General features: G+C 38.9%; 1 protein-coding gene across 1 annotated transcript; it reads left to right on the forward strand.

Moving 5' to 3' along the window:
* Positions 1-13,648: 13,648 nt before the first annotated feature.
* drd2b (dopamine receptor D2b) lies at positions 13,649-53,839 on the forward strand. The gene is made up of 8 exons (XM_035432364.1): positions 13,649-14,180; positions 36,490-36,811; positions 42,157-42,266; positions 45,843-45,979; positions 47,417-47,610; positions 48,819-48,905; positions 49,519-49,870; positions 50,137-53,839. Exons 2-8 carry the CDS (start codon positions 36,533-36,535, stop codon positions 50,331-50,333), a joined length of 1,356 nt encoding a protein of 451 aa, XP_035288255.1. The 5' UTR covers positions 13,649-14,180; positions 36,490-36,532; the 3' UTR covers positions 50,334-53,839.
* Positions 53,840-72,089: the final 18,250 nt, after the last annotated feature.

The raw sequence follows: 72,089 nt of genomic DNA on the forward strand, positions 1-72,089 counted from the left end.
CAGTCAGTGACTCATATCATTTCAAATTTTCACAGATTTATGGAGAAAAAAAAATTGTGAAACAATAGTCATGTTAAACCCTTTGATTGATATCACAGTAGTAGAAAAATTAAGACATTACCTACCCAGCACTGTGAATCTGAGAGAGGACAACGGAGAACTTTTTAGGAGCTGTGCAGGCTTATCTGCTCTGTTGTTGGTGGAGGCACTGCTGTTATACCCATAAAAAGAAACTTTATGGGGACTTAACTAAGTAAACTGATTACTTAGAAGGGTAGTGTGCATGCCATATAAATCATTCTGGGTGATGTGAATAAGCTGCCGCAGTCCCCAAAGCAAACATATAAAAAAATAATAAAATGATCAACACCAGTGTTTTCTTGTCTGCCTATTCCTCTTCTGAGAACTGTTTGTCCTTGGAAAAGTTTCACAGCAATTTGGTGCAGCAATAATGACATCAAAATGCAGTTTTGTACCCTTTGATTTTGGTTCACAGAAAATATCTGTATGTGGAGAAATTAGGCTGTGAAAACCACAAGCATTAAACTGAGCGTTAATTATGAAAATAATACCACTGAGTTTTTTTTGCAGCTGTCTCTGTGCCTTTAATCTATATAATAATAGTAAGTTTGGGCAGTTTTGTGGATTCATGCACAAGACAAAAGCATACTAATAAAACATAAAACTGTTGCATTGACTGCAGCTAGTCAGCTAACTAGGTAGCACAGAATGCTTGTGACCATTGTTGGTTAGCACTGGCTCATATCTGAAACAAGTACTTGCATGGTGCTGTGGACAATAACGAATGCTAGCTACATGTATATCATGTGTGAGTGCCACTCAAAAAAAACATATTGTATTTTGGCAGTTCAGAAATGATGCACCATCAGTACTAAAGAAAATACAAGTATGCCTCTGTATAATATTGATTTGTACTGCTGTTTCCTAAGAAACACAATAGATGAGTCTGAAAAACCCTCACAGCTCATCAATTGGAACTTATTGTGTTCACATGAGTCCAACTTTTATTTTTCATTCAAAAGCGCAACCAAAAACACTCTTGCCCTTACAAGTAGACTATGCCATTGGAGTTGATTTTATGTGAGAAGATAATAAGTAATAATCATCAGTATTTCATAGTCAGTCATAGACTATTCATTTGAACATTTTATCAGTGATGTAACAACAGAAATTCATACTATCCTATATATTTCCTGTTTTCCAAATTCATTTACTTTGAAAAGACATTAACTGATAAAACACAGAAAGCCAAGAGAATCATCAATTAAGATGTTAAAATGAATCAATTATGAATTGCTGAGGAGGATCATTGCTAAAGTGTGTGAAAAGTAATGAAAGATGTATTATCACGTAGATGAAGATCTATCTCCCCAAATATAAAGATTATAAAGATATATTTATATATATATAATATAAAGATAGCTTCTAATCAAAGCTAGTACCTCATCCCAAACCCAGCCTGCTCCTTTAATATTACTTTTGTAACACTGTACTTGCACAGCATTTACAGGGTATACTTCAAATCAGTGTAATTATGAGATAAATTACAAGCACAGTGTATCCTTTTATTATAATTAGGCTAAATATGGCTATGATACCATATCAAATTCTTCTTTTGGAAATGAGCCAACATAGCACCGTGTTCTTTTAATTTCCTTTTTTAAAAAGTGTTAGGTATAATTTTTCTCCTGCAGTATATTTCACAGTAGAGACTTCAGGCCCACCCATTTACTTTTGAATTTGTATTGAAAGCCTCTTTCTCTCCTCACATTGCCCTGTCAGCTTGTCAGATGAGTGCGACGTAATAAGGATGAGTATGGCTTTATAAGGATTTATGAGGATTTTGGGATGGAATTAAACACCTTGAACCTACTGAGATACTTATTTGGCTTGGGGCCCACTCTTTGGAAATGAAAAAGAATAGAAATTGTGTGACTATGATTGGACTACCTATTATCATGCCCAAATGAGACATAAACCCCTTTTCAGCCTAACATAAAAGTATTAGTTTCACAATAGGCTTGTTGCTTTCTTTCAGACACGATTTCATTTGTGTAAATTTGGCCAACATTTTTGTCCATTTTCAAGCCCATTATGAAAAACGAACCAAGTGCAAAAATCAGGAGCACCAGAGCATGAGACAGTAATACTGTGCATACTTAGTTAAATGCTGATCAATCTGATCAGAATAAGTCACTAGACAAGGGGAATTTGATTTCACATGCACAGACACTGTACATAAGGATAGACTATGCACAAACCACAATATTAACTCAGCTAATGAAAAACATCTGTTGCAGTCTCTCCATAAATACAAACATTATTTAAAATTATTTAAAGGTAATCTGGAAAGCAGGCAGTAGAGTTGCTGTCTCACAGAAGGTGAAACTACTAATGTATTTTTTCCTAGCCAGATTATTAACCAGACAAAATCTGTTATCTTTCTGTCAGTTTGTTGTAACTTTTGGAACAGAAGGTTCATGGTAAAATGTTGAGTGTTACATTGTCTTCGATAGGGTACACTCGATCCCTCATGCACTCATATCAACTATGGTAGAATTAAACTGACACTAAAGACTTTCCTGTGTATTAGGTGTCCTGGTCCAAGTCCAGGGTAGTGCTCAAGGATTCTTCCTGCTCCTTCTCCAGGGAGTTTTTCACTGCTACAGTTGCCCTAGGCTCTCTGAGGGGGGCTTAGGATCTGCGCAAAGCTGCTTCGTGATCATTTTTGTCGTAGAAATGTACAAATAACATTGATTTGAACTGTTTTTCGAATGGCACTTTCACAGTTTGTTCATATGATTGTTTAATGCAATTACAAGTCTAATTGGGTTTGTTTGATGATACGTCATGTGTAATCTCTGAAAGTGATGCAATCAACTTTTAAGTGAAAATTAAAGCAATCAAAACCCGGACCACTGCAAAGGAATCAACTCAGACCACAAGAACATGGACTTGGTAGGTTTGCTCTGCTGGTCCACAAAACATTTACTTAATAGGAATGCAAGCACATTCAATTTCAGATGGCTAGAAAAACCAGAAGTCAGTGGTGATGACGCCTCTCTGTCCATTTGCCTCCACTACATGCCTGTGAATTGTTTTCAGAAGGAACTTTTTTCAACAGATAGACACAGAATGACCAATTTGTACAGGAATACCGTTAACACAAGAAACACAGGCACGTAGTGTGCTTACATGCATCTTATTGTATCTGTATGTTTTCCACAAAACATCTGCTGCAGGTCAGCACAAGTCATGCCAAGTGTAATTGAAATCTTGCAATGTGAAATCAATTTTATTCTGCATGCGGTAGCAAGGAAACCATCAAATTGTTTGCAAATGAATTCACTTTCTTTGAATTTTCCATGTCAGAAATGAAGTGAACCTAAATTTTAAAATATACTCGTTCATCATAAAGTGCATCAGAGTGGGAACCATTCAAAGAGAACTCAGTCCGTTAAGATATTTTTTATTCATTTGAGAACTTTAAACAAATCGGTAATGCAGAAACACATCAACCAGATTGAGTTATTCAGTGGAGCCTACCTTTCTCTTTGCTGTTCAAGGGTCACCTATTCAAATAAAAAATACTGAACATTTCATCTTTGTTTTAAAATTGCATGGAGTCCAGAAAGCACTGAAAGCCAAATGCGACCAAAACATCTGCTTAATCATTGTTAATTACTTTGCATTGGTATACATTATCATGAGGCCTTTACAATACATATAAGAATAAACACGTCTTAATCCCCTTCCTTACACGTCTTATTTCCTTTTTTGGAAGTTCTGCATATGCATAAACGTGGAATCAAGACCAGTTTTCTATTGTGAGCACAATCAAACCTAATTAAATGGGCCTTCTGCTGGGGAAAAGGAAACAGACATAGGATACCCTCAGGGTTGGAAATTCTGTATGCTAGAAACAGACATAGCAGTCATGTGGCGCAAAAAGGGGCCATCTCCTGGATGGCATGCCTCTCCGTCCCAGGGCATGACCTTAAAAAAAATAACCACGTCAAGATATTTAGCTTGGATCATTTGGGTAAGGCGGAGGCTAATTTTCTGACAGGACCTTGACCCTTCATAGGTGACAGCTGCACCTGCTGTGCTGCTGCAGGCAGGTTTTCCGCTGATTCAGAGCTTTCCTTTTAGTTTACTTTAATGAAAGATGATTTGTTCTCTTCTGAGCTGTGATTATCCACAAGTCCATTTTTCTTGGGCTTTTGTACCGCATAATAAGATGAAACGGAATAAGCAGACAGTCATATGTCTTTATGAAGGAAATAATACCGAGGGACAAAATAAGTTTCACAAAAAAGAGAAATAGCCTATGAATATTTTAAGAATACACCAGGCAGCACAATAAGAATGTCTGCTACTTCGCTTAATGCTGAATGGTGCCTTAAATGCTGCCTCTCCAAAACTGACTTCATTTTGAATGCACACTCAGTACAAACATTTCCATTTTCCGCTTTGGTCCTGTTGTTGATGTTTTGTGTGTGCCCAAGTGTGTGGCCTGTGCACATGTGTGTGTGAGTGTGTGTGTGTGGTGTGTGTTTGTGTGTGTGTGGGGGGGGGGGGGGGGGCGTGTGCATGTGTGTGTACGTGCGTGTGTGTGTATGTGTGTGTGTGTGTAAAGGCAAAAGCTAATCCTCCTCATCTTTCCTCGCCAGGCGACATATGCTGTACACTCCACGCAGATGCCTCTGAAAGAGTGTCTCAGGACCTCATCCAAATCCTTGGAGTCCTCTGGGTTTCCGTTTGCTCTTTCCATTTCTTCTCTTTCTCTTCCGTGCTAAGTGTGCATACGGCCCGTTAACCATAAACCCAGAGCTGGTACTGCTTAACATTTCCAGTCTCATCCTCACGCCCTCCCCCCCCCCCCCCCCCCCAGCACCCTACACACACACACGCACAAATACAAATCCTCTGCTATTATTTCCCCGTTGAGGCAAATTGAGTGTAGAGACCTCACACCATAGATTTCAGTGCCTGGGATAGTATTTTTCAACAAAAACATATCATTTTCTAAGGATAATTCCTTAGATAATTACTTTATTCATCAGTCTTCATCTTTTGGACTACACAGATTAAAATTCACTAGAGGGGCGTTGGTGCTTTCCTCCAGAATGCTTAATTATTGTTAGTTAATTAATTAACTGGGGCCCCGTAATAGAAGGGGACTCTTCATCCCATCTTTGAAGTAGATAACTCAGAAGGGAAGATTCATATTTAATAAGCAAAACCAATAAATGCCTATAATTAATTTAGTTGTGTGTGTGTGCGTGCGCCTATGTGTGTGTGCGCCTGTAATTAATTTAGTTGTGTGTGTGTGTGTGCTTGTATGTGTGTGTGTACCTAGATTTCATTTTGGATAATGTTATAGGTATAGCTGGTACCATTGTGTGTTTCAATACACGTTGTTTGTTGGGTTAAAACTGCAGTTATTGATTGAGAGTAACACAATGTTCTTTGCTACTATACATCGCTCTGCTCAAGAGTATCTACCAAGTGATTTCAATGTAAGGTAATGTGTGTGCATGTGCGTGTGTGTATACTATACCTTAAGGGCTTTTTTTAGCAGTCACAAAATATTTACCATTTTAGTTAGTCACATTTGTTCTTCATAGCTGTCAATAACGCATTTTTTGTATTAAGTGGTAGTTCCTGCTTCAAAACATTTCTTTGTTGCACAGGCCTCACTTATGGTTTTAGGTGTTTTGTTGATTATAGCATTGGAGATTGCTAATACTTGTAATACATTAAATCAATTTATGAAATAAAAAAATTACAATAGCTTCAATTCACCAAAGAATTGACAACACAATGTAAATTATGGAAGATAAGCATATTCCTCTACAGTACTGCAAGTGAACATAAAAAATAAGCTTATCATAATAACCTTCGCTATACATCAAATTTGGATCCCTCAGACGTCCATGATGGTGGGTTCTGTTTTCAGCCTGATTAACATTTAAATTTTGTGGGTTAACAATCACACAAGAACCTGTATTTTGTTCTGAGGAAATATTCTTGATATTATTAATAAGTTTTATTTCATTTGAAGAGAAAATTAAGCATATTCCTTCGGCATGTATCAGAATTAGAGTAATGTATTTCAGTATTCCACACGTCTTTTTTTTAGGCAAAATGTATTAGAGGGCATTTATAGCAGTAAATTGCATTAACTTTTGGCCCTGGTGCCAATTACTGAAGAATCCTCTGAAACCCTGTAATCAGTTATATTTTAAGAAGACCAACTGATTACTAGGAAGAGGTCACAAGGTCAAAACCTTACCAACTACAAATCACAGACACACACCTTGTTGCCCACATCCAATCATACACCATTTCTTGACTAAACACTTTATTCCACAGGTTACAAATACAAAAAGTTGATTATTTATCTTGTTCTGTTGAAGGAAGAAGTGTATGAAAAATTCACATCAGTTTAAGTGCATTGCTTCATTCCTTTATAAAATGGTCGGTCCCATTTGAAAACTGATATTCTGCTCCAAATTTGGCAAATTTGGTTCTGTCTACAATTTCAGGATGATGGGGGAAAAATCTGCCTTTTACCCTATATGAATCAGACCTATGTTTCACCGAGCTTCCTTACACGGGCTGCGTTTCCTTCCCCTCCAGTCTAATCGCCAGTCTGCAAAATGAAGCTAAGTTCTAACAGCAATTGCAAATCTCTGTCATGGCAAGCACCATATTTGGAGGCAGAGGTGTTTGGAGGGGTTTTCATAATGGGGCCGAGGGCAGCGTTAGAAGAGCTGCACAGCACTCACTCGGCTGTCTCGGATAATTGGGAGGAGGCTTTCCAACTTGCTCTGGCACAAAATCCCCATGACAGCTGGGGCAAAGGGGACCTACTCCACCATTTTGTAGTGATAGGTGCCAAGCAGTGAGCAGCTTAGAGATTTTGATTCCCCCCACAGCCTCCCTCCTATCATCTCCACTTCTTCCCCAGGCTCAGCTGTTCTCTAGTGTTACAGCCTCGTAGGTGGAATCTATGATTCCTTATAGGAGCAACCACAGTCATTTTCTGCCTGCAACATGGCTTTTAAACATACACAGTGAAGGCACTTATTGCTGATTCAGTAGATATGCTTGGCATAGTTAAACATATTCAGTGATAGGTTGCTGGATGGCTCATTTGGTTAAGGCACCACACTGTGCTACATGAATGAACTCCATGGTCTCGGATTGAATTTTGACCGTGGCAGTGTCATTCGTGGCTGGTAGTCCTGTAGGCAATGCACTACTTGTGATTGCGTTGCCCTGAGCGCATTAGTTGGCTAGGAATCTGCATTTCATAGCTCTCTCGACTGTCTGTGGACTCGACAAAGCCGCATATGAGATGTCTCCCTCCGACTCAACTGTGCAAGCTTGGCTGTGGTCTGCGCACAGTGTGAATAGAAGTAGGTTGGTTACACCATTTGTTTTGGAGGAGAACTGTGGATATTTTCTTCTGAATCGACAGTGAATGATCATGCATGAACATGGCAACAAATAGCAGGAATAACAACTAATAGGAATTGGATGCCCTCAGCCCCATGCTGAATGCCAAATTTATTTATTTTTTATACATGAGAATTTGCTACAAACTGAGAAAGTCATGATAAATGCATACTTTGTCATGCTCCTCAAACCACTCTCCTCAAAGCAAATTCCTGTTCTCTGTGGATGGATCATTGCAAGGTTCAAATACTCTCCTCACAGCAGGAAATAAATGTTTTAACTCGGGATAAAGGTGGTCATTCAATAAACTCTTGCCCTCAAACAGTACAAGTGCATGCAATCCATGTCTGGAATAATGCCCTACACTGCTTTTATGGTTCACTGCTTCTATTTTGTGCAACAAATGTGCAACCATACATTGATAGTTATTATTGGTATTACTAATGTTCTTACTATACAAAATATAATATTATAAAAAAGAGAGTCCCCCCGGTCTCCTGACATGAAGAAAAAAAGGTGTCGCACACCGCAAGCGATATTCGACTGCATGCATTGTTTCGTTTTTGTGGTTTCGTTTCTCTGGTTTCATTTCATTGTTAATATGCAACAGACTCCAACACTTACAGTATTGTCTCAGCGTTAACAATGAGCTACCCATTGTTTTACGAGTGTGCTTTGCACAATATTTCCGTTTTGTTTCTGGTTTCTGTTAAACACATGAAGTTACTTGCAGCACGTTAAAAGATGGCTCACTTCCAGGTTTTCGTATTCTGGTCAGCAGCGTCCGGTAGCCTCAACTATTCATCCCACAGAGCTGGAAATGAATAGCGTTATAAATGCAGAAGTGCATTGTTATAATGTGCATGTCAGCATCTTTTGTTTTTGTAATGGTTGGATTAACAGACATAAGTATTTACGTTTTGTTTATTCCAGTATGTTTTTATATTAACTTGGAAACATTTGATACACAAACATTTATTCAACCATTTTCATACTTGTCTGAATGGGTTAGACCAGGTAAGGGCAGAGTTGCAGGTATATGAGGCTTTGTCTTACTGAGAAGACAGTCTGCCCTGAGGCTGGCGCCAGGTGTTGCCAGTTTTTAGTATTTAGTGCACCTTGACATTGTGTTAAATGGTCCCCCCCATGCTTTTGGTGAACAGTTCTGTAAATAATATGCACCCTTGTTTATGCATACGACTGCTAGAGTACTTCACATTTTTTCCCCCTCAGTCTGCCACACTTCATCCAGTAGCACATCCATACCCAGTGGTGGTGCTATCAGCCTAACCACTATTATTATTATTATTATTATTATTATTTCAGGCTGTTAAATCTATCCCCCCAGAGTAAACTGATCACTAGCGATGAACCTAAAGTATCAGATCGGCAGAAAGGTTTACTCCTTAAAGAGACCAGCCCTAGAAAAGGTATAACTCCACCGGCCTGTATTATATTGCTGCATTTGGTGTATTTGTGTTGCATTCTGGGAGTGTTTTGCATTCATCATGCACCTGAGTGCAGCCTTCTCCCTGGCAGTATGGACACAGCAGGTATGTTTTTTCACTTACTGTTCTTGCCACGCGGGTGAGCGATAGGTCTGTGCAATGTTCACCATCTGGAAAACTCCTATTTGAAAGTAGCACTGTGGATAATTGTTCAATGAGTGAGTGGTCTTGATTAATTTTGCAATGTTGTGACTTTTTAGTCTGAATGAATCAATCTGTTCTTACTGACTGAATTCTACCAAGAGGCTCTCCAGATGAACAAGCTTGACCTACTCATGGGGGTCAAACTTGTTCCATTTCCTGCTTATCATACCTTTTGTTGTATTGTAGTATTACAATATTGTAGTATTGCTAGATATTACGCAAAAGGTGACAGACAGAGAATAAGGAACAGCTTTGGAAAAGGAAGGAAATGATTAATTGAAATGTAATATTGAGCATTTCATTATTTTAAAATTCCCATCCCTAGAGGAGGATTACTGAGCTTGCTGAAGTTACCCTTTCAATATTTTATGATGTCATATAAAATATGCAGAAGGAGGGAAGTAAAATTATGGGGGGGGGGCTTTGTGAGAAGGACTGAATGGGGTCCCCTGGCATGATGTTCTGTTAAAGCAGAAGATTTTGATTCATTGCCTTATGAGTTACATCTTTTGTCATACATTGTCCCAGGAAATTTACTTAGGCATTTATATTGTTTGTGCCATAATATGTATATACCCTTACTATTAAATTCTGAAAGAGTTCAGAATTACAACAGTGTGTTACCATGAAGTGGCATTCTTATCAAATATAGAGCCAATAAAACACAAGCTGAATACTACAGCAGTACACCTTAATAATGATGATAATAAGGAACACTTCTTAACCTTGATAGTTTTACTCAAGTCCCCAGTAATTACATATCTAGCCTCTTGAAGTTGAGACAAGAGACTTCCATTCTACAAGGAAGTGCTCTAGAGCTAGAGAAACCAATTGGTGTTTCAAAAGCTATTTTGTCAGTGAGCAGACTGTAAGATAATGCTTTAATGCGTCTTTTATTTTTTTTGGCAAATATACTGTATCACTGAAAACAAGTTTTATAGTTATTTTTAATATATATTTGCAACTCCATATTTTTGTTTTTTCCTTTTTCCTAGAATGGAATATTCTGGGCCCAGAACTCATTTTATCACAGAATATAATGACATAAAGCATGATCCTGGCACTTGAATTTCTATGCAAAAAGTTGTACCATGCTAAATTCTGCGTTACATGAATCCAAACTTGGACCTTTTCCACAGGGACCATATGTACCATATGTAGCACTCTGTAAGGATTGATTTAGCACTAAACATTTTACTGTGCATGTAGTTTTTTTTATCAGTGCAGGCTTTGCCAACACAAAAAGGATTAAGTAGGGAGCGTATAGACCAGCATATGGAATTACAACTCAATCGATTTTTTTCCAAGTGGACAACAATGGTTTTACATGCAATACTCACAAAATTCACCCAACCAATTTCATTTTATGGCAATTTTGAGTTTTATTATGTTCAAGTGAATAATAGCCCATTTGGTAGCCCATTACTCCTGAACCGTAAATATTGCATACCTTCACCGTTTTGTGACTCTCTAACCCAAAACGAGTGCAGTTACTAAGAGCAACAGCACGTATGGCTCTTCACTGGCTTTTGTCTTATTAACCTCCTTGGCACCCACATTTTGGTTAGAATGACAATTTTTTTGTATGGATCTATAGCAACTGAGTAAGGGATAGAGTTATAGCTTAATTCTGCCAACATCTAACGAGCATGCTCTTGAACCCAAACCTTTTAAAGTATCTATTATACCCAGGAACGTAATAGTAGACTCAAAATTCTCTAACTATTACATTTGCTAGATTAACAAACATACTGTAACAATTTTCTGAATTATTGGTAAGCATTGGATGGTTATTAATTTTTGTCTCAACTAGTACTCTACTCAAATGGTAAAATGGGGCAAGATTCCCCTCTTAAGCACAATATCATTTACATGGATATTAAAACATATTGGGACATCAGTTTTGTATTTGTATTTGTATAATGCTTATGCTCATATCAATATGCTCATAGGGAAACTAAATTGTACTAGTGACCAGCTTTATTGTTATATCATCAATATAAGTCCACTGAGGGGCCACTTACTCCAATTTCCATTATATTTTTTCATATTTCATAGTATAGTGTAAATATTACATTTTTTATCAACTGCATCTGTCAATGCTGGTATTATTTACTTTAATTACAATATTAAATACCCTTTTTAAATTACATTTGAGTGGCTAGGCCATTTTTAACTCATTTATACCAATTTGTATAACGTTTATAACTGTTGTAATGGCATGATAATTCACAGGAAAAGAAACATTTTAATTAGAAATGTGCTTATTCACTAAATATCAATGTTATGTGAATTAATTTGCTAATTTACTTGTGATAGCAATATAATTTCATAATAATGTTTGGCACAGACTAAGACAATGCAACATTTTACAAAAAGATCAATTTTATTCATAAGTGCAATTTTCAGAAGTTTTTTTGTTTTTTTTTTGCAATATTTTTGATTTCCAGATGTCTAGGTAAAGCAAAAACCTAAAAGCTGACTGATGCTAGCAAACTAGCAATCAATTCTAATGCTACATTGAACACAACAATGCCACAACAATGAACAAATATCATACTTTCACATAAATATACTGTAAAATGTGCTTACATAAATGTGTGTCTTTATGGCAGTACCACTACAAAATCCAACTAAATACTTATATATTTATGTATGGCCAAGATACTTTTGCCTGTGACAAAAATATCATTGAGATCGCTTTAAATATACACATTGCTGACTATTTTATCAAGTCATCCACATCTTGTAGCACTGAATAATGGATTTTTAAAGAGAAAACCTCAATGGAACAATGGGAATGAAAGTCCAGGCAAATTCACATTTTCCATCTGTGAGTGTGGGTTGGGATGAACTCAATTTAATTCTATTTAGTGTAGGCTAACTCTGGGCCACCCATTTCGGTGTTGAGCAATTGCATAGGTCAAGTGAGGATGTGCTTATCTCAGATGCACAAAAGTCCCACGTAGCTTGGGGTGTGTAAAAAGCCCTTATGTTTCTCAAGTCAGGATCTGTCTCATAGAACATATAATACTCAGAGAGAAGTCTTGCTATGGTTACCACTCTGAACAGTGTCCTTCTCGAACAGGTGCACTGTGTGATTCAGTGGGTAAATGTATTGAAATCCTCATATGCAAGGGGGAATGTGCCTTTTTCTATACAATTTTGCATCCCTTGTTGTCAATTTCTTTCACTTGGTTCATTAACCTTGAACCAGCGTTCATAAGCTTTGAGCTCAAAGTGATTTGCTGGCTCATTGGAGTTTTTTTATGAAATGTTCAAGTCAATGTCAACACAGGAAAGGCTCTGTGCATGCAAAAACTGATTTTTGAAATATGAACTTTGCAGTATCTTGTGTTTGGGAAATTGTGGGCACAATGCAGTGCATGTTTCAGTAAAACATTACTGAAAAGGTTTTACTAATGAAAGAATATTGTTATCAAATGATGACATCATTCAGTCAAAATACAGTTTGCATTTACCTGGCATTGTGATGGTTATATATTTGTATTAACATTAATTTCATTTTGATTTTAAAGACAGTAATCTCACTTGAGAACACCATTCTTATTTGCATGGAATCACAGTGAATAAAGGTTGTGTTGAAATGTTTCCCAGTTGACCTGTTCTGTATGATTTATTTGGGAATCTAATGCCAAGACAGATGATAGCCCATTGGTATTCCAGCCAGATGTATGCTATTTGTTAAACATCACTGGACCTTACAATTAGCGTGGACAGTCTTGATGTGTATAAAGTATTTTCCTTTATACACATCAGAAAAGTCATTTCCTTTCTTTCTATTAAAAGAGGCTAGAAGAGTTAAAGAGTGCGTCAAAAGTTACCTATACACACATGCATGTAACAATCAAAAATCGAGTACCAGTACAAGTTGATCAGATTCCGCTTCATTTCAGCGATCACTGCCTCCGTGTACAAACACGTATATTCTTAAGGGATTCGTTGGTAGCTCCCGTTAGTTGGTTACTCTAACTTGAGGTAGGATTGGCCCGGACTCTATATTAAAATTTGTAAATACACAGTAAATGTCCTGTGTTTATTCAATTCAAACAGAAACAGAGTTTAAATGAGTCAAATACCTCATACCAATTGGAGTAAAATTAACTCTGTAAGAGTTGGTTTAACTCTGAACATTATACCGTATAACAGCGCAGATGCTTTCGTTAATGACAATAATGGTGAGGATGCGAAATAAAATCATTTAACACGGGATACACTTACGCTTGTAATGAATTAACGTATGCTTGTATGAAATATGATATACAATTTGTATATGACTTGAGTAGCCTATATGGAAGATAGCGCGACAACGCCATTCTTAGGCTACTTAAGTGGGCTAATATCCAGCTCCGCAGAAACAGTTTTTGAAAAGATGAACTGAACTAACTCCTGCAAGAATCAGTTTTACCACCCATGAATGTATGCTATGAAAAGACAGCTGTGCTTACTCAATAGAACCTCGTCTCTGTGCCTAGCCCCGCCTTTATTCATGCTGGATTAAGTGTGGCTGTCCGTCAGTCGGTGCTGAAAGTGCTCGTGGTTGCTTCTTGCGTAAATGCGCGCGGGTACAAAGAACCTGGGGACAATTCTATTGATAATGAGTGCTTCTCCCCAACATATTCGTTGAAAGAGGAGAGCGCGCGACTGACCGCGCACTGATGTCCACTGAAACCAGACAGAAAGGCTGAAAATTAATCATTTTTTTCCCCGCATGGATAATGTCTTAATATGGTGCCAAAAGTAGTGATTTCTCGGAAACAGCATTTCTATGAATAACACGCATCTCGATTAACCACTTTATTTCTGTCGCGTTTGCTTTAAGCATCTTGTCTCTCGAGACCTACAGTTAACCTAGTGACGCCCGCTCTTAAATTGTGATTATTTGTGAATTAGACCGCCTTGCTGGACATCGCAGACTGCGCGGTAAATGAAGGCGCTTAATTCCGGATAGTTGTGGATATAAAAGAAGAAAACAACTTGGACACATCGTTAATTTATCTTAAATCGTATGGCTTGAAGGTAAGTTGTGAAATTACTGTTCTGTTGTACTTTTATTAGAATGACTCCGGAGAGACAAGACTGTACCCCTAGGTGGTTCTTCATACGTCTTTACCGTTTGAAAATCTGTGGTTTTACTCTAATGATTTGCAATACTCTAATACGATTATTGTATAATTATTCAGTTCAAAGGCTGAATTTTTCGTGTCGATGTTGCAGGTAGCCTACAGACCGGATCGTTCACTTTGTATAAAATAAAATATTTTTGAGAGATTAACAGCAACAGGGTTCCACAAATCGGGCAGCATCTAAGTGGGCGAGGTGATATAAATTGCACAGTTGTTGACACATATCGGAGCATAGACTGGACATAGTGATGTAACAAAGGTATTGAATGGCTGTATCGTCCGTCCGGGAAAGCACCCACTGGGAATCTGTTTATATCTAATTAAGTCGCCAGTGTATAGCACACAGTGAAATGTCCAGTGTTGATTCAACTCTAAAAGTGTTAATTAAACTCTTAACAGATAAATTTTGGTCCCACTCTGGAACGTGGGACCAATTTTTTCTGTTAAGTGTTGAATTAACACTGGGCATATACTGTGCACGATTTCCCCCGCGTTAGACGAGGCATGGAGAGTAATAACCACTTTAATGTGATCAAACATGTTAAATGCCTTGCAGTCGGCCACTTTTTCATTTTTTATTTGTCAACGTTATTTGTTGACAAATGTTATGTCTTCTAACTTAATATCAGTTCACTCCTGGAAGTTCACATCTGTGCGTCACTTCTGTACAGCCTATGTATCCGACATTAAGTAACAGACTGTTAGGCTCGACTTATTTTAGCTAACTGTGCATTCACTGTGAAGTAATTATATATCAAAAGTCACTATATTTACTAACAGGAGAAAATACAGGCGGATTTTACTTTTCCTTGTTAAAGCATGGACACGTGAAATGCTCAGTACGCGATGTGCTAGTCATACATCCATGCTGATCCCACGGCCGTTTTTGTGCGTGCATAGGTAAATGCTGTGCTTTAGAAAGCGGCTATGTTTTGAACTGTCTATAACTCCAGTAGACACACTTCCTTCGGGCTTGTGCGAGCTAAAATTACGAAACAATGTAAAAATGTGAAAATACAGTACACACGGAATGTATCGGTTTTTGCGTCTGAACCAGCCTGTATGTGCAAATAAAGCCTTACTGCTCAGGGAAAATTTTCAGTGGATAAAATTATGTCACAGTTGTGCATAATAGGTTCTTGCTGAATTGCTTCCTTTGTGATTTACAGCCCCACAGTAACTTCCTTTATTCATCTTCCTTTATTTACATTGTTAATGATTGATATTGATCTCGAGTAAAGTAATCATCTTTGCTACTGATCACTTAATATTTGTCCTCTGTAGTAATCAGATTTTTGTAGTACATATTTTTTTTTAGTTTTCCAAATAAACGCCAGTATTTCGAATATAAATGCATGTGAATCCCAACACCACACCACATTTTCACAGAAGCCAATTCCTCACCTTAGTTGCTTATTAATGGCTCATTCAGCTTTTCTTTTTTTATTTTGAGATTTTAAAATAATTTATAAATATATGACAGTAACAGAACCCAGTGAGAGACACTGAAAGGCTTGAGTGAGCAATCATGCATAAATAAACAATAATTCTCTGTGGCCGGGTATGTTCATGTTTTTAGAAGGATTCAGTACATTCATTATCAGACCTTTCATTACAGTTAGGTGTATTTAAAGAAATAGTAGAATAATGCTTTAAGGAGATTTGTTATTGGATTTTCTACAAAAATGTTATTGGCTTGATGCAGACCACAAACGTCACATTGCCACTTGTCATAAAGGAACAAATTCATATGACAGCCCAAACCTATGTAAGGCAGCCTTCCACTTTTCATACATTGCATCACACAAGTCCATGCTGTTGGACATTTTAGTAATTGTAAACCAGAACACCATTAGTATAGCTTCCGAGGGTCCAGAATTCCATTGGATCAATTGGGTCCGGAATACCACCTGAAACCATAGTTTGATACATTTATGGAAAGGACATGTTTGTTGTACCTTTTATGAGTCCAATAGGATATTTATGAAAGGAAAAAAACTATAAATGCATATACTTTGTATTATATTTATTCTGCTTGAGAATCTCAGATGAAAATGATGTATACTGTATGTATAATAATTTGGTGAATCTTGTGGGAATCATATTTCTCTGTATTGCAATAAACCACCTCAAAAGTACTTTTTCATTAAGCTGACATGACTAGACAATGTCTGGTAATACAGTTATTGCTAGAAAACATTGTTATTTCATTCCCTTGTGAACTGGCCGTATCAATAATTTCTACAGAGCTTGACTGTAATTATTCTGGGACTTTTTTGGCAAATCTCAGGAATGCTGAATTTTGTGTTTTCCTGTGTCTTGAGTTGTAAGCAAATATACAGGTGTAGTGCATACTTGACACATTGATAGATTTTTATTTTATTTATAGATATTTTTTTCACTTCTGTCTCTTTGAGAAAAATAGTTTTCACCATCCCTTCGTCTGTCATCTACAGAGGGAGGCTGGGTTTAGTTTTTTACTCCTTCTGAAATACACCAGATAAAAACTCTTCAAAAAAAAAACCAAGCGGAAGGGAAACCATCCTCCATATAACTGAGGAGACCCTGTGCACCATCAAATCTGACCATCAGCTTGACTGTAATTGCACTTCCTGTTAAGCCAAACAGTACCAATTAATAAGATGGTTAACACAGAGTCTTAGCACACATGAATCTTTATTTCTGTTGTCCAAGTTCATGTTTTCTTTGAGCAGATCTTACCTCTCATCTGTCCTTGATCAGAACAGTTTCCAGGTCGCTGGCCAAAGCCAGGCCTCAGCTTTATGATGAGATTTGCATCATAAGCGCCGTTGTGTAGAAGGAGGAGCAGGAATAGTTTGTGCTAATTCATTAATTGAATACTTGCGAGTAAACCCTTGACCTACCTCTTTACCCAAGGTGATGGAGTTGTAATTAATAAAGTTACCCACCGCTCCACACTTGATACTAGTATATTGATACTCCTTGGTTCGAAGGAGGAGACAAAATATGACCACATACTGTATGTCAAGCTTTGGGGGAGTTTCTTTGGGAGAAATCCAATCACTGTTACACCACTTCTTCTACTGTTCAAAGAAGGAGAGAAGGGAATCTGAATGTGGGGAAAAATATAAGATAATATCAATTAGATGAGTGAGATATAACACGTAGAGCTACTTCTCCTACAGCAGACTATTATATAAAATACATTTTCAGGACGCTAAAAGTAGTAACTCCTGTGGAGTCTCCTATGTGATAAGGTATTTTAGCAGTTTTACATAAAATAAGTCTCGTGATACCACATTATAAGCTGTTTATGACTAGGCTGTCCAGAGAGGAAACTGCTTAAATAAAGAAGTGTAATGCAGTCTCCTCAGGCATGCTGAGCATGAAAGGCGATTGCCTTAAAGCTACGGAGTTTTCCATTTCTCTTCCACCCCACTGGCCCTCTTATGATCATACCGCCACACATAGTGTGGACAGGGCCTTTGGAGCATGACAGAATCTTATTCTGGTTACTAATTCTGACTATTATCATGGCCACGCCTAAACAAATTACCATCTGTGGTCTGGCTCATGCTTCATTGATTGCAGAGTCAGTCTCAGAGAGAACAGCCAGCATCCATGGTAGTGCCTTACATTTACTGTTCTGCCGGAGGTTTAAAAAGGTCAAAATCATTTTCTGAATTTTTGATTTTTGAATCATACACCCACGCCGGATTTGACTTTGTATTAATAAACAGTGCATCCAAGGATGAGGTTTTATGCAATGGACTGGGTGGCCTTTGAGACATGCAGTACATGCAGAATTAGACACGTGATGTTGAACTTGTCAAAACCATACATGTTCTGCAGTATAACATTAACATTGAAGCAGCCCTAAACCAAGACTTGAGGAATGAAAACAAAACTGAGAGGATGAAAAGTAGAGAGGCGGGTGGGCTTCCAGAACCCCTGCTGTGCAAGATCTATATATTCTGTTTAATAACTATTTATTGATTGCTTGTGAAATTATAGAGCAGGAATAACAACACATTTTGGATTTATAATTAGTTTGTTCTTAAGTGGCCACTTATTGTCCCGAAAATATGTTTTATGGTTTTGTTAATAAAGAAAATTAGGTTGAGTGGAGCTTTGACGCAAGTCAGTCCTTCTTTTGTTTAACTTTCCCCAAACTTGCGAGCATCCCATGATTAAACTGTGCCAAAGAGAAAATATTTGTCGCATTATCAAAGAGAAAATAATGAATTAAATCCAGAAAACCTGGCTATTTATGCACAAAAATGCAAAGGCCTCCAGAGAAGCAAGTTGCATTTTGACACCTCCAGTGTGACTCCTCACTATACAGCTAGTTTGCTTTGATATGGGGGAGTGCAGAGAAGCATGCCGAGCTGATGCCGAGCACCACTTCCTGTCACATTGGAGTCCACAAATCAGGCTCATACAGACACAAGTCAAAGGAAGACATTTCATGTGCAACTCAACAGGTGGACTTGTGAGCACCCACTCGACCAGCAGGGGTCACTTTTCCACGATGAGACACTGTCTTCCCAGCTGATTGTAATTCATCCTTCCTTGAGTGACACTAGCAGATCAACTTTACATTAGAAAAGGTGAAAAATGAATAAGTAAAAATAGAAAGATGTCAAAAACCTAGTCCAAAGAACACATCAAGTGGACTCAGCTGGCCTGCACATTTCTTGATTAATTTATAAAATATCATCTGTAATCTGTATCGCAGTGGTCAGGGGCCAAGTCCTGCTTTTTTATAATCCTGAGTTTTAAAAGCCACCCTTCAATTGGAAGTGGGCAAAGGCCACGGGATGCATCGAAGATTGCCACTATACAGCGCTGGTGCCAAGTGTTAATGAGCTCATTGGAGGCTTGTTTATTGGCCTGTTTCAGTGTGCACTCTAAAATGCATACAGAACGCTCCACAGTTTCCCTAATGGCTGTGTGTGTGTGTGTGTGTGTGCATGCGTGGGCATGCGTGTGGGTGTGCTAGCATGTGTGTAGGAAAGATAGAGAGAGGGAAGGGGACACAAAGCTGAGATAGATAGAGCTAGGCTTTGTGTTAATGTGATATAACTCAGATTGTAAACTTCCCCTTCTTAGTCCTTCATTAGAAAGGGCCAGGCCTTCACAGGGCCAAGATCTGCTCTGGGGTGCTATCACTGGAACTGTGCCATTGCTCGTTAGTCATAACTTCACAGTGCAAGTGTTTTATTTGACACTTGGTTGATAGAAAATGGAGAAGAACAATACAAAAACTTCAAACACCAGCCTTGCATCTTTTATCAACTTGATCATTCCCTGGTTCCTGCTGCTGTCGGCTTTGATTTGATTACCGTGGCGCTAATATTTAGAATTGCTTCAGCTGCGGCAGCAGCATTGTTTTGATTCCACACTTAGCTGCCAGATTGACAATGATGGACAGCATTGCCTAGCCAGGAGTAAAAATGGAATGGGCGCCAGAACAGAAGATGACAACCAAGTTTATTCATTATTTATTTCTTTCATTTTTATACGAGAAACAAAACACCTAGCTCTGGGAAGGCCTGGAATTCACACGGTAGAATCACAGTTACTCAAGAAAGCTCAAAGAGACCGAATGTGTCAGTCAAAGTTCATAAAAGATGGGGTCCTGGACACGTTAGACAGCATGGCCGGGTGAGCTGGTGGGCTCAAGCAACGGGAGCACAGAAATCCGAGATTCTGATCATGATCACCTGCGAGTGACTCACCCCGCAAAAACAGAGAGCTGCTTAAGGCGCAGTCTTAATGGGAGACTCGAGGATGCATCTCTCCACCTGCCAGTGTTGGAAAAAGAACAGCATCTCCTTCGGGAAGATGAGATGAGAGCCACCGTATGCCCCTGCAACTCATGAAAAACTATAAAATAGAATAAAAATCTTTACCCAGCGATGTCAATGCCTTCGTGGGTCGATCTCCGTGATAGCTTAAATTGCCATCACCATAGAAACTGCAGCTCCCCATCTCAGCGCAGATGTAACTTCGTGTTTTCAATGCATCGCAAATGCTTCAAGATGCTTTCCCAGGAAGCAGCATCTCTTGAGAAGCACAGGGACTGACTCTTTTTTATTTTTTTATTTGATATTTACATTTTCCTTCATCTTCGCTGTTAGATGAAATGTCATCTTTTCTGATTAAAAACTTTGGAATTGATGGTTAAAGCCTCACCTCCTGATTCTTTCATGTTTAATGCTAACGAGAGTGGAAAGAAGAGGAGAGACTGTGAATTATGTCTTTAAAAAGAGATTGAGGATTCTAGTTTGGGAACAGCACTTGAACTCCAAGGTCCCAGGTGTGATTCTCAGGTGGGCTCATCCTTGTTACTCACCAGTCATACATAAGTTACTGGGTGTCATTGGTCACCTGTGTCCCTCCTCTGACTGAATATGGCTGCCCTGCAGTACACTGTGGTGTGAAGTGTGGAAAATAGTAAATGAGAGAAACTGCTTCAGCTGCAGCTTTTGTGTGGATGCAGGTGTGACAATGAAATTCCAAATGAGAAGAAAAAGGGGAAAACTCCCTTTTCCCCCTCCAAAAAAGCTGTACCGTACAGTTAGCATTTTCAAATACAATGAAATTCACATTTTCACAATTTCATTCATTCATTTAAATTCACATTACATTTCATTCATTTACATTCACATTACATTTTAGGTATTTAGTTGATGCTCACATCCAGAGTGACTTGAGTGCAAATGAAGAAAGTTTCATACATCACCAACATCCCAAGTAACACCCTGGCAATAGGTAATCCTTTGTCACTAGAATTAATACGTGGAAGAGAAGGAACAGAAATTCTTTTTTTCCCCACTTTGAGATATATATATATATATACGGTTGAACATATCATAATAAAAACTAATGGGGACAAATTACCTTACAGAAGGGAAGTCGAAGCACTTGTGAGGTGGAGCTCTGTTAATAGTACTCATTGCAACTCATTGAAGGGGGGGGGGGGGGGGGGGGGGGGGGGCAACAGCAACTCCATTATATTAAAATTCCATCAAAGGCTTTTTTTTTTTTTTTTGAGACAGCTGAGGAAGCTTGGGGTATCCAAGGAGGCAATGCTGCCATTGAAAGTGTGGTGACTTTTTCTGTCTCTGTCTGATATGGTTGAACAATAGCACATGAAAGGAAACAGCTTGAAAGAGTGGGGTGCACGGCTTCTAAAATCATCGGACTAGATCTCCCCTGCATCTATCCATCACAGCAAGTTGCTTAAAAAGGCTCTTAAAATTCTTACTGACACCTCTCACCCTGCAAACTCTTTTTAAGCCACTTCCTTCTACTAAGAGACGGAGCAGCATTCACTGCTGTACCTCTCATTTATCTAATAACACTTATCCTCTAACCACATTTTTTTTTTTTTAACTCAAAGTTTTTTGTTAGCATCAAATAAATAGGCAGATGCACTGTGCACTTTATTTGATGTTATTGGGCATTTTTATTATTATTCATTATTTTATTATTGTTGTTATTGTTTCATTTATTTATTTTTATTTTATTTTGGGATATTCCTGGTACTATGTCAATTATTTATGATGTGATGGTGTGTATGTATGTAAATTGTGTGGCTGTGTTTGTCTTGCCTTTCGAGCTGCACTGCAACAAATCCCTCTCAGTTTTTATTGATATGGCAATACAATATCTTGAATCTTGAATATGTAAGATATGTAAGAGTGGGAATATTTGGAAGAGGGGAATGGGAATCAGGGTACAGAAGGGTGGTCAGACTGAAGTGGCTCCCGCAGATGTACCGTGTATTCATGTCCCTCAGTCTCACCTCCTGGAGGGGCCTGATGCTGTATTTTCAGATGTGATTTGACGTTGTATCCAGGCAGGTGCAGGTGCACCGTATCAGGTTTGAACAGGAAGTCCTCCCCCCACCTCCTGCGCATATTAGGCAGGCTTAACAACCGCAAAATTACCCTTTTTTCCCTCGCAGTTTTGACACTGTGAAATTAGCCCTGCTCTGCGCAGAGCAGTGATGGCTGACAGCGCGGCAGCCCCCTTGTGCCCATCAATGCAATTTGCTACAGTGTTCTACAGGCGCAGGCAGGCTTTAACATCAAAAAGAAGAAACAGAATGAGCCGCGAAGCCTAATGCTGTTGGAAGGGAGCAGAGGGAAAAACAGGCCCAAACTTACACAATGAAAACGGCGCTTTGTCAGAAGCTGACTGAATGCTTTCCATTTTTTTAAGAAGCTAAAGATGGTGCCATCAAACACGCATGCACTCACACGCGCACACACACACTCACACGCACACACACACACGCACACACACACACATTGCTATTAATGCTCCATTTGTTTTTGTCCTGGCAACTCATTACGGGGTAGGTTCTAAGGATGTATTAATCAATGAGAATGAATTCAATGGATTAAATGCCAATGTCTTCAAACAACGTAATTCCACATGGATAGCATTAAGGCAGCACTGTTTCCATAGGTGTACCGTAAATCCCAGTGCATTAATACCAAAGCGGCATATTATATATACTGTGTGCAAATATATATTGTTGCAAATTAAATAATTAATAATGGAAGAGGGACAACATTAAGTACAGTGTAGGTTGTTCCTCCTGAAGGACAAATAAAACCATGAGAAAATCTGAAGGGGAAAAAATATTTGAGGAGATAGCATCTCAGGTACCCTGAAGGTGATCTTTAGAACACTGCCCCATCTGGAAATGAGGTGTTTGATTCCTTTGGGAAGCTCAACACTAATAAGTAGACCGGGAACAATTGGGACTTGAGAACTGAGAGGCTCTAGACATGGGAACAGGATGTTTTAAACCCGTGAAGCCACAGGTTTGTAATCTTGGTACAATGAAAAAGTGTATTCAGTTGACAGCTTGTTGCCAACATGTTACATTTGTGTCACAGTAATCTTGCGACACCCACACCAGTGGAGACCATTCTATCCTTCTGTACTGCAGCTCAATGTATAGCAAATATATACCATGGATATAGTATGAAAAAAAAAACATTATAGGTCATGGTAACGTATTGTGGAATTATGGAAGCTTTCATCAATGTTTGTGTGTGTTCTCGCCGTGATCAATTTCCCAGATGATGTGTAAAAGAAAATCCTGGTAATTAAGACATTTTTTCGGAGTTGAGCTCTGCTCAATAATGCAAGGCCAGTGGGTGTGAAAAATATATCCAGGATGCTTCCTTCTGGTCCTCCTCAAAGCTATGGGTCATTAATTTTCTTCTAATTTTTCTCTCATCAGCAAAATCTTTGTTGAACATGCACTCACCTTGAGTGCAGTTAGGCGTATAGAGGATCACAGGAAAGGTTGAAACTCATTCTTTGTGTTCTCATTAATCTTCTGTATGTGTGTATTTGAATACATCCTGCCGTTTCATTTAGTTTTCCTGAACCAATAACTGATGCTCCTCATTTAATGTATCTATCAAAATGAATAATAATGAAAATCTCCATACATACTCTGACTTATTTTACTTTTCATTTGCTAATGCTTACATGCAAACTGCCAGTTTCCCTGGTTCTCTGGTTGTTTTCTTTTTTATTCCAGCAGTATTTTGTAATTGGTTTTGTTATTAATTAGTATTAATTATCTATCTGCACTTGTACCTGTGCACAGCAGTAGATCAGATGTGGTGTCATTTATGGTTTGAGAGATTAGGGTGATTGTGTAACAAAGAACAGATGTTGCATACAAAAGCCCAAAATATGATGGGAGCTTGGGAAATTGAATTGAATTGAATTTTTCCCCTGTAGTACACAGCTGATTTGCCATATTTTAAGAATATTAAGCTAAAGGGATGAGATGTGAGAATAAACTCAACATTCTGATTTCCTTTTGATTTAGACTTAGACTCACGCATTGGTGGCCCAGTGGTAGAGTTCCCGCCTGCCACGTCGACCCGGGTTCGTATCCCGGCCAATGCCCCAAAAAACCCAGCCACTGGGGATGCGCAAGTCAGTGCATTCGTAGTGCCGGATAAATGGGAGGGTTGCGTCAGGAAGGGCATCCGGTATAAAACATATGCCAAATCAAAACATCTGGATCAGGATGATCCACTTTGGCGACCCCGAAAGGGAACAGCCGAAAGAAGAAAAAAAAAAATAATACAATTCTAATCACCGTTATGCTGTTTTCACTATTGGCAGGGATGAGAGAAGGAAAATGTCTGGATAATAGCTGTGAATCGCTTACGAAACATAAAGGGAACAGAGTTGCCCTCCTAAGCAAACGCTCATCAGTTTATTTTATAGGACTCAATTATGTATAGATCATAAAATGTAATTAGAGCTTGAAACTGATCTTAGGTTTTCTTATTAAAAAATGAACTTTGCGGAGAGTGTTAAGGCCAAATCTTTATCGTACAGAGCTCAGGCAGAGCAGAAGGCCCTTTACATGGGCGGTGCTGACTGGCACTGCTTGCCCAAACATAATGCATTTCCAACAGGATTTATTTCCAAAACCGACCTGCACCACTTACCTCCTGAAGGGCCCTGGCCGTGAGGGTGGACGTGGCAGCTGGGCGCCAGGCTGCGGCGCCACGCGCCTGTCAGGGCGGCGGTGCCCAGGCGGCGTCTGAGCAGCGGGCACGCTGACATGCATCTGGACGCGCAAACAGGTGGAGGCAGAGCGGGGCCACCGCGGGGCGTCTGCAGGGCGTCTGCAGGGCGTCTGCAGGGCAGCGGCTGTATTCCAGGCCCCTCAGGCAATGCAGCGCGCGCAGATCCACTGCCCTGCCGAGCGGCAGGGTTTTCTGAGGTTACACTTTATGCACACGAATGCAGCTCCAGGTTCACTCAGCCTCACCGAGCCGAACAGTGATTCAACAGCAGGCAGCAGGCATCTATGCCAAGGTTTTATAACTGTGAGCGAACGGTTTGTTTTTAATTATACTGTAATGAGGTTTATTAAAACGGCCGTAAAAAAAGATTATGTTTACAGTTACTACAGAAGCAACAAAGCAAAAATGTCAGATACAATGCCAAAAACAGTCTGTATGTAATATGACACAAACACGGACACCTGTCACACGTTAACGTTCTAAACCATTTTCAAATTTAACGGGATGTTAAGTAGCCAGGGGATCTGTTTATTCAGTGAATGAGGTCAATATCTCCTACCCTGCAATACAGCATAAACATCACAAGAGCTTTTATTACTCTCAATTAAATCTCCAAGTGGTGCTCTGTTCAGAATTCATCAGGTGAATAAGGCACTTAGTCCATCACAGACATTTTAATCTGGGCTGGAAAAGTATTGACAAATGTTGTCCCACATCATAGCACCTCCACCTTCTAACTGGTCCACTTATGCATTATATTGTGGATGGTACCACCTGTGCCCAAGCACCAGACATCAGTGTTGTCACCCTTCACACAGAAATCACAGAATCAAGGAGAAGATCTAGGCGTTGGCAATCAAGGAGTTGGTAATAAGAAACAGGTCAATACTGAAGATGATTGGTGGTTGTCCTGATTGTACTTCCATCAAACCTGGGGGTATCCAGGCGGTAAAGCCAGAAGGTATCCAACTTTGGCATTCTTCCATTGGTTGTTACCATGGTAATCAGTGATATCTCTGGTTTCCATGAGAATGATGACAATACCAACATCCTGTCTCTGTTTAACTGTCCCTGCATGCCTGTCCAATAAGACTCATTCCTGAACATGAAGATGTGCCAGATTTTTCAGGATCCTTTGGAATATACATTCTGTATGTGTGTCTTGGCTAGAAGTGTTGCCCCCCGTTGGTTATTCGAGTCACGTTCTCTAAGGCAGACTCAACAGCTTCATCCTGGATCCACTGTATTTTTTGTTTGTTGTTCTGGCTATAACCAAGTGTCATAGTCCTTTGCCTGCATCCCCTTAACTCAGAAACTCTCATTTTTGAATGGGAGTTTTCTGTCAACAGTTTGGTTTAGTAAGCTTGTATAACTGGGTTTGTGAAGAAAGAGTCAAGGATTAATGCTGAGTGAATCCATGCCTTAAATATACGTATGTTGTCAAAGAGTGATAAGACATTGCTGCCCTGGCTATTCACTTTACAAATACCAAATGTATAATGCATAAGTGCTCTCAGTTGTACATTTTAGAGTTTGACACTAAGGGTTCTATTTTCCGGCTGGCAAATGGTGCGTGGCGAGCTGCCACACTGACAAAGTGGTATTTTCATTGTGGATTTTGACATGCCTGAGCCCATTTAGTAATTTTGGAGTGGGAGGAAAGGCACTGTTGGGGTTGTGTCAGTGAAGATCAAGCAGTGCATTACAATTTTTGTGCAGGAGATTGCAATTTTGGTGTCAGCTTAGTCAGCGATTTTTACCTGCGCCAGCCACCTGCTCAGACCAGATCATATGCCATCCAATTTGATTTTTATATAAATACCCCAAGCAGGAAAAGTGTATACTTTGTATTGTTCATTGTATTTTTTCTTTTATATGTTAAGTCCAGTATTTATATCAGTTTTTAATCATTTTTAATTGTTTTCTTATACTGCACTGTGGTCCCAGTGTACTGTAGACCCATATGCAATGAGAAGAATGACAATAAACACAACTTGAACTTGAACAATCTTTTCATTTTAATTATGAGACTGTAGTTAAAAGTATAGCTACATGTATTAACTGCATTAGCTATGTCTGAATACCATTAGGTAGCCTAAAAATAAAGTTCATGTGTGGGTCATGCTATCCTCAGTCTATACGCTATACAGTCAAAATGAAGAAAAATTGCACCTCAGGAGTGCCATTTTGAAATATTATGGGTTCTTTTCCCATTGAAGAGAAAATAATAACCAAGGAGAAAGTCACCTAGAACATACGCAAACAGCAACTGCCATACTAACCCTCCAAAGGCTCACACTTTTTTCCCTCCAAAGGAGATTGGTCAGTTCAGTTTATTTTAACTAAGCCACTGGGAAACAATCACACCATTGTTGTGAATTAATGTGAGAGTGTGGGTTAAAGACAGAAATGCCTCACATGTCAACAGTTTTATAAATGTGTGTGCATGTGTGTGTGTGTGTGTGTACACGCATCTGTGTGCGTGGGCATGAGCGTGTGATTGTTTCCCAAGTGTACTTCAAGCACTATAATCTCTTGTTTAGGCTTGTGTAAACATTATAAATATATTATGAGGTTTGGCCAGCTAAACACGAGCCTTGATTAGAATTATAAACCAGGCAGGAGGAAGGCAGAGAGGACCAGAGCACAGAAAGAGCCATGACCAGGAATCAATCCCCCAGCCACACAGGGGCACTCTGTAGTAATCATAGTAGTAGTAAGAGCATCAGCTGTACCAGTAGTAGTACAAGTAGTATCAGCAGTAGCAGTAATAGCTGCAGTAGTAGTAGTAATACATAGTCTTGCCATGTAAATTGCGTAGGAAACTTGTGGTGCCAAGATAGTAGGTTTAATTCTTGCCTGGGGTGCTGCTGGTTTATGCTTGAGCATGATACTCACAACCTCAGTTGCTTCAGTGAAAACATCCAGCTGTATAGATTTGGAGTACATGTAAAAATGTCATCTTTGTAATTTACTTTGGATAATGTAAATTTATATAATCATGCTAAATATATAGTCATTACAGATGACGTACAATCCACAGTCCTACCCTCATATTTTTGATTTTGACACTGAAATAAGGAGTGCATTTTAAATGTCAACTTTCAAAAATAATACCAAACTGGCAAAGTTAGATATTAATAAATAAACGCATAAATGAAAATAAACGTCACTTGTGGGAAAAGGTCAACGAAGGCAGAACAGATGTAAATGTTAAGGTGAACCTTTACTGGAGTGCTTTCCTGTAATGTGGCTGATATTTAAAGTTCAATGAAGATCTCTTTTTGCTTAAATATTTAAAAAGATTGCTTTGTGAGGCATTTTTGTCTTTAGTAACCAACACCCTCACAGATTTCTTATCTCTTTTCCAAGTTTCACAGTTTTTTGCTTTTATTTTTGTGGCTCTCAAATTGGAGCTCATCACTCTGGTCTCTTGAGTCCTTTCCAGAATGGATTCATTACTATTTGAAACTCCTACAAGGGTTAAAAAAACACCAAAGATTTTTTCCTGACACTGATTGTCACTGCATCCAAGAAAGCATTACCTCATCGGATCAATTTGGTTATCCACCCACATCGATTAGATAGTGACACTGACAGCGAATGTCATCAGGCCATCACTTTTAAACCCTCTCCTGATTGATAGCTGATATCCCTGATTTCCCGAAGGGAATCACCCAGGCCAAGCAGATACAGGGGAATGCAGCAAAGCATCACATATCACCATTATCATGACATTAGAGTCAACAGATTGTTTGTATATATTGCATATATTCACATCCAAGCCATTACCAGTTCGCATCAAAGCAAATGATTCTACATGAGCAATATGATTCAGTTATTCTGCCTTCTGCTCATCTGGCAAGAGCTCAAGGCTTTCAGGCTTTGTAGTAGGATTTTATCACTCTAAAAGTCTCACTTTAATGAGCAAAATCTGTTTGCAGATTGTGACATTTCAAATTGTGTGTGCATGTGTGTGTGTGTGGATTTCCTTTCAGATAATGTTATAGGTATAGCTGGTACCTTCTTTTGTTTCAATACACATTGTTGTTTGTTGGGTTAAAATTACACTTATTGATTATACATGGGACTCTCCTGAGAATAATACAATGTTCTTTGCTACTGTATGTTGTTCTGCTTATGAGTATCTACCACATTTTTTTTTATGTCACACTTTATAATAATGGTACACAAGTAGGCATTCACAAATACTTAATCTAATTACATTACATTTATTTGGCAGACGCTTTTATCCAAAGCGACATACCAAGGTGCATTTCATGGTCATGGACAACTTCAAAACACAGGTTCAGTAAGATACAATACTTTTTCGTACAGCTATTTCTAGCCAAGAACACGGTTTAGTTCACGCAGTGAACACTATTCTGACCTAACCTCTGCCAAGCCAAGCTAATGCATGCATCATGATGATGAATGAAGACTAATGCTTAACACATCAGGAACTAATAGAGTTTCTTACTGAGCAAACAGAGTCATATATGAATAATCATCAAAAATGTTTAGACTCCCTCTCAATATATGGGGTTAATAGCTACTATTAATTAATGTATTAATAGTCTCTTGTATTCAAATTAGGTATGTGGTGTAAAATAAAAGGTATGAACCAAAAATTTGGCCAGCTGGTGACAGGGGTTAACACTTGGCATTACCTTATGTTAATTGCATAGGCCCATTTCATAACAATGTAAGGAGACCTTAATACAGTATTTCTGAATAACAGGATGGTTGAGGGTAATGAGGGTTAGGGTTGGCCAAGAAGGTGTTTATGCACCTTCGATGTGAGGGCCCAAGTGTGTGTTCTGCAACTCTCCACATGACACTGCAATGTACGATTGGTAGCTTGATGAGCGCTCTCCAATATTCTAACCCATTTAAGCCCGCGGGCAACTAAAGTTGCCAAAGTCTCTACCACTCTTTTTCCATATGTGAATATTTTTTGGATAACTATAGATGCTTTAAAAACAACTGGCATGCAACTGGACAATCTTAGGAAGAGCTTTAAACAACTATAGTCAATTTCTGTTAATTGATCGTTCCAGCATCAAAACATTTCCTCATTAAGCATGACTCACTTATGGTTTTAGGTGTTTTGCTGATTATGGTGTTGAGTTGGAATTGTGCTTTGGACACAAAGAGAATTCCCACCAACAATTCATTGTTTTTTTTCCATATACCCACAAAATTTAGTAGTTCATTGCCATATAGTTTTGAAAAATGGAACCTTTATAAATCCTTGTATTTTGAGATATTTTGATGTACATTTCAGAATGCTGGGTGAGACATTTCAAAGTAAAGTAAGTAGCAGCAAAAATATGTGAGAAAATGTGAAAAACGAGGAAAATGTAACTTTTGGCTTTTCCTCTCGCAAAGCTTCAACTGGGCTGCCATTATGCAACTTGCTGCAACTTCCTCACACCCGGCTGGCTGTCACTGCCCCTGCCTGCAAATAAATTTGTGGGCCAAGCGCTGAAAGAAAACAGCAGTAATTCAAAGGGTGTGTTCAGACTAATCCTACTGCATAAAAAATATTGATCTGAGAAAGAGGACATGTGGGAAGGGAAAGACAAATGCCGCCTTCCCGCTGATTTCGACAAAGACATTATTTAGCGCAGCAGTCTATTTAGATGACTTCTGTCGCCGGCTGGCTGTCTCCCGAATGCTCTTTTCTGCACGTAGCTTTGATGGACAACGGGCAAAGATGTCTCTCGCAGGCACTTAATTTCAATTCAAACACACTGTGCTGCATTGGTATACCTTTGATGAGGATGAGCCTCATCCTGGAATAACACTAGACAAAAGTGAACGACAAGACAAATCCCAAGCCACCGGAACTATCATTAGTATTACCTAACCAAAACATACAATTTAGTTTCCACTCCATGGCATTGAAAATAAAGACTATTTACAATATCTTAAATTGAATTCTAAATTACATTACCTCAAAGTATTAGCCTAGAGACTCCATAGTCATAACAATTGAAAATATAAACAATTTTTCTTGTAGTGCTAATCCATGAGTAGCAAAAGGCTGTTTCTTCCAATGGGATACTTCATTGTAACTGAAAAGCCATTTGAAATACAAAACTTAAATCAGCTGTAATTATTTCAGGCAGTGTTATTAAACATAATTACCTTCTCCTTTTTTGTCTTTATAAATGGGCAGTATTGATCACCAACAGGTCTGATCTTAGCTAATAAAATCAGTCAGTGGTAAAGCAGATTAGATAAAGACAGACAGCCCAGTGCCAATTAAATGTGCCATAAAAACAGAGTGGTAGAGAGAGAGGGAGAGAGAGAAGTGAGGAGGGGGCCAAGAGGTCACAAATTGCAGAGTACCAGGTCATGTGATAACTCCTGAAACAAGATCTAAAATATTTGCTCTACTGGTATAATTACACCCTGATGTACTGATTCATATTGGTATATCTGTATTACCATGGCTTCATGAAAATACCTTTATTGGTAACTTTGTAATGCTTAATCTTGTGTATAACATCTGCTAGGGGCTAGCACTTGGGTAGTTTTAATGAAAATCCACACTCAAAAATAATCACCTCTGTTTGTCTGTAACTTGCATGGCACTGTATAATATATGCAGATGTGGGAAAGGGGTAGCAGCATTGAATCTTGCAAATGATTACAACTCGGTAATGAGAAACAAACAGCGCAGCTTGTGCTGTAATATTTTTCCTTCATAGCACCTTTGCACAGTCTGTGCATTGTCAAAGGAGATTTCCATTTAAGACTGGCTCATCCTTTTTCATGGGCATGAATCCGGAGTTTGGCCATTTACATCACATTAATATGGATTGCTTTAATTTCCCTTGCTCATTGGAAACATTAAATGTAGGTCTAAATACATCACTGTTGTGGAGGGTGGTGGGGGGCTGAAATCGAAAGGAAATGAGGCCAATCTGGTCTGCACAGAGGTTCCTCTTCTACTGGAAAATCTATCTCTGAAAGAAGAGAGGAGGAGGAGGAGGAGGATGGATGGATTTGCAGATTTGCAAAATGTGGTTCCGTAGTTTGCAAAGATGTGGCTGTACCAGGAAGTCAGTGCACAACAGCCAGGCAGAGGGCTATGGTGCGCCTTCCAGAAAAAGATTGTGGGTAGCTGGTGTCTGCTTTAATTGTGGTGGAGAAAGGGGTGTGTGTCTGCTCCGTATTTTCATCTAAATATGCGCAGTTAAACAATCCCAGAAGGATCTGTTGTAACGCATGCCAGGTTTTAAATGAATTTGGGTTAATATCCAATAAATTTGTTGCCACCATATCAGTGTTGCAGCTGGTGACAAATCACCACAAATTAGTAAATCAGGAGCAGGCAGTATCTTTGTAAAGCAGTTTCTTTCTTTGCAACGAATATGGCCTGCCCTCCCTGGCTGACAGTTCTAAACAAAGCACAGCAAATTGCATACTGTAATGGCAGAGCTTGATTGTGTGCACCTGAATTAAAGTGCTCGGAGAGAATCGTTTTAACCATTTCATCAACTGTTATGATCATCCAAAAGAAAACAACGTACATAGATTAAAAGAAATAAGTAGAAGTTATGCGCTTACGGTATCACACGAAGCTTACAAGTCTCATAATCACAAAATAGTCCCATTGATCTTGCCGTCAGGTTTTCCCCTGATAAGCTCCCTGAGCACACTTTATCATGCAAAGAAAGTTAGTCATCTTCAGAATGAAACTCTGAATGTTTTTTTTATGATCTGCAACATAAATCCACCCCATTACGAAGTACAAGTCGCAATATAATATAGAAATTGATGTTGTTTTTTTCTCTTCCCAGTCATGGAGCCACCTTGAATTGGGTTTCTGTATTACTCTGAAAGTGAAGGATTACTTGCAATATTCTCTGACATTCTCATTGCTCAGGCAGCAGTACAGTCATGCCATTTATGCTTCTTTGCATTCCGTCAATAGTTTTGGTTTTGTCAGGTTTTTAGAAAATCAAAAACAGGGTAAGAATTCTCTCTCCATGGGATGAACAAGCATTTGAAATTTTGAGCCATGACCACTGTTCAGCCTGATCATTGCACAGCTATTGATCTTCTGTCAATTAGTTAGTGAGACAACTCACTGTAGCTTGGAGATGTCATTAAGGGGATTAGGGTTTTTTCTGGATGCCAGAATCCATTTTGAGAAAGCTAGTGTCATTTGCAAATATTTAAATAATTACCATGAAACAAATCAATTTCACGAAAAGAACTTTATCAAAGAGTAGAGGTGATATAATTGACAGATTCACAAGATACAGATCTCACCTATTCTTTATTTAAATCAATAGGACAGTTGCTGCATGCCTCTCTTGCTGTGAATCAATGCACTATGCACAAGTTACCAACAGCAACAATGCATAACTGAGGAGCTCGGAAGGGAAAGAGAGAGGGGGAGAAGAACGGGGAAAGAAAGAACAGTTGGCGGCAGCATTTAGACTACAGGGAACTATCTCCCCTCTCACACAGTGAGCGATTTGGTTGACCAGTTGCCAGAAGTCCACTCATTTTTTATGAACCTGAGCAATGATCAGTGACCTGAGCAACTGGGCAACAAGAGTTGCCAGAGAAAAGTTGTCTGCAGTTTATCTTTTTGCATCTTGCATTTTTTTTTCCAACTGATATGATACCATTTCCTGAACAATTGTTCCGCCCACTCATTGCAATGGAGGAGCAGCTATAAAAATTACAGAGTAGGTTATATGGAAAATATGTAACTTGCTGTAGCCTACCAAAATCAGTTTTGACCCCAAAATACATGTTGAGTTGTACACCACTATAGTAATGGCAAGCTAGCTACTGCTAGCTTGTGGAAGCTACTTTTCTGTCTGTGATTGATTACGGTGACATATTGTACATGCATGCAGCCTCCTCCATTTTACGGAGCCTTGATTCAGTGTACCATGCATCTCTACGTTTCATTACAAATGCAAAGTCCCTTACTCACCATTGCATTCTTTATGATTTGGTGGGTTGGACATCATTGACGACTTGCAGACAACAGCACTGGTATATTTTTATCTATAAAGCGATACTGGGTAAACTTCCAGCTTACCTCTGTACACTTCTCTGTCTCAGCTCTGGTAGTTACCAGCTACGCTCCTCCAAGTGGTTGCTTTTTAATGTTCCCCGGGCTTTGACAGATCTGGGGAAAACTGCATTTTTCTACTATGTACCTTGGGCATGGAATAATCTGCAAAAAGATCTAAAATTAGACACATTTATATCCTTTGATGAATTTAAATGCATCATAAAGAATGTAGTGACTAAGGCATGTGGTTGTTTTTCTTGAGGCCATTGTGTTTGAATAGCCGTTTGTAGAGGGGAGCCAAACTGGGACCCAGAAAAGGCTGGCATTTGAACGAGCCTGCAGGCTGGGACTCATCCTGTACTTCAAAGAACCTGAGAGCCGTGTGATAAAACAATAAGTTACTCGGACTTCCTATGGATGAGCAGGCCACTTGGCTCTCTGGAATGTTGCCATCTGGACTCAACTAAGATAAGGGGAACTAGTCTCTTTGTTTATGGTTGTGGGGGTGTGTGTGTTGGGGCCATTAAGGGTAAAAAGATCATCAGGCCTCTGGCAAAATGGTGGGGCAACTGCACTTGACAGTACTACAGTGCCCTTATGTGGGCCCCTCTGTCATCACACTTTTTATTTCTTTTCTGGATCTGGACTCTAAACCATCTGTTTATCATATTTACAAACCCCGGAAAACCTTACAAACCATGCACATGTTTTCATTATATTACTGTATTATGCCTTATATAATAATAACATGGATTGCATGTAAAATGGTTCAACAAAAGGGTATTTTCGTGACAACTGCACCATAATATTACATCCACTTGACATGTTTGGTATGGGCGTATTCAGGGAAATCCAAGAAATTGAATGAAATATGTTTCATACCAAATAACATTTAATAAAACATAGTTTCAGAAACTCAGGGAAAAACTATCACAATGGAATGTCCTGTCTGGTAATCATCTCCTTTTCCCAATTTCCCCACTAATTGTTTTAACAGCCTCCAAATGGTGGGGGCCGAAATTCCAGATTTTATTATTCGGCCAGGTTAATTTATGGCAATGCCGCCTAGACCAAACGCAGGATTTGGCTTAAAAGGAAGGGAGACAAAGCAATCTAGGAAGATCGTAATCGACTTCCCACATTGCACATACTCTGTGCTCTGTGTGTAGCTAGACAAGGAAGATCGTAATCGACTTCCCACATTGCACATACTCTGTTCTCTGTATGTAGCTAGACAAGGAAGATCGTAACCGATTTCCCACACTGCACTGTGTTCTTTGCGTAGCTGAACAGGGAAGATCGTAATCGACTTCCCACACTGCGCAGACTCTGTGGTTTCGTGTGTAGCTGAACAGGCTGGGTAAGAACTTTTTACTCTGTATTTATGTTTTTAAACCTTCCGTATTTTATAATTGATTGTGAATTTGAAGCTAATGACCTACCTGCCTGTTAAATAAATTCTTCTTATTTTTAACTTGCGTGGTCTTCATGACTCTAATCCATTTTATCTTCTTTTCAGCCAAAATTCCAATTAAATACTCAGGGGGACAATTATGACTAGGACCTACTGATCAGCGGTCTAATACAGTGAAAGTCTTTAGTGAGGTCTTCAAGTTAGATAGGCGACCACGATCTGCCCGCTAACGGGATTGGTGTTGTATTGGTTCTGGTGTTTTGGCTTAAGAGGACCCATGGGCGTTATACGCCGGTTCTTGTCAAATTCGCCTTAAGGAGCCCGATAGATACACACTGTCCTGGGCTCATAACTACCTATGCACAAAGGAAGGCATGTATTATGGTGGTCAGCCTCCTACCCTCTGGGGCCTTCACCGAACTGAGATTTAACAACAGTGCTAAACCCGGGAGCATATGTTGAGGAATGATGGCACAAGATAGAGTCGAGTGTAACCACTCCAAGATCCACGTATAGTTAAAACCAAATTTTAAATTCTAATTTCATTTGGAGTCAGATTATTACGAGAGTAAAACCTAGTAACTTTTACGCTTACTTGCTGTGGTCATGGATATATTTGATGTGTTGTTTGTGATTTGCATTTGTGAATATTCTGATGCTCCCATTGGAATATTGACAGTCCGGCGACAAGTCAGATATATCTCTGATGACAGCATAGCCCCGTTTGCGAACGGAGAGTAACAAGAATGTTACTGGTCCGTTTCAGGCCAGTTTTAAGCGGGATATGAAGCAGCGCCTTCATATCTGACCCGTGGCAACGGAACCAGTGCATCCTTAAGTATAATTGTGCCCTGTTCTTACGAACAAAGAAAAATAAGAACTTTTCTGGTTTTGAATCAATGCTACCCACTGTTTCCTAAATTATTTCATGAACCTTGGCCCTATGTTTTTTCATCTTACCATCTGAAGAGAACGTGGTCATTCAAACTTTTTGTACCATGTACAGTACGTGTTTTGTTGAAATAAAAAAAAGATACATCACTGGAGAGGGGGAGGTTAATTTCTTTCCTTCATCAGACAAGTTTTGCAATACCCCTGATTATGATTGCATTATGTTCATATACAAAACAATCCAGTCATTTCTTAAGGTCCTCTCTTTTGGTTTCAGGTTTCAGATCCAGTCCCTGGCCTCAGCCAATCACACACAGCCCATGGATTTCCTCGCAGAGTATGCCTACAACGAGTCATACTATGGCAACGGGACAGAGTCAGCCAACTCCACGGAGTGCGAGGGGAAGCACCGGTACAACTACTATGCCATGCTCCTCACCCTGCTCATCTTCGTCATCGTCTTCGGCAACGTGCTGGTGTGCATGGCGGTCTCCCGGGAGAAGGCTCTGCAGACCACCACCAACTACCTGATAGTGAGCCTGGCGGTGGCAGATCTGCTGGTGGCGACGCTGGTCATGCCCTGGGTGGTGTACCTTGAGGTCAGACCCTTCTTTCCATCTCATAGTTGTCGTTGTGCACAAACAACCTATAATATCATTGTACTTTCCAAACTGAATGATGAAGGGAAAAATGCATGAGTCATTTTTTCAAACATATATATTTTTTATTTAACCTTTATTTACCCAGGGTAGGTTCGCTGAGCACGGATGTTCTTTTGCAGCAACCCCCTGCTTCACACTCATATACATTCACACCTGGGAGCTGCCCAGTACAACCACAATCCTCTATTGTTGGCCACTGAGCAGCTCCAGTGGAGGGAGAGCACATTTTTTTGGCCAATTAAATCAGGGGATGATTAGGTGGCAAGTTTTTGCGAGAGCCAGATCTGTGATTTTAGTCAGGACACCGGGGATCCCCCTACTCATTGCAAATAGTGTTATGGGATCTTTAATGACCACAGTGAGTCAGGACCTCGGTTTAACGTCTCATCTGAAAGACGGCATCTCCTACAGCACAGTGTCCCCGTCACTGCACTGGGGCATAGGGGTTTATTTGACCAGAGGGAAGATTGCCCCCTGCTGGCCCACCAACAGCACTTCCAGCAGCAATTGAGTATTCCCTGGTAGTCTCCCATCCAAGTATTAACCAAGCCCACACTTGCTTAGCTTCAGCCAGTTGGCAGGAGCAGAGTGCGTGGTGATATGGCTGCTGGTTAAATATTAAAATATACTATAATATAAAGTATATTAAATATACTGTCCTATTACAAATATTTAGATTTTTCTTTACCGCAGAGGGAAGGGATAAACACAAATTCTTTACATAGAATCAAAGGATCAAGATGTCATGATGCAAATATATGATCATACAGTATATAAACAACAGTACATAGTGTATAGGCTACAGCATAGGGAAAATATAATTTTGCAAAGTAACTGATCTGAAAAAATACTCGAGTGGAAAAAATATGATAGTGATTCATGCTGGTTTTATTTTAAAATAAGTGTTGTTCAGTTAATAAAATGTCTTTATCCATGTCTGAAAATGCTATTTTCGCAGCTAAATTAACAACCTATATGTACCATGATGTAAAAATAAAGCAATTTCTATTGTTATAAACTGCTGTTGTGTTCTCTATAGAGTTGCAGAAATGTAACAAATAGGAATATTTCCAGGCAAACTGTCAGAATGTTACTGTCTCTAAAGCGTGCTGTTTTGTGTCATTCTTCCTGTTATCTACAGGAATATGTAAGCAGATGGTGGTGCTGTTCGAGTTTCACACATCTGTATTCCAGCATGAGTTAGATTCTGTACACATTTGGATGGCTGCTTTCTTTGGAAATGTACTGCATATTACCCAACAAAAGTTGTTTTGGATAAAAACTGAACTGTATCTTGAAATATTTAAAACAGTTTAGACTTTGAAAGAGCTCTGCATGCCTAATGGTGGCCCAAGCCAAATTAAAAAAGTCACATGCATTATTCACTTTCTTATACTTGCTTACGTAATATGCTTCTTCTTACTAAGTGATTGTAAATAAATTATTTTTTCTGCTTATAAAACAGAACTCAAGTTAGTTCCTGCTCCTCAACACTTTAGTTGCAATGTAAAACTTGTGTAAATGAAATGAATCTACAGCCATGAACTCTTAAACAAGTGAGTTCAACAAAACAACTCTTGCAAGCTTAAACAAGTTTGAGCCTGGTCTATGTTTTTAGCCAATCCCTCCCTGCTATGTGACCTTAAGGCCTGCAATCAATGTCACAGGGCGCATGGGCACAGTCAACGGCGTGGCGCATGGGCGCAGTCAACGGCGTGGCGCATGGGCGCATGGATGTGGCTCCTGAATGTTGGTATTTTCAAGACCAGAGGCAAGCTGCGCACAGCTCGATGTCAGCCGCAGACCTCCCGCAGCATTGCACAGGATATTCATTTTAACTACAGTCACATAATTAAAATTAAAAGATCGTTCACATTCAAGCATTTACTGTTATTCTTCTCATTATAGACAGGTGTAAGAAAAGGAACGGAATACAGTACCCCAGGGATCACAATGCAGTATAAGAACTACCATAAGTAATTAAAAATATAACTAAACACAGGAATTGGAACTTTTAAAATGAAAAAATACAATGAACAATAAATGAAAAGCATGCATTTTTCCTGCAAGATTTATAGTCAAAGTGGACAGCATATTATCTACGAAAACAGAAGGGGTGTAAATCTCAGACTAAGTCAACCCCCAAATTGCAATGAGCTACTCGATCTTGACTGACACATCACCAAAAGCAGCTCTCCTCCCATGCACGATGAGTCACAAAATTACCAAATGACTTAGACAAAGTGTCAAAATCCATGACCAAAATGACACTTCCCCAGCGCCCTACGTAATGGAAAAGGTCCTAGCTGGAAGATGTTACAGTTGAAAATGGGCAGAACTATGATTTTGACTAGCCATTTTAAAATTAGGAAAAAATAAAAAGTCTTCAGATAAACAGATGCTTTGTTGTTCAGTGAAACCTTCAGTGCATTTGAAAATAGAGAAGTGTGTTTGTGTGTCAGAAAGTAATGCATCATTGCTTTTATTGTCTGAGGTCTTCAGTCTTTTATTACCGTTTTGTTTTTGGCACAGGCCTATTAAGTGTCTGTTCATTTCAGTGGGAATCTGAGTCTGCCTGCTCCAGGGAATAGAAATATCTGGGACTCACAAAGCCTTCCTCATGATCAGTTACTGACAAGACAACATTGCCTTGCTGTCTTTTTAGCGCAAAGATGATACCACTGTGGTACCCACAGCTCACAACAGTCACTTCAGTGTACAGTTTGTTAGCTTTATCCATTCATCCAATTCTATAGATTCCCTTCATTCCTAAAATTTATGTTTGTTTTAGTCATGGTTGAAACAGCAGTGCATTTGTATATAATTTTGCTTAGAGATTATCGATTATATTTTGCAGAGAAACAAAGAATGTCCAAGTTTTGACCATGAAAATTTTGTTAAATGAAGTTGAAATCTGCGGCTTGTAGTTCCAATATTGACAGACATATTGTCTATCTGTCTGTGTAGTAAGGGTTCTGTTGTTGCATGATACTGGTACTGTTGTGGTACACAACTGTGGTGCTTATGATCAAATGGCTACCAATTCAAATCCCAGGTGGAGCACTTGTGCTGTGTCATTGAGTAAGATACTTTAAAAAATTAAAAAAACATTAAAAAGTAATGTTTACTATCTGCAGGTGATAATATAAATGCATTTAGAATAAAATACCTTCCTTGTTTCCAGAGGCTGCACATCTAGAACAGATTAATTTTAAACCGTTAATTCACAATTCTAAATATAGAGATAATTTTTTAGATGATAGTAAATGCATGTCTTTTGTAAAATAAGGCACACTGTACTTGCCACTGTAAAGCTGACAAGTCATCAGAAAATATTTTTTCTAAATATATATTTTTAATTTTAAAATATTTATCCTTCCACATGGACAACAAATCTGAGCCAATCGAAAGCCAACACTAAAACTGAAATACCATCAAATACCCCAAAAGGTACACTTTAATTTTTAGTTTCAGAGAGAGAGAGAGAACACAGCTATTTTTGTGTTCCCCTTGCCTCAGGCTCCCATAATCCATTGCAAATTTGTTGTCCATGATGTTTACAAGGTGTTGGTGAAATGCTTGGGGAATTGTATTACAGTGCTAATTTGGAAGACCAGTTCTGCTAAGCATGACAAAATGTATAAAGGTTTTAGAAAAATGTAATTTCCAAAAATATATAAAGCTAATTTTGTAAGATTGCTACAATAAACATAAGTAAAAGCATACAGATTGAAGCAAGTCCAATGAATGTTTCCTTATAGCTTTAAGAATAGCTTTAATTCAAACACAGTGTTGAATACACATTTAGTATTTCTTAGTGATTAGATTGTCCTGGATTAGGTCTTCTGCTAGGGAAAGTAGTAGTAATAAATAGAATATGGATGTGGGGTATATTTTTAGGTTTTTTGAGCATCCTCAATTGTCTGTTCTCAAATAGAACTGTTTGTTCTTTAACTGCCAGCCCTTAAACAATTTCTTTCTTTTTTAATTGGCCCATTGCCCTGAGTTTCTTTGTATCTTTTGTGGTTTTAAATGCCAAGAATTAAAATGTTGACTGACAGCAACATGGCTTCTACTTGTCAGATAACAATATTGGCAGGGCTGCTCTTGTGTTTAAATCTGCTGACTTAATTACTATGAGATGCGGAAGATAACTGCTCTCACCTGGCAGATATTCTGAAGAACACATTATAGCTGCCACAGAACTTTACTTTGCAATGTAAAAAGTTATAAGCTTATACTAAGTGTATAATCTATATAATGTGATGTATATATATATAATTTTGCCCTTTTTATAAAAAACAAACATACTCATTCTGCAATTGATTTTGAAATCCTCAAACATTGTTAAACATTCAAAATGACTTGAAATTAGGCAGGCTAGTAAAACATTATGCAAAGATTGCATAGACCATTGATCTTGATTTTGTCTGAGGCGTTTTGTTAGAGCAGTGATACATGCTATACCCAGATGGCATTGATCGGTGCCAATGCAAGCTATGGATAGTAGTCCCATGGGGAAATGGGCAATTGGGAGAACTGGCTGATCTGGTTGCATGTACAAATCTGTTCGTCCCAGGTGTATTTAGCCATGCAGTGCTCCTGCGCAGTGTGTGTTGTAGCGGCTTGGCTTGTGGACTGCCGACTGAAATGCAGTAGCGCCTCACAGTTGCACGTCCCATGACAGTACACCACCTACTGAACTGACAGAGGGTGTTGGCATGAATTTGCAGTTGCCACTTGGAATTCCAAATTTGAGAGAAAATGGCAAAGAAGTATGAAAACGTACTCTGTAACTTCCTGTCCCAGATTACCAGCACATCTCCTAGTATACAGACATGTAGTCATGAATATCTGTATTTGTCGAAAAGAATGTAGAAGCATGCAACCTCATGCATGACCATTAATGCAAAGAAAAAGTGGAATTGGATGGTGGTAGCTTTAGTCTTGATAATATTCTCAGTGGCATCACTGAGCAGTCACGGCTGTTATGCAGTGTCTAATTGTGTACTGTTTCCTCACATTGATTCAGAATACTGAATATTGTCTGCTTTTTGTTTATTGCATATTGCAGATAATTCGATATTTCTTTGTAGATGTCCTCCAGGTAGTTAATGCTCCAGTAGAGGCTCCAGTCAAGTCTGAAAACTGTGATTGTCAAGAGAAAAACAAAAAGAGAAAACACTTGCATTTAATTGCGAGTCAAAGTTAAGGACCAAAGCAGATTGAATCTGGGCCTGAATGTCAAATTACATAAATTGCCTCCAATCTCTTCTTTTCAGGTGGTGGGAGAGTGGCGGTTCAGCAGAATCCACTGTGACATCTTTGTTACGCTAGATGTCATGATGTGTACTGCAAGCATCCTGAATCTCTGTGCCATTAGCATTGACAGGTAGGTTCTCCCTCAAATGCACATTAAACCCTGTGCAGAACAAGACAGCTGGCATCGTGTCCAATTATCAGGTGGTGCTTAGATGACCTCTAATGTTGCAATAAAACTCCCAAATACACATATTTGCAGATTAAATTCTACTGAAAGCATGTCGATTGGGCTGTAAAAACCACAGCTGAATAAAAAAACAGCATGCTAAATCGGTATTAAAAATTAAATGCATTAAAGCTTCTAAGCAGTGTTAAAGACTAGTGGTTTGTTAGAATGCTGCTGATGATGTTGTTTCTGTTTCTGCTCATGCATAGTTATGCGTTCAGTGATCACTGTAATGATTGAAGTTATTCTCTTTATGTTTGCATAGATGAAAGTATACGAAATATACATTGTTCAATTTAAATTTAGTAAATTATAGTTCTTCTGACATATTTGGGTTTTTAAAGGATCTGGAGGCATGTATTAGGGGGTGTATCATTTGCAATCAACATCAATCAGATCAATGGCACGTAATCAGTAAGAGAGGCTTACTATTCCTGAAGGATTCCATCCCAGCTTAGACGGTGTACTCATTAGAAATAATTGTTAAACCCCTCTTGTGAAGACAAATGGCTACAGCCAGACCAAATCAGAAAGAAATTTGGAAATTAAACGGAAACTGAGCGCAATACATGTATTATACTATTGCAGTATATTTGCCATTTTACAAATGTTTGAACTTATGAAACACATTTTTGAAAAATAATTTCTTAGACCAGTGAATTTGTATGGTCTTTCAAAATGCTGTACAGTCAGCCTTCCTTGGAAAATATAATTTATTGCAGTCTGCAGTTTATTTAAAATGGAAGTTTCAGGAATTATGAGGGTAATTTGTCTGTGACAGTACAGAGCTACTTAACTGTGTAGCTCTGTGATAGTGCTCTGGTCGTCAGTGCATAGCCTGCACCTTCCTGTATTGATCAGAGTTGAGAAGTGGTCCAGTCTGTCATCTCTGACGTCAGTAGGTCTTGGTTCGATCACTCTTGCAGGAGGTTGGTGTTTCTGACCCACTTCCTTTGAATGTCACCTTTTGCTGGATTGGTGTATTGATTATTGAAATCCTGAAAGCCTTCTGAGCTATTGAGATGTTTTGCCCATTGCCTTTGTGTATTTATCACGCCGAATGGTGTCGGGTCTTTAGACAATATGTAATATTTATACAAAGGGAAACTGTGATAATTTATTATTAAACACAAGTATCTAGGTAGGTGTGGATTCAGATATTCCTCAATTACCATGAATTAAAAATAAAAGAAAGTGTGTCATATTTTTAAATGGATTGTGATGGGTTATTGTATACATGATAGACCTACTAATTGTTTGTATGTGGGTAGATGACCACAGTAGCCAAGATAGCCACAGTAGCCTAGTTAAAAAGTAGTTTTTTTAACTAGAAACACCACAACTGTTCATTTGACCATTGTCAGATTAAGAAAAGTAATAAACTTGCCATAAGGAAATTCATGTGGCTCCCCTTTCAAGAATTTTCCTAGACATATACACAATATGACCAAAAGTATCTGGATACCCCTTGTTCTCCGGCTGTTTTTCATGGTTTAGGCTTGGCCCCTTAATCTAGTGAAGGCAAATCTTAATGCTACAGCATACAATCACATTTTAGACGATTCTGTGTTTCCCCAACAGTTTTGGGAAAGCTCTTTCCTGTTTAAGCATGGCAATGTGTTACAGGTCTGACGTGGAATAAACCCGCCACTGTATCACATTTTAATTTTTTATTAATTCTGAAAACAGAAGGAGAATGGACATATATGAGTTCGCTGCACCGGATTACCACGCCATTTACAGATAGCATTAACAGAAGATAATCTCTGATTTAACTATCACAGTGCAGACCCCTGCAGTTAGTAGCGCCACCTTACTGCTCGGAGGTGGATATGCCCTCTCCATTAACCAACTGAATATGACTCCGTACACTGTCTTCAGTTCAGAGTGTGACAAATGCACACAGCAAGGTCCATATAGAAATGGTTTTGCCCTGACCTCAACCCCATCCAACACTTTTGGGATCAATTGGAAAGCCAACTGTGAGCCAGGCTTAATCATTCAATCAGTGCCTGACCTCACTGATGAGGTCTTCTGACTGAAAGGAAACAAATCCCAACAGCAATACTCAGGTAGTATACAGCCTTCCCAGAAGACTGGACCAAATCCATTTTAATGTCCAAAATTTTGAATGAGATGTTGTATCTCAGGTGTCCACGTACGTTTGGCTATGTAGGTCAAAATGCCAAAAGCGAAACTGCTTAAAATTGTGTCTGTATTTTACTGGTTATAAAGTGATCTAGCATGAATGAGAGGCAATGCCTGTTTCTCAGACATGCTATTCTAACATTATGTTATCTGTCAATTTCACATGGTTTCCTAAAGGACTGAAGTACTTACAGTGCCCACCAAGAGTATGGTAACAGTTGAAATTAATTATTTTTGCTCTATACTTAAGGCATTTGGATTTATTTAAGATCAAAAGGTGATATTACGAGAAAAAAAAACATTACAAAAATCAGCTTTGATTTCATGGTGTTTACATGCATACATTTTACAGAAACTGCTTTTTTTACAGCTGGTTGCCTGTACTTTTGTCTCATATTCATCTTTTGATCTCAAATCCAAATGGCTTAAATATATGGAAAAAATAAGATTTCACTCTACCATTCCCATACTTTTAGAGAGAGTCTTTCAAAATATAAAGGTGGATCTTGCACTACCAAATATGAAATGATTTTGTATATCTTTTGAAATGGCTAAACTTGCTGAGATGAAATAGACCCTGACTGGGTATTAGTAGAATGTGACTTCACATCTCTTTTTAAACCAGTTGAGGCTCTTACGCAGATGGCAATAGATGGGTCATGTGATAATGAGGGTAATCTCATTCTGTCACATTCCAAGGTAATTTAGCAGGAAGTGCAAATATAAAACAGTATTTAGGATTTAGTGGGTAACACTTTACAATAAGGTTACATGAATTGGCATTGACTAATGTAGTTGATAACTACTAACGACTGAAAATATATCTATACAGCTTTGTTAATGTATTTGAAGATCATTACTTCATGTGGGAGTGAGGTTTGGTCTGGTTTATTCAGAACAAATTAAGTTGAAAAACCAATCAGAGTTATGTACAAGTTAGACATTGCATGAAGGAAAAAATACATTTTGGACGAGAAAAGAACCAAATAGTGGACTTTTTTGCAGTTGCCTCGGCCTCTTTTTTATTTATCTTCTTTATGATATATTTTTTACTTTAAGTTTAATTGATTTTTAATATTATTTCCTGCCTGGGTGTGGCCAAAACTGTACTGTTGACTTTTACTGTAAACAGGCAGATGTCCTTAGTTATGGGTGTGGCTGGATGTCAGAGAAACAGAATTAAAGAATTGTTTAATGCAAATGAGGAAATGGCATGGTGATTTTTTCAGCCTGTCTGTTTCCCTCATCTTCCTGTTCTTTCCCCTCTTCTACCCCCACTCTCTTGCATCCTTTCCTTCCCATTTTCTAATCTCCCTCCTATATGTCCCTCAGATACACAGCTGTTGCCATGCCAATGCTGTATAACACACGCTACAGCTCCAAAAGAAGGGTTACTGTAATGATTTCTGTGGTCTGGGTCCTGTCATTTGCCATATCCTGCCCCCTCTTGTTTGGATTAAATAATACAGGTAAAGAAGACTTTTTGCTTGCGCATGTTGAGCAAAGCAACAGTTTATTAATGGTGTGAGGAATTGTGAAATTTGTAATGGACAACCTACCCTAGGGTATTGCTATACCACGGAGTGCTGTGTCAATCATAGCGCTTTACCATGGAGCATGAATTTGCTGGGACTCCAGTTAACCATTTAACTATGACCAATAATTAAGAGTCAGAATTGTTATTTTTATTTTTCCTTGTGAAGAAAATGTAATGTTTGTGTTTAAGTCAAAGTTAAGGACACAGGTTGATTGAATACAGGCCACTGTCTTGTTTGGACCATGTGAGTCTATGATTGAAAGGTCAAGAATGTACAAGCCAGCCTGAGCAAAGATGATTAACTTAATTTCTCATACCTTACTATTACCCATATGTTTTGCTGAGCAGTTCCAGTTTAGCCTGTATGGTGCTGAAGCCCAAATTGGGCTCCACCTTATTCTTAATAATCATAATAACAGTGCACTAATTATTTTGACTGTGAAAAAGAAAAAAAAAAACATCAATTTACTTTGGAGACCACCGAGCATAACAAAGAGATATGAAATGTACTTTTTGATTTAAAGCCCAATTTAAATCGGTTTCATGTGAACTGCTGAAAGACAGTGACCAGTGCAATCAAGCTGAAGGCATTTAAATGTGATGTGAAGCAATCAGTAAAATGGTTCATTTTTTCCCCTCAGGTAAGGTATGGCCCTGCATTCAATTTTTAAATTGAAATTGACCCATTTTTTTCCACAAACTGCCTCTGATGAGACCGCAACTACTGCGCCACTGCCTGGCTGCGCTGAGCCCACCTGTGGAACAGGGGAACCGTGGTCATTGCAGGCCCACCCAACCCCCCCATACCACAGGTGGACTCTGCCATTTCAGAGCAACCAGCAGCATAGTAGTTGTAGTCTTGTAGGAGGCAGTTCGTGAAAATTCCTGAGTTTTGGTCGGTAATACTTATTTGAGCATCCCAGGGTATTACAAAAGCACCCTCCATGGGGTCTCAGTTTTGTTTTTTCCCCTCACAATTCATTGTCGAACTCATTGAAAGTCTAGTAATAGGAATAGCTTGAGCCGCTGAGACAAACCAACCAACCTCTTGTTTCCAGATGGCTGCACCCTTGTGCAACTAGCTGCAAAAAAGCAAACTGTAGTTCATTTTCCTGGAGAATATGGGTCAATTTCAGATTTGAATGCAGGGCCATATCGTATTTAAGGTAAAAAAGCAAATGTACCAGAGTCTTATTACTGAGTGCTTCCCATCTCCTTTAAATTGATTCCTAAAACAGGGTCATGATAATTACCAAATGAATTAACTGTGTGTATTGTTTATATCTCACCAGCCACCACTGCTGTGTATATATGAATATATTTATATATGCACGTGTATGTGAATGTGTGTGTGTGCTGTGCATTCCAGCCACCCGTGAAGACGCCCTCTGTGTAATCGCCAACCCCGCCTTCGTGGTGTACTCCTCTATCGTGTCCTTCTATGTCCCCTTCATCATCACCTTGCTGGTTTACGTACAGATCTACGTGGTGCTCCGGAAACGGCGGAAACGCGTGAACACCAAGCGCAGCACCCGGAGGACGGATGCTGACGCTGCCACGAAGGTGCGTTCTCCGCCTCTTTGAGGATGCACAAACAACGTGTAGCCAAGGAGAGGCTGGGGGGAGGGGGGGGGTGTTACCGTTTTGGGCTATGCTTCTGTTTTCGTGCGGTTTGCAATACAACGGTAATTACGATTTCCCACATTTGGCTTTTGACCCGTCTTGCGATTGATTTCTGTAGCTGTTTCGTTATAATGGCCTGTTCCAGATCAATGAACTCTGCCAAAGATATTATTCATCATGAGACAGAGGAAGAAGCAGAGAGAAAGCAAGAGAGAAAGAAAGATGTTGAGAGTGGAAAAGGAGGAAGAGGGAAATGAGATTCCTTTGCTTTTACCCTTCTGAATTTATCCAGCATCTATTTTTCTTTGCATGGTGATGAAAGTGCATGAATGTAAATAACAGCACTGTCATCATTTAGAGAGAGAGAGAGAGACCTATTTTCCTGACTTGAAACAAAATAATTTGCTTCTAATGTGTTCCTTTAATGTGTATTTATTTAGATCATGAATTACAATATTGTCATTTTCAAATGATCACGTTAGGTATTCAAAAGGAATACATACCTTCTTCATTTATAAGGAAATCTGTAAGAAGAAATTAATTTTTGTACCCAATTGCCTTTGGTCTACAACAAATATGTCTGAAATCTCCAGTTATTATATATACTGTGTATTAATATATATAAATATATATTATGTCCCAAATGTATTAAGATGTCCTAAATATTATTGTGGGATAATGTAGAAATTACAGCATTTTTTATAAACATAGTGAAACCAAAATGTATAAAAATGTTTTATTACAAGTCTAAACTTGTGGAGTATAGAGTCAAATGTAGAAAAAAATTTGTCTTTGTCCAAAGCCTTATGGAGCTCACTATATATATATATACTCTTACTACTGTTGGACGCCGCTTCTCCCCTCTTTGTAGTCTACCAGGTGACTTTGCACAGTCATTGCAATGAAGGAGTACACTTGTGCAGGCAGTGTTCAGGCATTCGGTTATCCAGTGGCAGTCCACTGCCCACAATGAGACGCCACCATCTTCCCACCAACTCAATATCTTAATCCCTCCCTCAGCAATATAGCAGCCGCATACAGTGTGCTCCTCCCCAAAAGGCCGCCAACCACTGCCTATGACGCCCATGTTGAACAGGGGCCCAACAGGAGTCACCTACCGGCCTGATCTTTCCCTTCTTTCTGTGCAGGAGAAGTGTACTAACGTGGAGGACGTGAAACTCTGCACTGTGATTGTCAAGTCGAATGGCAGCTTCACTCTAAAAAACAAGCAAGTGGTAAGGCAATTGGCCTTTTCTATTAAACAAAGAAAGGTTTAATTTGTTTGTCATCTTAATGTAATATACCCCACCCCCTGACTCTATGTTAATTAGAATATGTTTTGGATGCTACATAAAGAATTTATCAAGCATGTCTTCCTTCATTAGCTGTAAATAATGTCCATACATTACTCTTGTCATAAGCACACAAACTTTATGACCGCCTTATAATAACTTGGTGGAGTCTATGCCCTGGCGCGAACAGGCAGTCCTGGTCACATGTGGTGGTACAGCACCCTGTTACACTGATCTTTCCATTTTTTGTCGTTCAAGACAACCACAGTTCAGTTCAAACATGCGTTTTACTGTGTACAGAGATTAATTGTACAGAAATGAAATGCCATGATCACTAAGCTTTTAAGTGCCCCTTATCTACGGTAGGACACTTCGCACACAATAAAATGTTCGGCGTTAATTACATTTTAACAGATGTTACATGTCATAAAGGGATTATGTGTGATCTCTTAGACTTGATTTAATTAAATGCTTGTGCAATAAAAAGAGGACTGCTTGTAGATGAAATGTACCAGGGCACGCCCACACTGAGCCACTCTGCGGTGTTTTGGGCCAGATTCTGATTCAGGAGGCTGTGCAGCACAGTAACCACATGGAGCTGGACATGATGAGCAGCAACAGTCCCCTTGAGAAGAAAAAGCTGGCACCCGCGGCGAGCGGGCAACATCTCTGCACACCCGGCTCCTCGAACCCGTGCCCGAGCTCGGCGCCCCCATCCCCGGCGGTCAGCCGGGCCAACAGCGAGAACGGCCACGCGAGAGACGCGGACGCTCCCAAGACCGGCAAGGCCTTCGAGACCCAGGCACTGCCCAACGGCAAAACCCGCACCTCCGTCAAGACCCTGAACAAACGAAAGATCTCTCAGCAGAAAGAGAAGAAAGCCACACAGATGTTGGCTATTGTTCTGGGTAAGATAGCCAGTTTTTTTCCTTTTCCTCCCACCTTCAAGCACTGGAGACTCTATTCTGGGATATCTATGCAAACCATAATAGTCTATGAATGCAACATAAATGTCAAATATGACGTTAGTAATATGAACATCTGTCAATAGATTGTGTTTTGATGTTGTTCTTCATGTACAATACGGAAAATTCTAAAACTGCAACTATGAAAATTCAGACATTTTAAAGTAGAAGATCACATTTTTTTCTCTCTCTCTCCCTCTGTTTTCCAGGTGTATTTATCATTTGCTGGTTGCCGTTTTTCATCACGCACATTTTAAACACTCACTGCACAACCTGCAAGGTCTCCGTGGAGATGTACAACGCTTTCACTTGGCTGGGATACGTAAACAGCGCAGTCAACCCCATCATATACACCACTTTCAACGTCGAGTTCAGAAAGGCTTTCATTAAGATACTGCACTGCTGAAGAAAAAAAAATATTCCTGAAGGGAACATGGAAAGAGTGAGAGAGACAGAGAGAGAAACAGCCATGCCTTTCCTGACAGCGCCTGCTCCGTTTTTGGAGTTTGGGTTTGTTAGCACGTCTCCAATGCTTTGTTACCTTCACTTCGAAGAGGGAGTTCAAGCAAATCCTTGAAACAGGAGATACACGGGACCTTTTTTTTTTTTTTTTTTTTTTTTTTTTTTTATACAAAGACAACAGTCTTTTGTCCTGCTTTAAACAGAATGTAAATTCAGCGGTCTCTGTGATCTCATTGGAATGTATAATAGCCCAGGACCAGTCAATTAAACAAATTTGTTTGGCGTGCTACTCTGGTAAAGACCTGAGTGTGCTGGATTTAAGGAAAAGGGGACCAGTAATACTCACTATCCACCCTAGTGCTGGAACCAGCCCAACACCAGCTGGGGCCAATGCTGGCTCGTCGTCAACATTATGATTGATTGCTTTTTACATTGCATTACCGGTATTGAACGCTGTTGTCTGCTCGGATCAAGACGAATGTCTGGACTTTGCTTACAATCGTAGTTCTGGGTCTTTATGTAGGAACCAAGTCCCGTATTAACCCATTTGTCTGCCAGCCTAGTGTTCCTGTTCATTTGTTTTGTTTTGTTTTGTTGATGACCTTTACAGTGTGCCCTTGTTGAGCTCTCCTCGGTGTTGAATGCAGAAGCTAATGGAACCTGTGGCTCTGCCCACAGCCTGCTTATGGCAGACACAATGAAGGCTACCAGGCTGTCATGCATTGAGTGCAAAAGACAACATGAAAAACCCTCCTGAAAGTGCTACTAAGCAAGTCAGTATTGTTCTTTCTGTACAGTGGAAAAAAGGGTAAAATGAGTCAGAATGGTTTCTGCACTGCAGTGAGAATGGAATATAACAAGCTGCCCTGGTTCCAGCTCTATCATCAAAAAGAGGTGTAAAGAGCCAGGATATTTACAGCTCTGTAGTGGGAAAAGAGTATAAATGAGCCAGCCTGGTTCCAGCTCTATAGTGAAAAGGGGTATAAATGAGCAATGCTATTTCCAGCTCTGCATTGGGAAAGGAGTATAAATGAGCTAACCTGGTCCCAGCTCTACAGTGAAAAGGGGTATAAATGAGCTAGGCTATTTCCCTCTCTACAGTGGGAAAGGAGTATAAATGACCCAGCCTGGTCCCAGCTGTATAATGAAAAGGGGTATAAATGAGCTAGGCTATTTCCAGCTCTACAGTGGGAAAGGGATATAAATGGTCCTAGTTCTACCATGTGAAAGGGGTACATGTGTTCATTTGGTCAGTTTAAGACATCAATTTTTCTGACTAAATTAACAAAAAGCACAACGTGAGAGGTTTATACTGGAATAGTCTGGGTTGGTGAGTAGGTGTGTGGGGGGCAGGGGATTGGAGAATTCTGGTTGGTTCTGTGTAAATTTGTTTGAGAACAAGACATTACCAACATTATATGGATTAATATGTCAAACCATATATTTTACCAAATACATCCAAGAAATACCATGTGCAAAAATGCAACAGATTGTAAGCTTGGAATTCATGTAATGCTTTATTGAAATATATGTATGAAGCAATCTTACCTCCTCAGAAATGCTACAAATCCACTAGGCAGGAGTATGAAGTATCTGTACACATGTAATATTTAGAAATACATAAAATGTAAATATTGCTAAGTAATTTAAGCCCGTGACAAAAATTTGAATGCATGTTACATTTATTGTTCAAATTAATTTTCATAGTGTGTATATTCTTTGTTTGGTGTTATTATTATAAAAGGTAACAACAAGGACTTACTTCTTCGTATTTGAACTCTCTTGCACAGTAAATGGAATATCAATTTTCCTGCACACCATATACATTTTAGAAAGTGGTTCTTTAATCATATGTGTATATAATACTGAAGTTATGAAATCATCCACTTTGTTTTAAAAGTTGCACTTCACTTTAAATAAAATGCACTGCATGTGTAGGCAATCGTTCAAATAAACAAGATCATTTATGACAAAAATGGAAACACTTTAGAAATGGTGGACCAAGGAGCCAGTATTGTACAGTTTATATGAGTGTTTTTTTTATACTGGAGAAAACAGTGTCACCCTGTATCATTCTGTATTTAAGGTAGAAAAATGTTGATTCTGTATAATGAAGCTCAGTAAAGCATATTCAAAACAGTAAAGCATATTTTGTGGGGTGGTGAGACAGGGTTGGTGGTCAGGATGGTGGCAGTGTGTCCCAGCTGGTTTTTGTGGTTTCCTGTCAATCAGCTGCCAATTAAGGCCTTGAGAAGAAGGCATGTGGATTCTTTAGCCAATCAATGACTTGAATGGACAATTGGTGCCAAGAACACTCCGCAAACCAGTGGCCCTCCAGGAAACTGTGGCCCTCCAGGACTGGAATTTGACACCTGTGATATAGAGAATTAATTCTTTTTCAGAAAGAGCAGAAGAGAAGAAAAAAAATGTTCTTGTATGAAAAAACTGAGTGTGCCTATTACAGTGTAAGTATTTTAAAAATAAGGATTTGAAAAAAAAAAAAACCATCAAGAATAAGACACAAGTGCAATTCCATTTATTTATGAAATGTAAAATGTTATTTGTCAAAGTATTTCACAATTTGGTTATTAATGCTGGTTGCAAATGGTTGCTGTATTGGTCTATAGCTGGTTCTAGGCATTGGCGACATAGGCGGTGGCATCATCCATCTGGGGGGAAGGGAGGTGGCAAGAGTCTGCGAGAGGTAGCAAATAAAGTCGAAAAAGTCTTGTGTTGTGTTCATGATAGTCAGTGAAGTCCCCCCAGTCCATGATTGCCACTTCCCCCTCAAAGCCGAGATCGCGACCTTCACCCACCCTCCCCATTCGATCTCTTGCCTAGGACAAAATAAAGGCTTGAGCCATCCCTGACACCAAATACTGATTCAACGTCTTATTTATTTATTTATTTATATATATATTTTTTTTATATGAAGCTACATTCAAGATCTTGGCCTGAGAGAAACTACTAAAGACGTTTATATTGCTAAAATTAATTTGGTGGAATAAATATATATTGATCCGTCAATATATTATTATTATATTATTTATTATAGTAAATGTAATAAGTGAGGTAAAACATGATTTTGAATTTAAATCGACTTACTACGTGTATCACTTAAATGTGTGTTTTGTACTGATGTCTTGTCTCTGCCACAGTGCACTAATCTATAGATGGTGGTTCTGTTCACCTTGTGCTATCTTCACCACACAAAACTGATGCTTCCAATAATGAAGCTTTGTATTGTAACAAAATATGTGTTCATACTATGATACACAACATATATATAATATATATTTTGTAATACTTCTTGTAAATACCAAACTAATGAATATGAATAAATGTCATACTGTATAATGTAGTTTGTGTGTTGAAACATTTCTACAATGAACACACTGACTTCTACCTTAAATTTGCTTCACGTTGTTAATAAATATTTTGGGTTGAGTATCCAGGGTGGCTGTGTCTTGTGTTTTGCATAAAGGTTGGCTTGTAAAGCAGTTTCTAAATGCTACTATCCTGTGTGGTGTAACTGAGTCACATTTCACCAGTGGGAGGGTGGGGGATGGCTGGGGGTGAGCAGAAAATGAATCAGAAAATTTTGTATTTCTGGAAGGGTTTGTCAATTGGCATTTCATTCTAAAATGGTGAACCTTTCAGTGTAATCATGCACCTTATGGTCTGGTGTCGAATGCTGCCCAAGCTGCCACTGACTGTGACTGGCTGCCCTGCAGCACAACACGTAGTGGGGCTTATAGCTGCCCAGAGAGGGTGGGTGCCTGTGTCATTGCACCCCATTGACTTAGTTGGTCATTCATGCACACATCGCCTGCCTGCATTTGTCATGGGCAGAAAACACCAGAGCAACAGGTGGGTTATGGTCATTATCATCAGTTATCTTCCTGGTGCATTTGTATATCGAGAGGGGGGATTTTCCAGCAACTTCTGTATATTTGAGGAGCATGTCTCTGGTTCTCATGAATATTTCAGGTGTCTTAAATTTCCTTTGCTGTGCGTTTGATTGTTAGGGGATTTGTGGATTTCAAATGGTGCAGCTATGCATATGAAGAAACTTTCAAGCATGTTAACTCAATTCTTAGCAACTCATTTATTCAATAGCAATGCTATGGGTGCGATTCACTTGTTAAAAAGGACATGTTATGTTTATATACAAACTGCACCATCAAGCGAAAACACCGTCCCAGATGTGTCCTGCATCCTAAAGCAAGCATGGCCATTTTGCCTTAGAGAAATACTGTGGCAGGCGTTCGATCAGAACAGATTCTTCTGACAGAAGCCCACTTACCCTGCCCAAAATCTCCTGCCTCCAGCCTGGGCACCCAATATTTCATGGTACACCTGGTTTCCTATTCGGTTTCCTGAATTGTGATTGGAAATGAATGTTTGTGACATTTTTGTAAGGGTTGGGAGACGGAGACCAACGCAACCGAACAGGGATCTCACTAAACTGAGCACGCCACAAAATCTCTTCTGAGATCGAGGAAGGGTAAAGAACCAAACAGAAACGACTACTACTCCACAAGAATATCCCAACTAAATGAGGGAACCTCAAAAGGAGGACTCCGAACCAAGGGGGAGGAGTAGATGGTTTGAGAACCTAGAACAAAAATAAAAAATAGCCCAATGGAGCAAGCTAATGCAGACCCAACCTCTGGGCACTACACAAAAACCTCCGTAGCTCAGAGAGACTTGCAGAACTGATCTCCTCCTAACTCTCTACCTCGTGACAATCCTGATTAAAGGAGTCATGGACATAAACCAGATACCTCGCTTATATAATTTTCACGCAAGAGATTATTAACGCCTATGGGCATAATTCTTGGACGTGAACTTTATATAAGGTACAAAGCGCTGAAAAGCACTGTTGGGTTACCAGTACCGGCTCTCGTGTGTAGATGACACTAAAGCACCATCTTTCTGTGAACCCACACCTTAAGTAACGTTAGACAGGTGCCACAGCGAACGCAATCAACATGCCTGCCGAGGTCTGAACCAATCAGCACGGAAGGGGTCTTTAGGCAGAGTGAATTCTGCATGCCTACAGAGCATTAACCCAAACGAGGTGACAAACTCTAATTAGAGAAGCAGGAGTGGAGAGGAATAGAGCAGAATGCTCAAGCCACCCAAAGCCATGACAATTTTGGGTTTCAGAAGAACATAGATACACTGATTAAGGCAGAGACCAAAAGTGTTTGAATCTTCAAATCTCATAAAAAAAATGAAAACAAGACAGTTTTCAAATTCACAAAAGAATTGGGCTTTCATTAATATCTGTGCTTTGCTATTGGTAAACAGAATACTGTGTACTTTGCAGCCTGCCTTTCTTTAAAAATGATGAATAGCCAGAAAAAAATAACATTGCTGTAATTTGGCCAATTTCCCTGCAACTGCAAAAATGTGATGTATTCTAAAGACATCAGCCTGTCTTATCACATTCGCTAAATCCTTCACAGAAGAAGGATTTTCATCTTTATCCGATATTCACTCCTGATTATTTTTATGGGAAAACTGATGAATGAAAAAGGTCTTTCTCTCTTTCTGACATACGGGAACACACACAGACATTCATGTATTGAATGTAGATTGTAGATATCCACACTCACTCATTTATGAATATAAGCTGTCGTGGGTGCACACGCACACACACACACACACACACACACACACACACACACACACTCATTGTTTGTTTCATTGTTAAAAGCAATTGCAAATAATTGTGTTGATTTAGAGTAAACCTGGACAAAAGCAAAACATCAGAATTTCAGACACACCAGGCAGAGCCCGTAGAGGAGATCTCTTTTTTGAAGAGCGATACAGCTAATTCCTGTGGGGTGACACACTTGCACTGGAAGGAATGGTAGATAAACTAAAAGGATGAATTCTATAAATCTATTCACCAAGCTGAATACTGTATGTTGCAGGAGTTTTATGATGAGCATAGGCATATTCTGTGCAGACAAAACTGTAAATGCACAGATTGAATTATGAACTATATCTCCAAGTCTTTAATGTTTGATCACAAGTTTTCATCTACATGTCTTCATATTCAGTACGGCTGGGGAAATGCCTCCCTGAAGGAGAAAATATTTTGAATAGTTGATTGGTTAATTTGAGTCAGTAATTGACAGCAAATGGTATCTCAGTTTTCCTATCAGCAACTTGAACTTGGGAAGTAATAATTAGTATTCTGAACATTCTTTTTGCTGGCTTTTATAATTTGTAAATCAAAATTACAGCAAATGCGCTCAATACATTCATGGACTGTAACCCCTGTCTTTACATTTAAATAGGCCTATTTATATAGATTACAGTCCATGAAGAATTTTAAAAAATTTGAAAACTTGGGTTCCAGTAATTGAAAAAGAAAAACAGTCATGAGTGTAACTGTTGTTATTCTATGTAACTGATGAATCATAGAATTTTACAGATAAGACAGCTTCAATGAGATTCTCAGCTTCATTGTGAAAGAGGTTTGCAGGTTTTGTTCTCTCTTATCATTAGTATAAGTGCCAGGGAGTTGCAATGCAGTGCTAAAATGGGAAGACATCATCGAGACACCCTGTAATTACAGCTACTTGTCTAAAATCCTCAGTATACTCTTTAATAGGAAGTATATGTAGATTGGAGAGGATTAAAGCAGTTTTGATCTGTTGTAAATACCTGCAATTAAGAACCTGAAATGAAGATATATTTTTCTGGAAACTTCGGAGTCCATAAACACCGTTCCACCTCCCAACCACAACCATTTGTAAGCACTTACACATTTTATAATGCATGCACATTTTCATGAATATCTGAGAGCACAGAAAAGACATGAGGTCTACAAAAATCTAAATTGTTTGGTCCCAATCTATTATTATTATCATCATCATCATCATTATCATTATCATTATTATTGTTATTAGTAGTAGTAGTAATAGTAGTAGTCTGAGCCATCCCTAGACTTTTGGGGGCCCTAGGCAAAAACTAATTTGGGGGCCCCTCCAAAACATTGCCTCCTTCTGATTCTTCTGTTTGAAAACCAATGCAAAAAGGTGGAGCCCTGAGTGAGGTGATAAGGGCAGTGCCTAGTGGAAGGGACAGCTCTGGTGGTGCTGGTGGCGGCAGCGGCGGCAGCAGCAGTAGCAGTAGCAGTAGCAGCAGCAGCAGCAGCAGCAGTAGCAGCAGTAGTAGTATCTCATATGCATGATTGGAAGACTACTATGTGGTAATTTAACATGAAAATATTTCTCCTTTTCTCCTGAGGAAACCATTCCATTTTCCTCTTTGAGGATGATCTGATTTCCTGTTCAGCGAGTTGTAGCTACACGCTGCAATTCTGGAGCTGGTAAAATGAACAAGATTTTCTTATGAACTCAAACTCCAACAATAGTTACAATAGCTGGAGTTCAGTTTTCTTTTTTTTAAAAGACCGTAAACCAAATGCTATGCTCAGTGTACAAGATGTATACCTTTTGTGTTCAGAGAAATTCTGAATTTAGTCCCTGAAGTGTACAATTTTATTCCAATTGCCTGTATATCTTCCTGCAACTGAAACAAATCTGTTTTTGTGTATAAATATACAGATACATTTTAACATTATATGCATGTATGAAGCCATCACCTGACAGCGGCACTCGCATCAAGAAACAACACGTGCTGATACTCTGCTTTAGGTAGTAGGGGAGAGTCACCATAAATGGAACATTTGATAAATGTAACACGGTCAAAAACTTTGTGTACAGTGTGGCTACAGTAGCCATTTCAGCAGGAATTGATATGATGTCCTCATATGTACAAATATAACAGCTGTTACAATTGTGCCACCTCTATGTTGCTTTCACAATGTGCCTTTTTGCTGTTACAAAATACCATCTAAAGAGAAAATGAGAGGGTTGCTACCCAGGGAACTCATGGGGAGGGCTTCAGATTTGGAGATTAGGGACTGTAGAGTGTTGTAAACCATCTACATGTAAAGAGAGTGTGACCTCCGGCATTTTAAATGGTGTTTAATATTTATTAAAGAAATTAATTTTACTTATTAACATATTTGACTTTAGTTTAGTTCAGTGTTTAATGTGTTCAGCTAATTTGCTGGCTGCATTTATATACCCTCATCTTCTGGATGCTCCAAGCACACACAAGATTGGTCAAAAAGGTAGGCTATTTACTTTGAAAAAGCTTACCTGGGTGTTAAGAAACAAACAAAAACAACTTTCCTCATCAATTTAGATGTTACAACTCATGGTAGGTTACAAAGTTGCTTGAGCATCAATGTTTATGCATAGCCTTTTTTCATGAATGAAGCCTCATATGTGACGTTACCATTGGAAATATGTTTCCTTGATCAACATTATCATGTGCAGAAAAAACCTGCATACACACATTATGGGATGTTTTCATTTACCGTTTAAATTATTCCGCACATCTGTTACAATCACACCTAAGGAGTCCCTCCCATTTGGCTGATCAGGCACTGCCCCTATGGCCCCACCTTCTCGCCCTGGGCCCCACCATCTCACTTTCCTTTGACCGATGAAGAATCAGAAGGAGCAAATGTTTGGGAGGGTCCCCCAAATAATTTTTTGCCTCGGGCCCTCCAAAAGTTTAGGGACGCCTCTGATCGTATTGACTGAGTGGTATGAATGTAACCTCAGACTGTGTGTGCTTTGGTTTCAATATTCGACTCAATTAAGTTATGAATGTAATTAAAACAGCTACTGACAACTGATATTTCAATGCTGTTTTAAACAAAATTTTAAGCAGTACTAGGCTAAATATTTTCTGAGTAAATGAGAAAAAAAAAAAAAACTGTTACATTTATGGCGACTCTCCCCGATGTTGTATTTTTCAGTTACATCAATTGCACAAATTAAACAAACAAGAGCGTAATATGTGGCCTTTCTGGTTTTTCTGGCCTACTGTTCATATGCCTGGTGACAAGTATGTAATGGTACAGTATGCAATATGTTGAAATTAAATATCTATACATTTTATTTAAATAAATATACAGGTTTCTATATTGTCGATGTATTAGATGGTGCCTTATTGTTTGTATATACATTGTATGTGTATTAATGTGTATTTCCTATCCATTTTAACCTAAACATAAACAATAAAGATAATAAGAACATTCACCATTCACATTTCATTACATATTTTTATAGTTCAATAAATCAGCCCAGACCAAGTTTGAACTCAAACGCTGGTGCATTGTGCTATTATGGCATTATGAATGTGCTTCACATATGAATGCATGAACACAACACAGATGCAAGAAATATTTTGCTTAATTCAAGGTCACTATTTAAAATGCAAGCTTTCTTCAGTTATATAGCCCAATGCCAGCTATTGGGTCCGGTGGTACTTTACAATACAGCCCTCAGAAAGTCTGTACATTCTTTGTGGTATTCACTACATAACCATAGCTACATCGTGGGTGTGACATTATCCTTACACTATGCTGCTTTCATATGGAGAGTCACATGTGATGATTGTGAAGGAGAGACAGACAGAGTGCACAAGAGAGCAGGGACTGGTTGACTGTGGAGCTGTTTCCCTAGTGAGTGTTCATTCATCTTATTTTGTTCGTTCAAGTCAAGTCTGAAATAAATGAAGTATAGTTGAAGTGGTGAATCTTGTTATGTTTAAAATAGCGGTATTCAACAAAAATTGTCAGCAAAGAAATCAAAAAAGCTATAGTAAATTCAAACTAAACAAACTTTCTTCTTCCCCATCCTCTGTTTTGCAAGTGTTATGCTAAGTCTAAACAGCAGCGGCAGCAGCACTGTGGAGAGGCTGAGTTGAGGGCGTCCCTGCCAACTGCATCCTGCTCTGGGCCAGTCTGAGAATATTCACCCTGCAGAATGTTCCGGGGAACCATTTATTTTAGTTTTTAGCACTGGCATATAAATGGAAAATATATTTTATTTGAGTGGGTAAAAAATATTAAAATGAGTTTTAGTTTAGTTTCACCTGTCTTTTGATATCATGAGTAATGGATCGTAGAGACACTCATGATGGAGCCTCTCATAAAATGCTTGTTCTGGCCATAATGAAATCAGCAGTTGTCTGCAGCACAAACACACTACTTTTAAAGGCAAAGAAATGATTGGCGTAAATGAAAACAAACCCCCACCACACCCATGGTTAATTTATTCTTATTGAACCAGCCTGTTTTACAACAGTGGCTCTTTACATTGCCCGAAGTCACAAAATGACCAAAATTGAGTTGGACACGCCGCAATTCCCCAGCACCTTGAGTTGCCACTTGTGTTTGACAATTGCGCCTTGACATTGAAAATAGGGCCCTTAGTGTTTCAGCCTTCATTTAGCTGTCAGCTTGCCCCCGCCACCCCTCACCAAGAAAAGAGGCAATCTGGGTTGTCTTTCATCTCTCTTTGTGATAGACGCTCTATGAAATTCTCCTCCAACGTTGGCGACGGGAGGGAGAGTGTGATTTGCGATCTCAGACAGCCGTCAGAAACGCCCCCGAGAGTGCCATGAACCTTGCTTCATCTACATGAGAAGTGTTCAGAGCGGCATGAGGTTAATTTAGAAAGGCCCACCACTTACAAAATCCCACCCATCGATAACCTATCAGCCACTGTCCCTGCCCTTTCACCCTCCGGAAATATCAAGTTCAGATCTGGGTCTGGAAATAGATGATGCAGACATCGTCCAGACACGCTGCCTCTCTGTGAGATGAGAATACGTGGCCTACTGCACGGTTGTTCGACCCCTTTCTCCTGGCGATGACTTGAATGATTTAGCTACAATCCGTGCTCTCGCCCTCGCAGAGCACAATCTCAGCAGATGTACCAGGGCAGCACATCACTCATTGCCTGTAGGCCAAACCGCCCACTGCTTTTATCATCATGACAACAGATACAATGGAGTGGAACACAGCCATATAACTTCTCTGTGTCACACATAAATTATTACAGGAATGGAACGATGCACTGCAGCAGAGCGAAATAAAATGGCAATCAACAATCGAACAAAAAAATTCTAAATCATAGATGAACCTTTCCAAAAAGATCTGAATATTAAAAAAAAAAAAAAGATTTCATCAGATTTTAAAAGATTTTATATTGTTGCATCATTTATATTTATACATTTAATATTAAGAATTAAAATTATTATTTTATTTCATCTTTAAAGAAATAGTCTTAAACCACTTCCTAAGATGCGTTTGGGTATTTGGTCTGGGGTAATGTTTCTGGAAGCAACTTGTTGCTGTACATGGCAAACATAAATCAGAGGGCTTTGTCAGCCTCACTTATGTTTGTTTCATTTTAAAGATTATATTTTGTCTTTTCATTGACTGTTTCTTAAATTTACCCTGAAAAAATCCATTGGATTCTTCAAAAGGCACCCTGCCAAATTTGAGAACAAGCTCTAATGACCATAATAAATTAAAATAATTTTAAAACTGGTTTGTATCCAGCTTTATATTGAGATTATGCTACTCATATTACAAAAATTGCAGAAATCCAAACTACCATCCAGTCAAATGTTGTCAGATAATGAAAAGAAAATGTATTGCGTTTTTTGTATTGTGTTATTATACTTGGGCCAAAAGCACAGTAAGTCTTGGCTTCATGGATGATGACAGCTTGACCTTGCTTGGAAAATAATTTAGTAGTTCCTTCCGTGAACTGAGAACACACTAATGCTCCCTGATATTTGCCACATATAAAAACAGTAAATATAAGCTTAATCACTCTGGTGAATTACAGAAAATGAACACGCAGGAGAAATTGGTCTTGGTTAGTGTTGCATAATCTGTGCGATTACCTTGGACCTCCAGTGCATGATTTGGTTTTCTATAAATTATTGTACATTGAGAATAAGTGTGTTACGGTGGGGGGAGGGGGGGTACTTTAAGTATGAACAGGAAATGATTAATGGAGTAATAATGGGGGCAGGCATTCAGTACATTTATACAGTAATGCAGTGGCCACTTTCCGTGTACCAGTACTTCATTAGCATACAAGCATAGCAGAATGATTCTTTCTTTCAATAAATTGCATGCATTACACAATGATTGCATACATTTTAAAGGACCCATCTCAACACTGCATTTTAAATTAGTCGCTTTGTTTGAGAAGGGGAAAGACTTACACAAGTTGAGCTACTGTCCATAGTTATTTATGCCCCCTGCACGTAAGTGACATGTGTTCAAATTCCACAGGTCTTTGAGGGTTTCCCCTTGCAGAGAGTTGTTGACCAGCAGGGCTGAATATTTGTACTTAAAAAGATGGTTGAAGAAATTGGAACATGACAAGTGTTAGAATTAAATTAGAATTTAATTAATAGAATTAATTTTAAAAAATAATGTAAGGTTGTTTGTTGCAGAGCATACAGATGAAGTGTGTTCCAGTTTGCAATACAGTAGATCATGACAAGCTCTGTGAGGAAACCAGCTGGTAGAAATGTCTAGTCAGCCAATACAAATAAAGCGCTTTGTAACAACAGGGTGTGTGTCGACTCTTGTGCCTGTTCCTTACTAATGTGTTAATAAGATTGTTTTGGTCTGTAGTAATGGCCCGCCCCCAATCGGGGCCACAGGCCCCCGCCGCCCCCCCATTGAGATGCATGTGCCTTACAGTCGTTTGCCATCGCTCCTCGTGATGTACGCCGCGGCCAACAGATTCACGCTGTCAAAGCAAGTGGCTTCAGACAGCCAACAGCCCGCCGTTAGCCCTCAGTGGATAAATGTCACCTGTCAAAGGCCGCTACTTTCCTTCACCGTCTCTCCTCTTTTTCTGCAGCCACCCACAGCGAGCTCCCTGGCGCAGCCAGGAGGAAAACTCTGAGGCGGCGTGTGGGCCTCGCGTGAAACGCTCCTCTCTCCCGCTGCTGCAATTACCCAGCGGGAAGTCGACACTCGCGAAAGCTACTGTGTATTTCTGGACCTGGCCTGTTGTTGGTTCCAAGGTACATAATAAGTCTCTGTGTAATGGCCTGGGATTGTATTGCTCCAAAACTGAGGAATCAGAAAAAGCTGGACCCAATCTTTTTACGAAACTGGCCTTTTCCTCGGCAACGATGAATGCATTACCAGCTGCAGTTTATGAATTTAATTGCATACAGAAAAATCTGCAAGTGAAAAATACTGAAGTGGTCATGAATATTTTAACAAAGATGTTTGCTCCGGTTTTTACATACTGATTCCAAACATTATTTCGCTTAACTTTTTATGTTAGAAATGATGAAAAAAATAACCCATAGTAATTTTATTTTTACACTTAAAACAAATATGCTCATCTTACACACTGGACACAAATCTACACGGGGCTAATCACTTATATATACAACTAATGCATTAGTAACAGACATAAGAAGTTTCATGTTGTGAATAAAATGTGCATATCAAATTATGGATCAAAACCCTGTCGAATACCTGTCCCTGTGTGTGGCTAGTACCCCACATTTGACCAGGGCCCCTTGAAAAAGACATGTAACCTCCTACATAAATAAAGGAATAAAACTGAGCAATAAATAATGCTGACAGTTGTATTTCTTCAAAGCTCAGCTTTAAATGTCAACCGTGGTTTACTTTTCAGCTTGTAAACTAACACTGCTCTTTCTTAGCCTGGCTGTTGAAAGAAGTACCTAAATGTTACTCTCTCACACCTGGTATTTTACAGACTGATTAAATACTTTGCTGTTGTTGTTCATTAAAACAATTTATTTATTTTTATAATGACAGTCACCACAGACATTATCCCCTCATCTAGGTTTTAGTGGGTAAAACACAATAAAGGCTTTACCATTAAGATTCAATCTACAGACCCTGCTCTTTAAAAGCTGTGATAACAGATGCCTTTTTAATTAGATATTGAGTGATTAAAGTGCAAACTTGTCCCCAGGCAACAATTGAAATTGAGTAGTATGGCAAAGATTTGCCTGCAGACATCAGATCCCTTTCTGTTATGTAAGTAATGAGTGGTGATTAAAGTCCCATGACCTTTGGAAAGCAGTTGATTTAACAGAAATTATTTCCGGGTGAGAAAAAAAAGGTAATAAAATGTTCATGTTGTAGCCTACTATATAGTGAAGGGAGAACAGGAATCCATGATCTATGTCTTTTTGGAGTGTGACTGTTGTTTCAAAAAACATTTTTTATTTTTTTTGTTCATTAACATGGAATTTAGTTTAAGAAGCACAATACATATGTAAAGAGAACTGGGGAATGTATCTTTAAAAATAGTTATGTTTAGAAGTGAGTGAATGAATAAATCTATCTATATATATATATATATATAATGCCGTCCGTAAGTATTTGGACAGTGACACAATTTTGGTTGATTTTGCACTCCAGTACACATGGTGGACATATTGTTATGTGGGCTGTCCCATTTCGCCACACTTGGCTAAGTTACTCACACACTTTGGTGAGATTCAGTCATGTCAAGTGTAAACTTGCATAAAGTGTTCAAATATGTATTAACTTCTTCAGGACTTCAGGAAGTTAAAGCCAAATATGTTTGGCATGGTGGCTTTTTTTAAAAGCCTCCTTTAGTCGCTTATAAGGAGGGGTAAAAAATGTTCTCTCCTCCTGGAAATAGATGTCCATTACAGGGTCACAATAACCCCAAATGCATCATTGTACTGACACCATCAACCAGCTTTCAGAGCAGGAAATCCAAGCAGAAGGAATTCATCCATTTGGAATGAACTCTTCCTGCGTTTCAAATGCACTGGCGATGAGCAGTGGGGCAAATTGCCATGCTTAGAACAAGTGCCTCGCCTGGACGCACCACCTGATAGCGCCCCTTTTCTTCTGGGGGGAGTACTTTTGAAATACTTAACCTTCCAATCGCTTGAAAGCTTTGATTGCATCATTTCCTTCCTTAATTGTGTCAATTTAGTGAGTTAGCGTGTCTCTCCAGTCATTCTTATCTTGATTGCATTTCCACAGCCTTTCCATTTTTTATCTGTCTATTTAAAGACTATCTCTACAGAGGAGTGGATACTTTCCCACGTTCACTGTAGCTCTGACAGCTGAGTCCCTGACAAGCTGTGACACAAAGTTTAATTAGCTCATTTGCACCCCCTTTCCCCTCTATGCAAACTGGGAACACGACACAGAATCTATATCCAAATTTGTGCTGAAAAGCTGAAAAAAGAAAAAGAAAAAGCAGGATAATCATACGGTCCGCTTCTGCAGCTGTATGTTGTAAGCTGTAAGCCCTCATTGACAAAGGGTGGCACACAATGACAACCTTGGAATCTGCATGTCAGGCAAATTCACATTCTTGACTGTATTAATCACAAAAAAACAGTTTGAAGTGAAATGTTTGCATTTGCAGAAAGCCTCAAAGGAAATCCTCATCAGGCTGCTCCCCATCAAGGTGTAACAGCACAGATCAGCTATACTTCAAACAACATGTACTCACCACTGGTCAGATTGCTTCAGATTCAAACCTTCTCTGAAAGAGCCTAATGCATACTCTTAGAGTAATGCTCTATACCGTGTATTGTCAATTTGGATATTAAAGCCAGAGGCAATAGGCTAAAAGGTTCAACTTTTATCTTTTAACAGGTCACATTGTTACTACATCATTACATCCTAATCATCATAATACTAGTTCTGTGGCTCAGTTGGCAGAGCATTTGTTAACAATGCAAAGGTGCTTGTGGGTTCAAACGGGGGACTACATATACAGAAATATGTATGCATTCATACACTGTACGTCGCTCTGGATGAAAATTTCCACTTCTCATAATTTTAGTGAAAGATGACTCATCTGACCGTATCACTTTTTTCCACATCTGTATAGAACAGTGCCTATGCTGCTTTGCACCTCTGAACTCTCAAATGTGCATTTGTCTTTGTAATGAGGGGTTTATGCACTGCAACCCTACTATAATATCCCTCTCTATGTAATTGTCGACGGACTGTTCTTGCTGATTCACATCCTGCATTGACATTCTACTGAGGAACAGTTGCTCTTCTGTTTTTCCTTGCATATCGCACTAATGTATGAGTATCAGAGTCATCAACTGCATGCTTTCGACCACAATTTCTGACCCTATTTACTGATGTCTTTCCCATAGATCTAAATGCAGATGTCACTTTAGTCACTGTTCCGATTGAAACACTAGCCAGTTGAGCAGTCTTTGTGACTGAAGTTCCTGCCATCCATGCCCCAATAATGAACCCTCTTTCAAAGTCACTTAGATCAAAGTCAACTGGGACTGATCAGCATTTTTATACATGCCACAGAGCATGATAGGATATTAATTGTTTAATTTTATCATGCAGTACACCTGTATGAAAGCAGCTGCAATTGTTGAGCTTCTCCATTCATTTATTTAGGTTTTTCATTTAATTTTTCACCTGTTTGTATTTACTCCATTACTAACATTATCTTACAATTCTCCTTCCTTTTAACAGACATTTGCGAATGCATTCTCGCCTGCACTAAATATACTCAGTTGATACACGGTCTCAGATATTTAGAATGCAAAGGCACATTGAGATTAGCTAGGCGTGGGCGTCTTCTGCATACGCCGTTCCCCAGATTTCTAGGCCATATTTAGCAGCACATGTTAAAAGCTGATTCATAATTTCGCTCCAACAGAGGAGCTTTTGTTCCCTGCACTACGTGTGCTGATGAACACTCGGCTAGACATACATGCTACACTAGCCCCCTTCCCACATACTCTCTTATTTAGCCTTTAATGATTTTAGTTCAGATGTCTGTTTAATAAATTGTATTTTATTAAAACTCGTCATGTATCTGATTCATGTGGATAAATGCTTGAGACTACCACCTCAAGGAACTCACGGATGTCATTGGTTATTATTTTAATATTTAATATTGAAATTCATACTCTGATTATTCAGACTGATTACTTATGAAGCTGATTATACTTCCGCACGGTTTGATCACCGTATGAGGTCATGTATTTATATCTCCAGCATTCCTTGGTGTCTACTTGTGAGGATTGTTAGAACAGACACAGTTTAATTATTTATCCTCACTATCCTACAATTTGTAGAGGAGTTATTTTCTATATTATTATTATTATTATTATAATCATAAATATTTTATCCATGAGCACTGAAAAATTCTTTAAATTAATGACTATTCATTTCTGAAAAACCACTGATTTAGAGTACGACTGAAAGGCAAGAAGGGTAAGTGCTTATGTTATTGCACCACCATACTGGCTATATTATTGATACCAATATCTGGGGGTGATTACATGATTAAAATATTAATTTGGTGGATAAATCAAGTAAAGTTTTGTATCAGTTTTTTTTTTTTTTACCTGATCAGTTTCAAAAAATATTAATTTAAATAATATGTAATATTTATGTAATTAATATGCAAAAGAATGAATAAACATACACAGTCTAAATCTATCATTTTTGCTTTATATCAACACAGCTGTACAGACTGTTATAATATTTCGTATTTTTGTATGCCATTGTATTGCACTGCTGCCCGCATTTATGTTTCTCACCTTATTTCAAGAAATTAACTAAACCAAAATGAAAAATATTTTGAAATTCAGCTTCACTTCCTTGCGGCAGTATTATAACCCTGCAGCAGTCAGCAGGTCTGTCTCCTTTTATTTTCTTAAAAATGGCTTCAGCAGCCAGAGGCCACAGAAGTATAATGCCGACTTGTTATTATAATTTTTTTGACAGCAAAAAATTTTAATAAAAAATAAAATCTGTCTAAAATCCCCACACAGTCTATTACAATAACAATGCAGTAATAATGCTGATAATAATATCAGCATTAATTTACATATTCAGTGTATTGATATTGGGGACACCATGACAATTTAAGCTTGGAAGACTTAAGGTAGCTGGGCTTGATTCTGCCTCAAGACACCCTTTATGTTTCGCATGTCCAGCATTCGGTGGATGGTGACTGCATTAGAGCATCCTGGCATTGTACAGGGCAAATGGTGCAGAGCAGGAGAGCGCAGGAACACAATGCAAAAGCAATGAACAGCAGTTTAACAACAACAACAACTTCTCAGTTCAAGCATGAGAAGTTGAGAAGGGTTCAAAGTTCAGACACTTTTGTCATCTTTCTTCCCCTCAGTGTTGTTCTATGAGGCAAGTTTGCAGATTAGGTTCTGGACTTAATCTGAAGATTTTGCTCCAAAACTGCAATTGATTATAATGAAATATTTTACCTTAGGCGACCTTAGGAGACAATCATTCTTCAGCTAAACCATGAACATTAGAATCTACAGATTTTGGGGGCTTTGCAATAGGCTACCTTCTTGACTTGAGCTTAATAGTGTGGCAGTACAGATACATATCACATTATCAGAAGGAATAACAAGCTAGCTGGCTCAGCTGTTCTAATCATTATGAACATTAAAAGATAAACTACCCCTCTATTTTGGAATGGGCATTAAATCAAACAGCTTGGAGAAGAAAAAAATGGCCAGATGCTCTCTGGCAGAGTGGTATCCCCCTAACATATGGACCATTCTTCACTTGGAAGTCCAGACTCTCTTTCTATGGTAAGGGCGAAGATGGGACCTGTTGGTAAAATATGGACACTGGTCCTGTCTGAGTACAACACCTCACCAAAGAAGGAAACAGAGGCAGGTGCTAGCTGTGAAAATTGAGTTAGTAAGTGGCCCATCTGAGGCCCAGGGATTCTCTGCCATTTGTTAATCTGCACAGTCGGTTTAGCAGCAGGGAAGCTCACCAGCAGGGCCAGGTGCCGAACGCCTAAGAGGCACAATGTGAGAGCTGTCCTCTCCAGCTGGTGCTGCTGTACATATTTACATGACCCGCCTGTTGAGGAAGTAGAAGCAGAGACCCCTGGGATTGTTTCAGACCAGAATTGGCACAGTGCCAAATGCTCTCTAAAATAACAAGCTAGGAGGGGCCAAGTGGCTTATTCTCATCATCAACTTTCTTATTTTCTTATATGTTTGTTCTTGCACTATGATGTCAGTTTACGGCAGTTTACTCTTCAGTGAAAAATGAAGCGACAGTGTAACACAGGCAGTTGTGGTCATATTTTTCTCATCTGCACATTAAGTAAATGGATATTTTGCACAGGAGTTCAAGTTCAATGCTGCCCACCAGAGTATAACAGCACTGTTGGACTCAGTATTAAAACTTGTGACCTTCTGGCCTCCAGTATAATTAATTAAATACAAAAGTTTGTAACTCCGTTGGCAAATCCTGTCAAAGTGAGACAATTATATTCTAAAAAAATATTCTAGCTTTCACATCTGTCTCCTTCTCTCAGTATATTTATTCTCTGGTGTGCATTTTGCTGGTCCTTCAGGGCTAGCTGATTTTAGATGGCCCCAATATGAAGTTATGGAGCAAAGATGGGCTCTTTTCTGCTGACTTTTTAATTTTTTTTTTTGTGCCACAAGTTATTTTCAGCAGTAACATGTGATTTCCAGCATGGACATTGGAGTAAAATCATCAGAATATCAACTTCTGGAAGGAATAAAACATTAGTATACATTGCATTATCTGTGCGTTTCTGAACGGTATTTGGTTTGGATACACCTCTAAATGCAAAGCGATATACTGTGGTGCCTGCATATTACAGGCGTACAGTACATAAGAAACTGAGTTGCATTCTCTGCTTTCTGCTCACAAGACCTTCCTTGGGGTCACGGTCACCCTGGCAATGGTACAGCGTGCTTTATTTCTCAGTATTTATTCTCCCTTAGTGTGTATGTTTTCAATCAGGGTGGGTGTTTTCTAAGGGCATTAAAAAAACAAAATAAAAACATGTGAATACTGTACATATCTACTACTACTACATATGACTACATCAGTGGTAATATTTACTTCCAGTATAACTGTTTCATAATGAGACAATACCCTGCTCGTAAAAATTTTGTTTGCGCTGTGTGAAATTACATATCACCTGAAGAAAATGTGACTGGATTTATGTCCACATAGAAATATACATGGAAGGTTTACCTGTTCATTTCTGATGACTCATTGGGAACATTTAACATTTTAAGCATGTACTGCATTGCATAACATTGACTATAGCTTGTTTATGGGGGGAAAAAATCAATTATCCACAAACATAATCCACAGACACCATCAAATCAACTGGACTGAATTGGAGTGGGAATTGGAGTGGGATATTGTTAATAAACTTTTTATATAGACTTTTTTTTATAGATAGACTGTTTGTTTTTTTTTTTTGCTTTCTTAATGACAGTACAGTAATATCAGTTGCGTTCTGACAACAGTGATCCTGGAGACAGAAAATCCATCACAAAGTTGACTCAAGGCACTAGGAGTCCTCACCTTCACAGGCCGCAAGCAAAGCCGTCCACAGCAAAAATACCTGCGCTTTAAAAGGAGTCATGAGTCATCAATACCAGAGCAAAGAAATCTTTTGGGCTACAGCGATAATGGTTTCATAAATTGGAAAACTGCAGATGTGATCCTAGAACAGACTGCAATGGCATGTGCTCCCGTAAAACGCTAAACAAGAAAGGTCTTGAACCATTCAACAAAATCTTCAATTATTTCTCATAGCCTATGGACCCTCCCAACTCTTTTCCTTTGTTAAGGCTTCATTTAACAACATAAATGGGCTTTTTTGTTTGTGCTGTGTGTGCTCGTAAGAGAGTTTGAGCTAATTCACCTCTGTTTTTCAAGCACATCTGCACTACAACAGTGGCAGATAACTTGCATTACTGCCCAGCATAAGTATCGTAACACAATACAACAGTATTAGATCAATTCCACAATCAAACACTGGTGACAGCATTGTACATACCAGTTAGCAAGCTTGAAGTCATTCATAAAAAAATAAAGCATTCATGTGAAGTCTTTACCTTAAACTGGCAGCTCAAATGAGCGATTGAGCTTCTTTTCACATCACAATTTAGTTTATTTATTTATTTGTGCAATTGCAATGTACTTGCACGTGCATTTAAAAAACTAATTTGGACAGATGTTAAGTATCATTTTTGAAATGTGTACTTAGTGTGTGTGTGTGTATATATATATAGTTCAGTGGCCATCATTCAGGCATGATCAGATGGACAGGTAGTGTAAGGAAAACACCTTTGACAGTGGCAGGTTCATCCATCATGCATTCAATTTTCTTTAATAGGGAGGGAAGGGATCCGAGACGGGGAGAGCCGGATTTGGACTGGGAGTGATGCGGAGCCAATTACGGGGCTTTGTTTTGATTGAGCGGCAGCATCAAAAAAGAAAGACAGGAAAACAGTACAAAACTCAACCCTTGCATTCCATGTGGGCTGCAGTGTAGAATAATGGTTAGGAAACTGGACTTGTAACTCCCAGAAATGACCACCGCTGTTGCGACTCTTATCCTGAATTACTTGAATAAATATCGAACTGTATAAGTGGATTGTATGTAAAGGAATGCAAGCTGTATAAGTCGATCTGGATAACAGCATCTTCCAAGTGCCTAAAATGTAAAGCACTTATGTTTCCCCTTGCCGCATAGACTGTCAGCTACGCTTGCCTCATAAAAGCATGTGCACAGCCATGAGTCTGCTTTACCTCCAGCTGCCTGTTCTATCTCTGGCTGTGATTGCATCCCTGCTAATTGGAAAATACAGCATCTGTTCCTTTTGAGTCTATGTTTACGTATTTGAGTGGCTTCATCCTCTTTTTCTATTGTCATCTTTGTTTTTCCATTTCTTAGAGCCTTACTCCAAAAACCAAAGGGATGCACATAAT

The sequence above is a fragment of the Anguilla anguilla genome, chromosome 9 (genome assembly GCF_013347855.1).
Source record: "Anguilla anguilla isolate fAngAng1 chromosome 9, fAngAng1.pri, whole genome shotgun sequence".
Classification (NCBI taxonomy): Eukaryota; Metazoa; Chordata; class Actinopteri; order Anguilliformes; family Anguillidae; genus Anguilla; species Anguilla anguilla.

Bases quoted from the DNA above. Each gene is read 5' to 3' on its own strand.
- drd2b (XM_035432364.1), top strand. From the start codon at position 36,533: ATGGATTTCCTCGCAGAGTATGCCTACAACGAGTCATACTATGGCAAC. The intron at 42,267-45,842 runs GTAGGTTCTCCC...TATGTCCCTCAG, and splicing joins TGTGCCATTAGCATTGACAG to ATACACAGCTGTTGCCATGC. The intron at 45,980-47,416 runs GTAAAGAAGACT...TGTGCATTCCAG, and splicing joins GTTTGGATTAAATAATACAG to CCACCCGTGAAGACGCCCTC.